Below are 70788 nucleotides of genomic sequence, written 5' to 3' on the forward strand. Positions count from 1 at the left end.
TGGGCAAAGATCAGACTCTCTAACGATCGGCTCGTTGGTGTACTGGACCAAATGTTGCGAAGAGCTACCCCGCGCTTGGCCCACCTGTCGAAGCTTGGCGTGATAGTAGTGTTGGTTCCCTTGAAAAGATTGGACGGGTCTTCCTCTCCGACGAGGTAGCGCGAGTCTTGGTAGCGGAAGGACTCGACGCCGAGGACCAGCACGTTCGGTGGGTTTTCCTTCGAGACTTCCACGTCGAAAGCAAGCTCTCCACGAAAGCCCGTGGTGCGTCGGTAAAGCGAATCGGCACCGAAAAGTTTGTGCCTCTCGGTTCGATGGATGTACATCTCCACCCAAGGCCTGTCGCCGAACTCATTCACAAACGTGCCATCTGGCGCTGTGGGCTGCAAGGAGTGGGCAAATAGCTCGTTCAGCGTGGCGTTCAATCCACAGTAGACGACTAACGGCGAGCACATGGAGCCTATCGTCACAACAGCGATGGGCATGATCATGGTACACGTGAGAACGACAGCGATCGCAAGAACATGTTTTCGCTCAAAGCTCGCAAACGAGAGCTTGTCGAGTGTGTCGTTCTCACTCGAACTCGTGGACTCCGCGCTATCTGCGCCTTCTTCGAGAGCGAGGCCCACGTATTTGGCACCTTTGACAGACTTCCCAGAAGACACTTCAGCTACTAAGTGCGTTGGGTTCCACTGAGCTAGATCAGCCCAGGTAGCCCACAATCGAACAAACGCGAAGAGAGTTGAAACCATCACCAGCATCGCCCCGAACTGGTATCCTCTGTAGATTTCCTCGCTGGAGATCGGAGCCGCGCTGAGGTATTCTCTCTCGCGTATTAGAGTGGCCAACAGCTCGAACGAGAACCGCATGTCTCGATTAACCACGAGGAGCATGTCGGCTACGAACGGCGCCATCATGACGAAGAACAGCAGCCACGAGACTACGTACGTGGTGAAATCACCGACGACGCGCATGACGAATTCGTTCGGTCCGAATCGATTGAGAGCCTCGAGTTTCAAGGTATCAAACAGCCATAGAGTGCCTGTGAAGTAGGTCGCGCAGACGAAGTCTTCCAAGAACCCGAGCGTCAACGCTGCAATCTTGAAGCCCGGCGTATAGTCCTGGGGGCTGCCGTACATGCCGACCAGGTTTTGGAGGGTGAGGCACCGAGCGACGGAGAAGCAGAACAGCACGAAGGCGTAGACGAACATCCAGCCGAACCAGGGCAGAGCACCGAGCTCTGCCAACGTCAGCATCTCCCTCGGCTGTCGCCTTCGCCGAACACCTTTGGTCTCAGATGCGTCGTTACCGGCGCACAGTTCATCGTCCTCGTCGGCAGGTTCGGTGAACCGGTATCGAGTCAACTGGTGGTCTCTGGAGCCAGAGAACAAGCTAAGAGATTCCATGGTGGACGTCGACGCGGCTGGCCTGCAAACTCAAAAGTGAGGCCTCGAGGCAGCTTCGCACAGCCGACCAACCAGATTACCTTCGCCACAGTAAACAAGCTACTGTACACAAGAGTTTCCGAACGGTTCGTTTGCAGATTTTTTTTTCTGTTAGAACGGGGGTGAACCCCATCGCGAAGCTAATCTTCAACCATGCACAACCTCGCGAAGCCAACCTCCCGGCTTCTGTGGCGGCAAACCTTTTTGCAGGGTTAGGCCGTGTGGCACTGCCAGCGTATGGTGTGGAATCACTCCACAGCGGATTACGACATGTACCAGTAGATGGCAGCCGACGTGGCTGCGTCTATACAGTCACGTCGGCTGCTAACATCGATGGGTTCTGGCCGGCTCTCACGTGTCGATTCAGTAGCGCTTCCAGTGTACTAGTATATACTGTTGCTTCACACACTTATCACGCTGCGGTGAGACTCGCACCGAGTTCTCTACAGTGTCTGGGTTATGTGAACGTGTACAAACAGACATCAGGCCTCCCAGATTGTAAGAGCTGCCGAGATGAGACTCAACCAAGTACTAGTACAGTTACCGATATCGCCAGTGCCATTTGGACGGAACTGGATTATATACGTTCTTCTTAAACCCATCATAATCGCCATATGGTTTGCGATAAGAAATACCGAGGAAAATTACGGTGCTGTCATCGCCTTCGACGGGTTTTGGCAGGAACGGCACATAGTTTACCGTCAAACCCTGACTAAATTTAGAGAAGCACAAGTTATACCAGAACAGGTAACTGTTGTATCAATTTGTAGATGCGCTTGTACCAAAAGCACTTACCGTATAGTCGTAGTCTTAGGCGCCGTTTACGCTATGAGTCAGCTAGGACGTAGCCAATGAGTGCCTCACTACAGTACTTACAGTAATTAGTCTGGCCCAGACTAAAATTGAATATCGATTTTTTTTTTACTTACAACGTTTAATCTGTTTCCGAAAGGGACAAACTAATTTTGAATATAGACTAATTTTGAATACCGAAATAGTCTGCTGGTGGGAAAGAGAACGTGTATTTATGTAGTTAAGACTGTCGCTTTCAGTGTTCAAGTTATACATCAAACGATGACTTCGTCGAGGATGTGGGTTTCTGCTCGCTCTATGCGACATATATCTTCATTTTCTTCTTCGTTGATCGACTCTTGTTCGTCTGCTGTCTCGGCGTCCTTGCCTGCAAACTCCAGTGGGTACTTCAGGATGATCTCCTGTAAGTGAGGGAAAACTTGTGATGTTGATTATGTACCATCAACACCCAGCGACAAGCCACATCGCATCACTGCTCTGTGTGCGTAATTGATGCCGTTTTTGTCTCGCTTCTGGTTGACTTCTCTTAACAGCAGCAGCCGCCAGCTCCAAAAAAAATTGTTTCCCGGGGGTTTCCAGCTTGCCCGAATAGCTCCCATCTTTCCAGCCTTGTTTTGCCGCTTTTTCTTTTCTACATGCTCGATCTTCTTATCATTTCACATACGTGACCACACATCCTTTATCTTCGCGATGACAAATAAATCGGCAGGCTGACATAGATCAGTTGAGTGGGGGGATAATGCAATCGAGCATTCAGACGCTTCAGTTCCTCTTGACATTCAGATTCCTCCAGCTGACCTGAGCAGTTGTCAAGGACGATGGTCTTCTGTCCACCGCGAGGGTTCGCTGAGATCGCTCGGCCCTCCTTCAAATACGCTCGGAAGAGACGTTGATCCATCCAGCCTTTTGGCCCTGTGCGGTATCATACACCAGCAACACACCTCGGATAGGGTAGCTTCTGTTTGCGTTTGTGAATATCATCATCGGCGGGTGGATGTAACCGTTGGCTCCACCTGAAATGCGTCCGATCATTGTCATACCCTCACCACCCGAAACATCAGCATACTTGCCTTGCTTTTCTCCGATGAATCCAAGAGGCTTACCATTGTCAAATTCGATAACGAAATCGTCTCATCAACGTTCTCAACTGTATTCTCATCCAGCTTGCCGCTCTCGAAATCACGCTTGAGCTGACCAAGATGGGATGCTACTTCGCGCTCGATCTGAGCTTGCTTGTCGTGGCTTACTTGTCTTTTGCCAGTATGCGCACGCAAGACAATCATGTGCTTCTCCATGAACACCTGTATCCACCTTGATGTGACCCTAGTTGAGAGCGGCACGCCTTGTGCGTCAACTGAGGCAGTGTCATATGCGGCCCCTGGTACTTGAAATTGGCACAGCGCAACCTGGCGAAGTAGCGGCGCGTCAAATTTAAGACCTGCTTGGCGAAGCCGGTCGAATTCAGCAAGAAGAACCGGGTACAACCATATCACCGATGCACTTGTGCGGCGTCCTCTCCCGACGATAGATTTACGTTTGACTCGAGCACGTCCATGCGATCTACGCGTTGATGCAACAGTCGAACCACGCGATGCCTCGAGGAACTTCGATCGCTTCATCCACCAGTCCACAGCTTTGGTGATGTTGCTTTTTCGAGTTTTCGACTTGACTATCGATGGAAACTGATCTACCGCCTTTGTCATTAGGTTCACATCGCCGCGTACTTGCTCCGTTTTCAGCATCCAGTGTAATACCTTTCTACACTGGGCAAGGGTTGTGACAACTTGAGCCTGCGCAATCGCAGTTGGCGCTGTGGTGGCGTCGTAGGTGTCACGGTAGACAAGCGCGAAGCTGATGTAGGCGATTGTATCATCTGCGTCGGTTCGGTGGCGACGTTAGCCTTGCGTGTTGCGTGAGGTTTGCGCCCGAGTGAATGCTGCCACGATGGGAGAGGTTATCAGCGATTGACAAGGTTGGAGCACATTGCAGCGTCGTGTTGACTTCTGCTGTGGTGGGGGAGGACATTTTCGTGCGTCATGGTCATCAGAGCACAGGGGCATTGAATTTGCTGGCCGAATTCATCGGGACCTGTAACGGGGTTACACACACAAGTGACAACAGTCACTTTTGCACGACAACGGTCACAAGTGACAACTGTCACTTGTGCATGACATTTGTCACTTATGGTTTAACAGATAAATATCTGTTAAAGGTTTTAGATACTTCCTCACATTGGTGTAAGGCACACCAATGGATACATTGAAGTGGGCCACCACACATGAGTGATTCACAACTACCCAAAGATCCTATTGGTAGAAAACAGCATCTTTCTACCAATTAGAGACGTGCATATTGACGGGGCTCTGACAGACAGCCGCTGTCAACCCCTTTCATAGATGATAAACAGTTTTAGCAGATTTAGGAGGAAGATCCATTTACAAACAATACAGTTCTCATTTTACCCTAAACTAGCAACTTGGTGTTTTATTTGATTTATATTATACTTGTGGATTCAAGTATAATAAATTCAAATTATTAATAAACTCCTACGCTTCCTCATACACGTAGCACAACGTGTAAGCGAAAGTAGTGAGCCAAAGTAGGCCCACTACACCTGGTAGCACTTTGTAGTCCGTCCCATGACCGACTACGTGACGTTCGTACAGGGTGTACGAACGCGGAGCCGAGAACCCCATGAGCACGGAGGTGCCCATGGAGAGCTCCAACACGCCTGCAACGCATGTTGCACGCGCGGACTGTCCCCACCTGTCGGACCCAGAGTGGGAGGCCCTCCAACGACTGTCAACAGTCGTTGGGGAGGCGGCGATAGCTACGATGCTGCGTACGCCATCGCCGACAGAGCAACATGGTGTTGCTCTGGAGTTCATCATGAAGGAGCAGCGCGATGCTGCTTCCTCAGTGACGGCGTCGTCGGGGACGACACCGCGTGCTCAACCATTAAAATTGAGCGTGAGCAATTATGTAGGAAGAGAGGGCGAGCCTCTCCTCCGGTGGCTTGTCGAGCTCGACACAGCCATAGCGGCTCGACGCATCGTCGACCCGTTGTCAAAGGTTGCGTTCGCCATGTCATGTCTTGGCGGACGAGCGAGGAGTTGGGCGTACGGACGCCGACTCTCAGATCCTACGTGCTTTAGCACGTACGAGATATTCAAGGAAGAGCTCAGACAAGCGTTTGAGCCCCCGCAAAATGAGTTCCAGTCGAGGGCGGAATTCCTCGACCTGCAGCAGGGTAAGCATGACGTCCATGCTTACGCGCAGCGTGCACGGTACTTGGTCTCGAACATCTTGACCAACCCGATAGACGAGGCGGCTAAAGTCGTCACGTTCATGAAGGGACTGAGAGATGGGCCTGTGCAGACCTATCTCTTCCGAGAGTACCCGAGTACTCTCGAAGCTGCAATCACCCTTGCAATGCAAGAAGAGTTTAGCCTGCGGCAGGTTAAACTGCATGCAAACGTGCCGAGGCCGCAACCGCGTCCGGTAGTGAGCACGGGAGGTCCGGAACCAATGGACCTCTCGAATGCAACGACTGCTGGCCACCAGCAGCACGGAAGTAATGTGCGATGCTTCCGCTGCGGAAGGATTGGTCACTGTGCCAGAGAGTGCACGGCTCCCGTGCACTACAATGGTGGCCGTCGTGGCGATGCCGGGCATCGCCGCGGACAAACAAAAACGTGAACATCCAGTAGGCGAGGGGCGCCCTACTGGTAATGCAGTCACGCGTGCCGACATTGGGCACGCGACACTGAGGACTGCAGCCCCCAGTGAGACCAGATCTCGCTGCAAGAAGCAAGATGACAGGCCGAACCTGGTCATCTTGAAGGTAACGTCGAAGAGAGCGAGCGACTCTCTTCGCGCTCTGGTTGATTCGGGCGCGTCGAACAACTTTGTTCGACTGCGGAGCTTACCGAGTCTTGACTTCGAGGAGGTAAATGTACCTCGAAGTCTTCTGGAAGTTCGATTGGCAACAGGTGCCATCGTGAAGACCGAGAAGCGCATCGTGAACGTGCGCTTCTCGTACAAACAACGGGTGTTTGTCGAACACTTTATCGTCCTGGACCTGGACGATAAGTTCGACGTTGTTATGGGCATGCCGTGGCTTGCACGGCATGATCCGGTAATTGACTGGAAGAAGCGCACGCTCGTGCGCTTCGGTCGCGACTGCGGAACAGAGAGCAATGGCCCTGTTACCGCAGCGCACGCACCGGCAGGTGCGCGCGGCTTACCAGTCGAGACAGCGCTTAATGCTACTGTCCCGGAGTGCCCGAGAAGAGCGCGAGGGCGCGCACAAGTGAGACCAACGTCGGCAATGCTGCCGACGTCGGAAGAAAAATATGTACTGGTTCCGGGAACCAACACCCACATTCAAGCGTGTAAGGGACAGTCCCTGACCCGAAGAGGTCAGGTCGACAACGACGCGTCGGCTCCGGGAGCCGATGCACCCCCGGTCATGAGGGACTCCGCCAATGAATGGCGTCGAGGTGACAAAGGCGTGTCAACTCCGGGAGTTGACGCTGCAAACAGTGCGGACGGTTGCAAACGTCCCGCACTGACGCAATTTGCATGCTGTCATGCAGCCGGGCTGTACGACGAAGCGCCATGAGATCAAGCCGGGCTTAATATCGCGCGCTCGCAGACAGGGTCTGCTGGCGAAAGGACATATTACCGTGCACCCGGGCTGCACGAAGGAACATGCGGTCAAGCCGGGGTTGATACCGCGCGCCCGCGGACAGGGTCCGCCGGCGAACAACTGTCCACGGCCGGGCCTGGACCAGAAGAACAACTGTGCGGAGCCGGGCTCCGCACAACAAGAAGACGACGCAAGCGGGGAACGCTGCGCAAGTCTCGGTCCGGGACCGAGACGCAACAAGAGCAGTCTGCTGGGCAGACTGAGGCGGTGACGCCGGATGTCGAGACGCTAAGCGTCTTGACGCGCACCGATACTGGATTCCAGTATCGAGAGATTGAACTCGCTAATCCTCCGACGTCGGCGTCGGAGTTGACTTCGCTTCCAGCCATGAGCTGGAAGCGCTTCACACGCGACTTGCACGATGGACGCATCGAGCAGGTCTGCGTTCTTTCAAACAGCGAAAGAACGGAGAGCGAGAGCGAAGAGCTGAGACAGCTCTTCATGGGAAGTACCACTGAGAGTGAAGACACTCTCAGTGCGAAGACGAAGCGAGAGCGCTTCGAGGAACAAGGTTGGGACTCGTTAAAGTCGAGTCCCTATTACGAATTGTTGAGGGAGTACAAAGATGTACTCCCGGAAGAGATTCCTGCGGAGCTTCCGCAGAATAAGGGCATTCGGCACGAGATCAATCTCGTGACGGGCACAAAGTGTTGTGTTACGCGGCAGTGGCCACAGCCGCGAGAGCAAGTCAAGGCGATCGACGACTTCTTTGAAAGTCGTCGCAAAGCAGGACAAGTGCGGGAATCGAAGTCCCCGCACAGTGCTCCGACGTTCTGTGTCAAAAAGCCACAGGGCGGATGGCGCATCGTTCATGCGTATAACAAGCTGAACGATGCGACGGTACCGGCGCAGACGCCGATACCGCGAAAAGATGTTATCATCGATTCGATGGCCGGGAGCACCGTTTACAGTGCTCTCGACTTACGAGATGGATTCTATCACATCCTAATGCGTGAGAGCGATGTCCCTCTCACGGCAGTGAGCACGCCAAACGGCATGCTCTGGGAATGGCTGGTGATGTCACAGGGGCTTAAGAATGCCCCTGCGACTTTCAACAGGTGCGTGACGCACTTGTTGCGCTTGGTGCGCGATTTCGCGCCGAGCTACTTCGATGATGTGTTCATCCACAGCCGGGCTGTGGACGCGATGTCTGACGTAGAGATGCACCGGGTGCATCTCCGGAAGCTACTTGAGCTTATGCGAAAACATAAGCTCTACGCGAACCTGAAGAAGTGTATCTTCGGGGCGGCGTCCTCGGGTGTCTCGTAGGGAAAAATTGTGTTCGCCCTGACCCGGAAAAGTTCAGAGTGATCAATGAATGGCCAACGCCTTCAAGTTTCAAGGAACTGAGGCAGTTCCTTGGCTTGGCCACGTACTTGTGCAAGTACGTGGAGGATTACGCGGGCAAGATCCGCCCGCTGTCACAGCTTCTTAAGAAGGAAGCTGTGTGGAATTGGACACCCGATTGCCAAAAGGCATTCGATGCAGTCAAGCGGGGCTTGACTGAGGCGCCGATCTTGGCAGTGGCCGACCAAGATCGTCCATTTCACGTAGTGTGCGACGCATCCGACTTCGCGATCGGATGCGCGTTGATGCAGCACGATCACGAGGGCCGTGATCGTGTCGTCTACTACCAATCGCGTCAGCTGAAGCCAGCTGAGCGCAACTATCCGGTGCATGACAAGGAACTCCTTGCCGTGAAGTACGCACTCGCAAAGTTCCGAGTGTATCTACTTGGAAGTAGACCATTTGTGGTCTACACCGACCATGCATCACTGCACACCGCGGTGAAGTCGCCACACATATCACAAAGAATGGCGAGATGGCTCTCATTCATTGCAGAATATAACTTCCGGGTCTAATACAAACCCGGGAGATTGAATGTGGTGGCCGACGCGTTACCACGTCGGCCGGATTATGCAGAAGCTGCTGACGTCAACGCCATCGACACCATGCGAATGAGCAAACCCACGTCGTCTCTGCTGGACGATGTGAAGGCCGCGTACGCGCACGACGCGGACGCGAAGCTCTTGCTGGCCTATGGCACAGCGCCTTCTGACAAGTCTCGTCAGAAGTTGCCCAAGCACCTTCGTGCGCGTGCACACCGATATAGGGTGCACGAGGGACTGCTTCTTTATAATGCAGTCGACGACAACGCAGACCGCGTTGTCGTGCCAAATGACCATGACCTGCGCCTCAGGATCATGTACGAGTGTCACGATGCCCCATCTGCGGGACATCTCGGACGTGAGAAGACATACGTCCTTCTCACGCGTGACTTCTACTGGCACCACCAGTATAAGTGGGTGCGCAAGTACATCCGTGCTTGCGAGGTATGCCAACGCGTAAAGCCTGCGCCATTCGCGCAGGCTCCGTTACAATCACTACCGACTCCGTCGGAGTGTTGGAAGTCCATGTCTTTGGACTTCATCTTTGGTCTCCCCCCGGACAGCGGAGGGAACACCGGTGTTGTGGTCTTCGTCGGCCGCTTCAGCAAGATGGCACATCTTGCTGCGGTGCCGGCAGAGGTGACCGCGAAGCAGACGGCCCGTCTGTTCGTCGACATGGTGTTCAAACACCATGGCATGCCGACCGACATCGTGTCGGACAGAGACCCGCGCTTCACAGCGCACCTGTGGCAAGAAGTGTTTACACTTCTTGGGAGCCAGCTTTCCATGTCGACTGCGGATCATCCGCAGACGGACGGTCAAACCGAGCGCGTGAATCGCGTGCTCGTCGATATGTTGAAGAGCTACGCTCACTCGTTCCAATACTGGAGCGAGTGTTTGTTGTTGGTGGAGTTCGCCATCAGTAACTCAGTGCATGCCTCGACCGGGCATACACCGTTCTACGTGAATGCCATGCGGCATCTCCGTCTACCGAGTTTACTCGGAGTGATGGCTCCCACTTTAAGTGGGGGAGGATCAACCAACGACTGCAATACAGCAGCCGCAGAAAACCGCTGATACCTGCACAGTGTCAGCCGCGACAACAAGGAACAAGACAACCAGGTCTGCGCGGGGCGTAGACCTTGGCAGGAAGAACCAAGGTCAGCGCAGTGCGCTAACCCCCAGAACAAGGAAAATGAGTCTGTGCAGAGCACAGACTCCACAAGGAACAAGGACCATGGGTCTGCGCAGGGCGCAGACACCGCGAAGAACCACGCAGAGGCCGGGCCTCCTGCGGAATGGGAGCTGAACGAGTTCAGCTTGGATGCAATCGACTTCATCACCAAAAGACAAGCCGTAATTCGGTTTGTCCAAGATGCAATAGCAGCTTCTGTTGACCAACAGAAGCTGAACGCAGACAATGTGGGCAGAGGCAACACAAATGAATTCAAAGTTAGTTCATTGATTTTGTTATCTACTCAAAACCGGCCTAAACATGCAGTTTCGAACTTCTGAGCAAGCAAACTTTCTCCTCTCTTCATCGGGCCGTTCACTGTGTTGGCACGGCACGGCAACGCATACACGCTAGACATACCGTCTAGCATGCGCCTCCATCCGACCTTTTACGTCGGACGGCTGAAGCCATACCTGCAGCACGAGCCATCTAGCTCGGCTGGCCCGAAGCCTCGGCAGAAGCGGAGGAGTTGGCCTCGTCAACGAGCAGCCTCTCCTCCAGCGCGCGGACGCGGTGGAGCAACCCCTTCATCTGGGTCCCCAGCTCGACCTGGATATTCGAGGCGGTCTGCGAGACCGCCGCGACTTGGGCCTTCTGGTTCGCCAGCTCCTGTTTCAGGGCGGCGAACTCAGCGCCCTGAAGACGCTCCACGGCGGTCACCCGGTCGTGGAGAGGCGCATACTGATCAGCCCGGGGCTGATCATACCCGGGGCTGATCATACCCGGGGCGTGTTCCCACCCCCGCCACCGCCGATCCGTGACACCCGCGGCTCAACCGGCTGGATTGTTGAGCGCATAGTATCCCGAAAACGATCCCCTTGAGGGACTCGTTTTCGTATTCGTTGGAGAGGATTTCCTCCCCATCAAGATACATGGGAGCCGCGGAACGTCTTGCTGGAGGACGTTCCGGAAATGGTGAGGGCGTACGAGGAGCAGCACGGACTGGCGCAGCGGAAGTAATACGAGCGCTGCGATCATCGCTAGCGCCCGAACCCTCACGTGCTAAGCGATCACGCGCTTGCTTAATCCGATCACGGTAAGCACTCGGCCTCTTGTTGAAGTTTTCAACAAAGGCGTTCCAACTTTGACAAAGTGACTTAGATTAGGTAAAATGAGAACTGTATTTGTTTGTAAATTGATCTTCCTCCTAAAACTGTTTATCATCTATGAAAGGATTGCCAGCGGCTGGCTGTCAGAGCCCCACTAATAGCACGTCACTGATTGGTAGAAATATGCTGCTTTCTACCAGTAGGATCTTTGGGTATGTGTGGACCACTCATTGAGGGTGCCACGTCAATGTAGCCATTGGTGTAACTTACACCAAGGTGAGGAAGTATCTAAAACTTTTAACAGCTAACCTAGCTGTTAAAATCACAAATGGCTACAAGCCACTTGTCAGTGAAACCCCATTACATGTTGGGTGACCCTTAGGACTACGACTGTACGGATATATATATATATATATATCATTAGCAACGGAAATGTTCGTAGTTTGAGGTACACTAACTTTCTTCGAGTGCCTTCAACCTCAGCTCTTTTCGTATCGCGCAATCAATAACACAGGTAACGAAGCCGATAGTACTACTCCATATTGTAGCACTCAATGCGCCAAGAGTGTCCTGATATCATCGACTCCAGAAAGATCAAACAATCCACAGGAATCAGCATCTTGCTGCTCGCCCTTTTCCCATCGTTCAGAATTGACATTAGGTTCTCCACGTAGCTGTAGCACAATTGCAGTCATCAAGGTGTAGTGTTGGGTTTTGATAGCGAAGCGGTAGCGCCGTGCCGAGGACTAACGGTACGGAGGTTTTGAGTGAAAAGTGACCGACGTCTCCTTTTGGCTACACACATTTTCCGCGCCAGAGCGATGGGGGGGGGCTAGTTAGTGACTGCGGGGCTCGGCGGGTCCTAATAAATCCCCGCCGAGCTCTTCGGGTAGTCATAGTGGATACACCTTTTGCCTCTTATTAGGAATCCGGACTTAAGACGAAAGCTCGGTCAGCATTAGAAATTTGTATAGACATTATGGATTAGTTATCGTCGAGGCCTCACCGCCTCTAACTATTAAATCATAGCAGAATACCCCGCTTCCTCAACACGTAGCGCAACAGCAAGTACGTCCACGGTAAGTTCTCACTACAACAACCACCACATGGAGAGTCTGGATACGCTCGGCCGACGTGGGTTATGTCTGCCGGTGAACTTAAGTTACACTGACCAAGAGCTCGCTCTGGTAAGGCCAAGAGTGAGTAGTGGCCGAGTGTTGGGAGGTACATACATAGCAACACACTTCATAGTCCTCGGGATGGTCTGTGAGCTATCCACAAATCCCCTGCAAAACGTGTGTACGTGTTCCTGGGGATGCCCCCCAGTGTATAATTTGATTTGTCCCCTCACCGAGCTCACCTCGGTACTCCTGTAAAAGGCCTTGACCGGGACGGTACCCTTCCTTTCTGATGGACGACAGTGGGTTAAGCGCGAAAGCGTGTATGTTACGCACCCCAGCCCATGATGATATGATGGAATATGACAACCTGGAGGAGGTCTCACCCGCAGCTATGCGAGAGATGGACGACCAGGGAGGCGCGATGCTGTCTTCGGGACATAGCGGGGTACCTCGCTTGCTCTCGCGAAACCTCGTTGCCGAATTTAACGAAATGGCGAAGCCGAACCACGCCTACGACGACGACGAGGACGGCACCGAGGGTTCGAAAGCCTCGGTGCAGGTTACTAAGGCCCTCAAGTTGCCCAATGTAACCGGCCGCCAATGAATGAGCTACCAACAAGTTGCTTGGACGAGTGTTCTAGCAAATGATAGAGGAGAGCGAGTGGAAGCAGCAATTCTCGCCCCAGTCGGTCCGACAAGCCATCTGGGTGAAGTTAAAGGGCGAGCTGGCCTGGACAGTTAACTCTACCAATACCACTCAGGCGGCCGAGGACACGGTTTCGCTCATAAGGGCTATGGAGTGTGAGCCTCAAACCCACCCGTCGGATGCTGCAATCCGCGACTGGCCGCCTGCTATTGCCGGCCGTGAGCTCAAGAAGTGGGTGCGCAAGCTTCGGTTGAGCTATGGTGCGACCGACATTGTCTGGAAGATCAGACTGAGGCCTCGGTGGCGCAGGAGCAAGACAACCCTTCGAGAGTCCCGCTCCCACCAACACCTCAGAAGCAATTGGAAGCCTCGGTGAGACCTCAGCCCACCGACGGCATGTTTTCGGTCCGCACCGAGGGCACGCCGTACTTCCAAGGTTCGCATATGGTGACTCCTCGGTCGACGAGTGATGTGGAACGAGTTACGTGCACCGAGGGTTCGAAGCCCACTCACAGTATGCGGCGCGATATCTCAGCGATGACTAACCGACGGTTCACTCCTCGGTTGGATTCCTCCGGCGAAGAAGACGATGATGATGACTACCTCGACCGCGGTGATAGCCGCGACAGTCCTGGTGACGAATTGGCTCGCCAGGTCTGGGAAGTGAGTGAGATGGAGCGCTCGTGCTCGACGCCAAAACTTGGTCTCACGACCCACCGACCCCTCGCTCAGATCAAGCATTTTGCCGGAGCCCGCAATAAGAGAGTAAACTCGATGCAGTGGCTCCAAGCTTTCTTCTACGAGATGAAAGGCATCCACACACCGCCCAACGAGTGGTATACGGCGTTTGAGCTGAGTCTTCGGGACGGTGCCCTTCGCTGGTACCTTCAACTCCCGAGGAAGACCAAGCGCAAGCGGAAGTTGCTCAGCGATGCATTCATTAAGTACTACTGCTCGCAGTTCAAGCCGTTTGCGAAAGCTCGGTGCTACTCAGCGAAGCGAGATGGTGCGGAGTACATCGGCGACTACCTAAATCGACTAAAAGCCTACGCTCGCAACGCTGGTCTCCAGTTCGAGAAGGGCGGTCAGGACGCGAAAGACCACATCCACTGCTTTCTCGAGTCGTGTGGTGACCGATGTAGTGGGCCTACTTCGGTTCACTACTTTAGTTTACACGTTGCGCTACGTGTATGAGGAATCGTAGGTATTATTAAAATTTTGTATTAATTATACTTGAATCCACAAGTATAATATAAAACAAATAAAGACACCAAGTAGCTAGATTAGGTAAAAATGAGAACTGTATTGTTTCTAAATTGATCTTCCTCCTAAAACTGTTTATCATCTATGAAACGGATTGCCAGCGGCTGGCTGTCAGAGCCCCACTAATAGCTGGTAGAAATATGCTGCTTTCTACCAGTAGGATCTTTGGGTATGTGTGGACCACTCATTGAGGGTGCCACGTCAATGTGGCCATTAGTGTAACTTACACCAAGGTGAGGAAGTATCTAAAACTTTTAACAGATAACCTAGCTGTTAAATTCACAAATGGCTACAAGCCACTTGTGCGTGTAACCCCGTTAGAGTGCAAATGTCAGCAGCTTTCTGCGGGTGCTGCGTTCCAGTCGTAGATCCTCCCCCACTTAAAGTGGAGCCACCACTCCGAGTAAACTCGGTAAACGTGGATGCCGCATGGTATTAACGTAAAACGGTGTATGCCCGGTCGAGGCATCCAACGAGCCGTTGATGGCAAACTCTGCCAGAAAGCTGGCTCCTAAGTCGCAGGTCATGGTCGTTCGGCATGACAACGCGATCTGTGTTGTCCACATCCGATCGCGAAATCGGATGCGTCACACACGAAGTGGAATGGTCGATCTTGGTCAGGCACTGCCAAGATCGGCGCCTCAGTCCAGCTTTGCTTGAATCCAATTCCACACAGCTTCCTTCGTAAGCAGTTGTGACAACGGGCGAATCTTGCCCGCGTAATCCTCCACGTACTTGCACAAGTTCGTGGCCAAGCCAAGGAACTGCCTCAGTTCCTTGACACTTAAAGGCGTTGGCCATGCATTGATCGCTCTGACCTTTTTCCGGGTTAGGGCAAACACAACGCGTCCGTACGAGACACCCGAGGACGGGTATCTCGCTCACCCGAGGACGGGTATCTCGCTCACCCGAAGATGCTCTTCTTCAGGTTTACGTAGAGCTTATGCTTTCGCATAAGCTCAAGTAGCTTCCGGAGATGCACCCGGTGCATCTCTACGTCAGACATCGCGTCCACAGCCCGTCTGTGGATGTACACGTCATCGAAGTAGCTCGGCGCGAAGTCGCACACCGAGCGCAACAAGTACGTCACGCACCGGTTGAAGGTGGCAGGGGCGTTCTTAAGCCCCTGCGGCATTACTAGCCACTCCCAGAGCATGCATCTTGGCGTGCTCACAGCCGTGAGAGGGATATCGCTCTCACGCATTAGGATCTGATAGAATCCATCTCGTAAGTCGAGAGCACTGTAAACGGTGCTCCCCGCCGTCGAATCGATAATGACATCTTTTCGTGGTATTGACGTCTGCGCCGGTACCGTCGCATCGTCTGGTTTATTGTACGCATGAACGATGCACCATTCGCCCTGTAGTTTCTTGACACAGAACGTCGGAGCACTGTGCGGGGACTTCGATTCCCGCACTTGTCCTGCTTTGCGACGATTTTCAAAGAAGTCGGTGAACGCTTTCACTTGTTCTCGCGGTAGTGGCCACTGCCGCGTGACACAGTACTTCGTGCCCGGCACGAGATCAATCGCGTAATGAATGCCTTTGTCCTGTGCAAGCTCCGCAGGAATCTTTTCCGGGAGTACGTCTTTGTACTCCCTCAACAATTCGTAATAGGGACTCGACGTCAGCGTTGTTTCTCGAAGCGCTCTCGCTTCGGCTTCGCAGTGAGAGTGTCTTCACTCTCAGTGGTACTTCCCATGAAGGGCTGGCTCAGCTCCTCACTCTCGCGATTCGTTCTTTCGCTGTCCGAAAGAACGCAGACCTGCTCGATGCGTCCATCGTGCAAGTCGCGTGAGAAGCGCTCCCAGCTCATGGCTGGAAGCGAAGTCAACAGTTGAGCGAGGCGACGAAGTGCTTGATGAGAAGAGTGCAAATCACAAAGTGAGATTAATGAGAGTCGTCGAAAAAGTCATACGCTAGCTAGACAGACTCCTTACATGTGTGCAGGAGACATTACGCAGTCGGTCTGCCTGACGTCAACGATGCTCAAGAGCTATCGTGTCCTAGCGACATCACGCAAAGGGGTGAATCTTGCCCTAGCGACATCGAGCATCCTCTCGATGTCACCAGAATCACATGTGGCGCTTGTCCTTCAGAGCTACTGTCCAACACACCTCCCCCAAGCGGTGCATGGTGGTTTGCAGCCTAGTTGAAGGCATCTACCAGCCCGCAGAGGCCTCGTTTCCGCTGTAACTGAGTCCGCGCGAGAGCCTTGATGAGAAGATCGTCTGGCATACCCCCCGTTGGGACACTCTTCCGTCAGTTTGCCCTTGTGGATCTAGTTCTTGACCGCGTGATATTTCACGTCGATAATTTTCTGGGTCTCGCTCAGACCATTACGCTGCAGTCATTGCATGGCAGGTTGGCTATCCATGGCCAGTCGGAGAGGAAGCTTCATCTGCTGAAACCCGTTTGCTATCATTCGGACCATGAGGGCTTCTTTGGTTCCGACGTCTGCAGCCACGTATTCTGCCGCCGTGCTTGATTTGGACACGAGGGTCTGCTTCTTGCTCATCCACGCCACGGGACACCCGAACAAGTACACCAAGTAACCTAACACGCTCTTTTGGTCCACACGATCATTTGTCCAGTCGGCGTCAGTGGTGACGACGATATCCTCGCAGGTCAGCTGGAACTTCAACCGCAAATTCTATGTGGCACCTAAGTACCTCAGCAGGTACTTCACTGCATCCCATGCTACTTTTCGCGGAGTAGTTACGTGTCTTGCCAACTGTCCGACTGAAAACATGATGTCGGGCCTCGATACTCTAGCCAAATAAAGTAGTGCGCCCACTGCTTGTCGATACGGCATTTTAGTCATCACTGAGCGTTCGTCATCTGTGTGCCCTCCATCAGTGAAGTCCAGCCTTGTGTTGTCAACCATGGGCAGGTGTGATGACCGCGTTTCATCCATTGCGAACCCATATAGCATTTCGTCGATGTACGCAGTCTGGATCAGAAGAATCAAGTCGTCGGCGGCACGATCCACCTTCATCCCGAGATATTGATCAGGTGTGCCCATGTCCTTGATTTGATACCGCTGGCTAAGCGCTGCCATGACCCGCAGGCACTGCTCTTCGTGCTTGTGCGCCACGAGTAGGTCGTCCACGTATATGTACATAAGCAAGAGAGAGTCATCCACGTACGCGAAATACAGACAGGGGACGCCTTTAGTTGGCGCTAAGCCATACTCAATCAGGAAAGCATTGAGTTCTCGAGTCCATTCGCGACCAGCTTGACGCAAGCCGTACAAGACTTTGCGAAGGCACCGTACCTTGTCTTCGACGCCTGTTTTTGCGTACCCTGGTACAGATTTCATGTAAATTTCTTCGAGAAGATCTGCTTTCACGTACGCGGCGGGTACGTCTCCTTGGCGCATGTGCATCTTGTACCGCACGACAATCACGAGAAAAATTCGGACTGTGACGAGGCCTGCCACGGGCGCGTAAGTTTCGATGAAGTGTACAATCCAGATTTGTCTGTCACCGCGATCACATAATCGAGCTTTAAAGCATTCCAGCTTACCATCGGCACCTGTTTTCAACCGGAACTGCAGAGCGTGATCGACGACTCGTGCGCCTGCTGGAGGGCCTACCCAATCGAAAGTCCCGTTAGCGAACAACGATTTGACTTCGTCGTCAGTAGCTTCTTCTCATTGTATCCACTGTAGTGATCGCTAAGCCTCAGCGACGTTTAATGGTTCTTTGATGACATTCCCCAATACTGCAAATGCATGTGCCTGAGTTAATGTACGCCGAGCTATGCGCTGTGATCGTCGTACAGGGCCAGTTCTGATGGGAAAGCACCTTCACGCCCCTCCTGATCACGCTCTGGGTCGCTATCTGGTTCATCTTCTCCGTCGTCGTCATGGTCATCATCATTGTGGTGTAGGGAACACCAGATTTCGTGCAGCACTCGAAGTTAAGGCGGAACAAGGTACCACGACGGCCAGGAAAGCAGCACCGACGGTACTGCTCGGCTGGATGGTACACTGTGCCAGTCCGCCGAGCTCGCAGTACCAAGACGGCTAGGAAAGCGGCGCCGACGGTACTACTCGGCTGGATGGTACACTGTGCCAGTCCGCCGAGCTGGCCGAGCTCGCAGGCGTCACAAGCGTACTGCGGCCTACTGAATGGGAATGAAGAGTACCGGAGACCAAGGACGGTGGTGCCACGCAAGGAGAAGACGCACGTACGGCGGGCCGAGTGCGGGGATGCTAGGAGACGCTCAGCAGAGTTCAAGGCAGTTTCCAGGCCTTGAGCTCGGCTAAACAGAGCCGCCGGCCGCCCAGACGACACGGTGCACGGCCAGAAGGCGCACAAGAGGACCAAGCGTGAGCCCGGCGAGCTCAGCAGCACTCAGTCGAGTCGGCGAGACCTCCCCGTCGAGCTCGCCGGGTTATCCGGACAACTTATCCGGCTCCGCCGAGTTCGAAGCGTCGCTGAGAAGGCGAAGGGTCGGCCGAGATCCGAAACCGCTCCATTTCACTTGATATTTGTATAGGACCTTAGGAATAGTGGAGGCGCCCTTTCAGGGCGCCCAGGAGACTTAAGAACAAACAGAGCAGAATTTGCTAGGCCCACACCACGTGCACACTTTCCGGTAAATCCCTGCACGGGGTCGGATTATGCCTGCCGTCGGTACCCGAGAGGCATAGCTTGTAGGGTACTCGACTGGCAGCGCCAAGAGATTAGGTTGGCCCGGGATTGGGCGTTGGGTGCTCGCCAAGTGCGAAAGAAAAGTCTCGCTAACTCAGCGAGCCGGTACGCCGGACAGCCCGGGTGCCGTTACTCTTCAAGTCGGGTTGCTTCTGTCCCGGCGGCCTGTAAAAGCGCTCGCGCGCCGCCGTCCATCCTTTGGTGGACGGCACAGGAGTTTGTGAACGGAGTCCGCTAGCTCGGCGGATCTCCGGAAGAGTGGACCTTGGTTGGCAGGTGTCGGCTAGACGCGAGACACACGCTGTCCCGGTTGGGCCGAACGGCAAGGGGACAACCCCTGCGCAGGCTAACAAGCGCCGACCTAACTCGGCGATTGTTGTGGTTTGTGCTAGAGATCCACACCTGGCGATATTTGTGTGTTCTGCAACACCACAACTGCTGCCGCGACCCGGGAACAGGGGTGTGCTTGTGTTTCGCAGGTACCAGCTAACCAAGGTTTGAGAAGAGCAAGGAGAGAGAATATGGTCAAGGGATATGTTACGCCGAGCCTGGCGACGGCCAGAGCTAACTCGGCGGAGCTAGCCAACTCGACGGACTCGACGGTGGCGATGATTATGGACGCGATGGCGGAAGTGACGCGCTCCGTCTCGTTCCACGATGAGGAGGCCCGAGACCATGGAAGTGATGATGTGGAAGCGTTGGAGATGAAGACCGAGTATGACGCGGTGATGTCGACGGCGCAACTGCTCGACTTCGTCGAGCAGTTGTCGCTACAAGTTGGGCGCATGGAAAACCCGCGCCCAGTTCAACGAAACTTAACCGCCGAACTCGGCGATGATGCGGACGATGATGATGACGACGTTGCTCCAGGGGACCGTCCGCCCTAATACCGCGAGCGACGAAGATTGCGGATACGCCGATCGCGAACAAGGTTTTGGCTCGACTCGGCGAAGAGATGAAGACGCAGAGTGGTTGGATGGTGATGTTTGGGCCGGTGGCGATGGCCCAAGCGAAATGGCCTGTGCTGGGGCCGGAGCTGGCCCAGTCAGTGAACAGCACCGACGTCAACCAGTTGGCGGAGGACACCACGCTGCTTCTGAAGGCGATGAGGTATCGGTGCACGAGCCGACCGAGCAGCTTGATGTTGGACGGATGGACCCCAAGGCAAGCCTCGCTGGAGTTGATGCGGTGGAAACGGCGACTGAGATGGGCCTTCGGGCTCGAACACCCGGCGGGACCTCGGCAATCGATCGCAAAACGAACGGCCAAGCCCTAGCAAATCGGCGAAGGCCCCGGCAGAATTCCGTTGCCGAAGACGCCGGAGACGAAGAAGGGTCGGCGTGGAGTGTTCCGGGCGACGGAAGGGACCCCGTACTTTGAAGACTCCCACATGAAGACCCCTGTTAGAGAGAGGTCGAGCGGGGGCCGGTACGCCAAGTTCTACGACGCGGCGGACGACGCGGAACTCGGCAGTGACGACGACGATGAGGACAGGGACTACCACGACTCGGCGGAAGACTCGGCGAAGGCGGTAATCAAGCGACTGAGCTTCGACAACACCGACAGCGACAGGGCCCAGTACTTGGAAGTGCGTACCCACGCTTCGCTGGACAAGATCGCCGAGTTCGAAGGAAAACGTTACCGCTCCGAAGACTCGCTCCAGTGGTTGAAGCGATTTATCTACGAGATGAAAGGCACGAGGATGGCCCAATATGCTTGGTGCGAGCCGTTCTCGCTGAGTTTAGGGCGCGCAACTAAAGGATAGTACCGCCAGCTGCCGAAGAAGACTCAGCGGAAGTGGAGCCTTCTCATCGAGGCATTCCTGGACTACTACTGCTCGCAGTTCGACCAGTCAGCGCGTACGCACTACTACTCAGCTCGACGCAAGGAGAACGAACCTGTGTGCGACTTCCTGATACGCTTGAAAGGATACGCGAAGTCGGCCAAGATCCAGTATGAGTCTAAGGGGCCGGACGCCGCTGATCACGTCGAGCACTTCTTGCTGAATTGTAGAGACGACGACATCATGGACCTTCTCTATCCGCAGCAACTCGACGACATCAAGAAAGTGGAGAAGATTATCAACCAGAAGATCCTGGGGGAAAGCGGAAGAAGCAGTGGGACCGGCTCGTAGGAGCGTACAGTCGAGATGGGAAACGGTCTGAGTCGACTCAGATGACCGATGAGACGAACGCTGAGATGATCGACGTGGAGATCGCCGAGATGATCGGCGAGATCATCGCCGAGACGACCGGCGACAGCGCCGAGATGAGGGCCGGGACCGCCGACTTGCAGCAGCTGCAGTGCTGGAGGATGATCCGTACAAGGTGGCGGACCGGCGACGCATGGCTCGGTACGATTCCGAGAGCGACCGCAGCGATGACAGCTATCATAGCTGTTTGGACTCGGTGGACGACTCGGAAGAAGACTTCCTAGACGCCGGGAACGTGAGCGATCGCGGTCGTTGGTCTGGCGATCGCAACAACTCAGCGAAGACACCAAGGGGTGATGTTCGCCGAGTTCCGCCCGGGGCAACTGGGCGAACTGGGCGGCCCGCCGAGCGCCGAGACTATGATGGGCGTCGTGACTCCCGTGAGCGCCCACCGTACGGTCCCTGTGCCGCCTGTGGTGGAGCCAACCACTCCGTCCACTTCTGCTGTCGGCGATGCAAGTTCTGTAAGCAAGTCCATGATGCAGGGCAATGTGAACTGTTCGAACGCTACGAGAAGTTGGCCTCATTTGTCAAGGCAAATGTCGACAAGTCCAAGGTGCCGGATGCTCTACAAGACCTCTATACGCCGAGTGATTTAAACTCGACGGCCCGCCAACCCTGACTGGGTTGGACACTACCGGGCTGCCACAGTCCGCCGAGTCGGCCGTAGAAGCGAACTTTGTGTTTGCTTTCGTCGGCGAAGCAAAATGGCCCGAGGAACGGAGTGAGGACAGTGATGGTGCAAGTGAAAACGACGGTAATGGCAGTGAGCTCGACGGATCGGATGAAGAACGCCGAGCGATAGTGAATAGTGCAGTGGTGACTCGGCGGACGAGAGAGTCGGTGACGACCACGAAGGTGATGAAGTTGCTCCCTGGGGAAACATTGGGGTGGTGGTCGTCCCAGCAGTTCGACCGCCGAGTTCGGATGAGAGCGCTTGTGATGGGGGCGGTGAACTACCAGCGGACGAAGATCCTACTGGATACGGGGGCGAATGTGACAGTCATCACGGAAGCATTCGCCAAGAAGCTGCGATTGAAGCAGCGAGTCGTGAGCCACGACATGCAGATCGATGTACAAGGCATTGGGGAATACAAAATCCCAACCCAGACCAAGGCGACAGTGAAAGTGACTCTCGGCTGGGAAGTAGCTTACGAGTTCGATGTGTGGATTATGAACCACCATGCATGAGTCGACTTAATCCTAGATCATGATCCCTGCGGGGATCCGACTCGACTTGTTTTACTCGACGGCCAAACTGCCCGACGAGGTGATCGTTCCGCTGCTTCGATCGAAAAATGCAGCGGAAATGCCGCGGGACATCCTGTACATCACAGACGGGCCTGCGGAGCCTATGAGCTTGCCGAGTAGGCTCCCCACCGAGTTCAAATTGCGTAAGCAACAACCCGACGGCTCGACGCACGACTTGTGGATACGGCGCACACGAGACTGCGTTCCCACCGTGATCGTGAACCGGAGTGGCAAAGCCGTGCGCGTAGTGCTCACAAATGTGAGGGCGGTGGCTGTCTGGTGCCCAGCCCACTTCTCGGTGGTTGCGTGGGCCCCGCATGGGGTACTTCCTCTCGAGGGATATGTCCGGCTGAGCTCGGCGAAGTACAGGGTCTGGCAGGTCCTGGCCTATGAAGCAGGTATCGGCAAAGTTCTATTGAACAAAGAACAGCAGCTGTATGAAGGGTGGCTGGCACGACAGCCGCCTGCTGTGGAACGTAGACCGTACAAGGAGCCTGAGGCGGTGGTCGCTCGACCCCCAGAAGAAGGGGGCGAACCGGGACTCACGTGCCCCCAGCAATGGGAACTGCTGGCCCGGCGAGGAGAAGAGCTAGTCGAGTTCGCTGGACGGACTAACCCGTCCAATCTATCAGACGCGAACGACGGCCACGTTATCAACTCGGCTAACAGCGAATGGAGCCCACAGGACGACTCCGCCGAGTCGGGAGGCGATGAGAGCGACGTCGTAGACGAAAACAGCCGCCTCACCTTGACACACGACCAGGATATGGCCACGTGCTCAACCGGCCAGAGCGGCCCCTCCTCGCCGAGCGGCTCAGCTGAGTCAAGGGTGCAAGGACAACAGTCGACGCATCTTTCGAAGTCAGTCGAGTTGATGCCGGGGGAGACCGTACCTGGCCCGCCCTCCGGACGTTCCAACAGCGAAGAAGTCGATGTCAGTGATGAATTCCTGGATGAGGACCCGGAGGAGAACCTCCGGCTACGCTACCTCCTCGCCGCACGACTCGGCGAAGAGCGGGAAGCCATAGAAGACCGACAGTCCGCCGAGTCCGAGCATTCCGCAGTAGATCTGGCGTTAGAGGACTACGCTCACGAGTTGGCCTTCCTGCCTGATTTGGCAGAGGTCGTCCCGACGCAGCTCGACTACTCGGCGAGTAACGTGACGTGTGAGGCCCACTCGGCGGAGCAGTCCAAGCGGTTGGTGGACGTATTGAAGGCACACGAACACATTATGATTTCTAGTGGGAACGCGTTGCGCCCACCGTCGTATGGGGTGGTGTGCGACATCGACGTCCAGGGGCATGAGCCCATCCGGCAACGCGCCCGCCGAGTTCCGTTGAAACATCTGGGCAAGTTATATGAGCTGCTCAAGGCGCTGTTGAAGTCACGACTCATAGCGTTCTCCAATAGCCCGTGGGCCTCCCCGATAGTGATCGTCCTGAAGAAGAACGGGGTCGACATACGCCTGTGCATCGACTATAAGATGGTCAATGCCGTCACGCTGCTTATGGAATACGCCATGCCACTGGTGGATGATTTGCTCACCGAGCTTGAGAGTTACCTGTGGTTCTGCTCGCTCGACGCAGCGAGCGGCTTCTGGGCGGTGATGATGACTCGGCGAGCTCGGTGGATCTCGGCGTTCGTCTGCGCACTTGGTCATTTTGAATGGTTACGAATGGCATTCGGCCTTAAGAACGCACCCATGATATATCAACGATTGATCGACAACGCACGTGCAGCCGAAGGGTGGATGGTCCGCCTTCGCCGAGCGCATCCGCCGAGCTGAAGCCGAGTCGGAGGCTCAGCGGAAGACCCACTTAGTCGAGTTCAGACCCGAGTCGAGTCCGATGTCGAAGTTCGAAGCAGATCGCCGAGCTCAGGTTGAGCCCGATCCGCTTGAAGACTTTATCAGCAACCCGGATGCAGATATGTTCTCGACTGGAGAACCGGATGAGTCGCAGGTGGCCCCCGTGTTTGAGCGCAGGTCGTTTGTGGACGATATTTGCTTCGGTGGAAGATGTTTCGGCGACTGCTTGAACACGTTGAACATACTATTGACCCGGTTCGCCGAGTGTCGAATCAGTGTGAGCTTCCCGAAGAGTACTTTCGTCCAGCCCAGAGTCGACTTCCTGTCCCATGGGGTGACCTCGGAGGGGATTCAAGCCGATCCGAAGAAGGTGTTGGCCATCGCCGAGCTCCCGTTCCCAAAGACGAAGAAAGGAATGCAGGCGTTCCTGGGAGCGTTGAACTACTATGCCCGGTTCATCCAGAACTTGGAAGTGTATGGGGCCGTACTGTACCAACTTAAGGACGCCGACTTCGAGCAAGGGGGTGATCTATCCGCAGCCAAGACAGCGTTCGCCGAGTTGAAAAAGAAGGTAGCAGACGCCCCAATAGTGCGGCATTTCGACTCGGCGGAAGACGTCCACGTTATGCTATTCGCGAACGACTGGGCGCTGAGCAGCACACTGATGCAGATGCACGATGGTAAACTCCACCCAGTCCGGTTCTGTGGCCTAGTGCTCAAGGACAACGAACTCGGCTATCACCCCGCCGAGAAGGAAGTACTAGCCCTCCTCCAGCTCATCAAATTGTGCCATACACTCCTCGCTGGGAAGACGATTAATGTTTACACGCGGTTCTCGACGCTCGAATGGGTTTTTAACTCGAAGTCTCTCTATGGCCGAGCGGTCAGCTTTGCCGTGCTCCTGTCGCCGTATCACCTCAAGGTCAAGCAAGTCCGAGAACAAGACGTAGCTTTCGCCCAGTTGCTGCAGGCGTCGATAACCCCGGCAGTAGGAGTCGACGAACTCCAGGCCCCACCGTCTAAGAGCTCGGCGACCGTCCGGATGGACCCAGAACTCCTCTATGCGCGTGTACCAGTAGCCTTCAAGGGGAACGTACTGTCATTTGACTGCTCGGCGAAGACCGAGAAAAACGGTGGCTACGGCAGCTGCTCGTGGATCTTGTGGCGGTTGCCTGAATGGCACATTGAGATCGCTGCGAGTGCGCACCTCCAGTCGACCACGATGAATATAGCCGAGTACACTGGTATGAACAATGGGGTGACCGCAGCTTTAGAACGCGGGTCACTGATCTGATAATCGTAGGTGACTCTCGGCTTGCAATCCAGCAATCCATGGGGGTGATCGCGTGTAAGAAGGAAGCACTCCAAGTCGAGTTGGCACGTCACCAGAAGCTAGTCGAACAGCTGGATTCAGTTCGATACCTCCACGTAGTGCGCCTCTACAACTCGGCGGCCGACTCCCTCGCGACAGAAGCGTTAGAAGCCAAGGCTGGGGAGGTGGTGTTGAACGCCGAGCGGAAAGCCGAGTTGAAAACGCTGAATCGAATCCAAGAGATGCTGTACCGAGCTGAAGGCTCGACGGAGGAAGCCGAGCTAGAACCCAAAGTCACAGCGGTGACGCGGAGCCAAGCTCGCCGTGTCCGATTCGAGGACGACTCGGCACCAGTGGAACAAGAAAGGGGTCCACCAGACGAATTCGGGCAAGACAGCAGGCCTCCAAGCGAGAGACGGGCGGTGGAAGGCGAAGCCGAGTTCGGAGGAAGACGAGGAACTCCGGTAAGCCCAGCCGAGCTCCCTGCGGAACTCGGCGAAGCCCGGGAACCAACCGCTATGGATATCGATCCAGTGCTCGTACAAGCAGAACGCCGCCAAAGAATCGCCAAAGCACAAGATGAAGAATTGCGGTGGTCCGACCTCAAGGCTTATCTGCGGGGCGACTACGCCCAGTTAACACTCCGCCGAGCTCACAATGCCGGAAAGGTCGCCAAAGAGTTCGTACTCCGTGAAGACGGCCTTCTGTATCGACAAGACAAGGCGAGACGACCGAACGAACTCGGCGAACTGGGCTTGTCACTAAGGTTGGTAGTTCCGACGACCATGATTGGCGAGATCTTGCAAAACTGCCACAACTCCGTCGAAGGAGGACATCAAGGAATCGTCAGGACTTACCATAGAGTGCGAGCGGGTTATTACTGGATCGGGTTATATGCAGATGTGGTCAAGCATGTCCAGGCCGGCGAAGACTGCAGCACCAGCAAGAGCAAGCCTCACTTGAAAGGATACTCGCCGGGAAACGTGGTCTCAGATAGACCGTTCCACGTCGTGTCCATGGATTTCGTGATCCCACTGCCGAAGAGTCGGCGGGGAAACACCGCTTTACTACTATTCCAAGACCATTTCACTGGGTTCGTGATCGCGAAGGCTATGAGCGAGACAGGGGCACTTGAAGTCGCCAAGGCGTTCGAGGAGTGCGTGTTCCGGAGGTTCGGAGCCCCGCCACTGATTCGACAGGACCGAAACCCAAGGTTCATGAGTGAAGTCTTCCAGAAATTCTCAGATATGATGCAGTCGAGATCAAGAGCAACGCTGAGTTACAGGCCACAGGCGAACGGCCAGCAAGAGCGGTTGGTGAAGACCATGATACAGACGGTCCGCGTCTACGTGGAAGATCCACTCCAAGCCGACTGGGACGACGTAGCCGAGAAGCTGGTCCATGCTATCAACACCTCAAGAGATTCGACTCGGCGGGAAACACCGTTCTACTTGGTACACGGCTGGGACGCTAGGCCTACACTCAAGGCTATGGCTGAGTCCGTCCACCAGAGTGGAGGCAACTCGGCGAACTCGGCGGGAGCTGTGGAGTGGCACCGAGAAGCCAACCGACAGAGAGAAGTAGCATTACGACTGGCCGCCGAGTTCCAACTAAGGGAGAAAGCCCGGCGAGCGAGGGAACACAACGAAGCACTCAGCCGAGTCGAAAGGAGAGCTGTTTCTACTAGTGTTCGAGGTGAAACCCAGCGATGCGATCCAGAAACCGAATCAGAACAACTCAGCGGAGAAGACAACTCAGCTGGGCGGACAAAAATAGATGGAGGCACTGAATCCGCCGAGTCCGCCGAGCTCGCTGACCCCAGGAAGCTGTTGTTCAATGAAGGTGACCAGGTGTAGTTGTTCATGGAAAGCGTCAAGCCGGGCCACCACAATGAGTGGTCCACACATACCCAAAGATCCTACTGGTAGAAAGCAGCATAGTTCTACCAATCAGAGACATGCATATTAGCGGAGCTCTGACAGCCAGCCGCTGTCAACTCTTTCATAGATGATAAACAGTTTTAGCAGATTTGAGAGGAAGATCAATTGACAAACAATACAGTTCTCATTTTACCTAATCTAAGTCACTTGGAATCCTATCTTACTTAACTTATATTTGTGTATTCAAATATAATTAACCTAAGTAATTAATAAGTACTTACGCTTCCACATACACGTTGCGCAACGTGTAAGTTATTGTAGTGAGTCAAGTTAGACCCACTACAGTGGTTCATGGAAAGAGTCAAGCCGCGTCTGACCAAGACGCTCGCCCATCGATGGCATGGACCATTCAGAGTAAATAAGAAGGTTCGCTTACGAGCTAGAACTTCCTGACAAGAGCGGATACCGGTTCTATCCTGTCGTCCACGTCTCCAGGCCGAAATCCGTTACTGGACCCGGCGAGAGACCGTCAACTCGGCTGGTAGCCGAGCTCGCCGAGTCGGACCGACTCGACTTCGATGAGGAACTGCTCCTGGAAGACAGCTGGGAACCGGACGAGGTCGCTGACAAGTACGAAGTCGAGGCCATTTTAGAAGACGCGTTACCGCTATCCACATGCACGGCCAGGACGCAGAGGATGTTCAGAGTGAAGTGGGTCGGCTACGAAGAGCCAACTTGGGAACCACTGTCAAACCTCTCGTGCGGAGGACTTCACTTGACTATCTGCAGCAAAAGAAACGTGAAAACCGTCTGCAAATGGTGCGAGTTGCAAATGAGGCTTAAAAGCTATTGTACCAAAAACGATGATCCACCGACTCAGCGAAGACCAGCAGGCCGAGACGAGTTGAAGAAAGCTACTGCGTCAAACTATATGTATTGCATGAATTACGAAATGAAAGTTATGGAGAAGGAAATCACAAGGGGTCGAGCTGACACATCAAAGCTGAACATCACTGACGACGTAGTCGAGCCCGCAAGCGAAGCAGCCACGGCCAACAAATTCATGGAACCACTCGCCGAGCTCGCTATGGTAGCCGAGCTAGCAGGAGCAGCCGAGCTGGCAGCCATCGCCGAGTTCGCCACCCTCGCCGAGTTCACCGTCATCACTGGACTTGCTGCCGCAGCCGAGCTTGCCGCTGTAGTCGAGCTCACTGGGCCGTCAGAACCGGGAGCGGCCGACGCGGAGACACCAACCGAGCCGGGAGGCAGTACCGACTGACTCGTCGAGTCGAGAGGCCCTTCGGGCGACGCTGGCCCGAAGATGAAATACACCGGTGACGGCCCACACAGGTTGGGTGAGGTTAGCAGGGACCCAGAAGGCGAATTGAGGTCCTCCGCCGACCAGCCGAGTTCTCCGGTTTCACACCCTTGGAAGATGTGAATGCCTGACCGGTTGGATGGGACCGGGGCACTCGACGACATCTGGGGCGGGTCCGCCTCATCCAAGTCCACGTCTTCGCCGACCGAGTCATCCACCAGGCGAGGGTCAACATGAACACCAAGAACACGACGTTCCGGGATCTGAAGCACGTGGTGAAAGGGTGGGCCACCGGATCCGTCAACCACCAAGCTCGCCAAGGCTCGCTGCAATCAACTGATATCGCTGCTTGACACCAATCCTTGTCCGAGGGCACCCTGGAGAGATTCACCAGTGGGTATAACGGAACGGAAGGCTCGAAGAAAAGCCCGGCGTCCACCTCCGGAGCTGCCAGTCCGCCGAGTTCCTTCATCACCGCCGAATGTAGCTCGTCGGGCAGGATAGTCATCAAGCTCCGAAGGGCGTCGCTGCGGCGCTTCCGATCAGCCTTGTACAAGAGCCAGAACCCGTACGACTCGGCGATCTCTTCGTAGGTGGAGCCGACATTCTGAGAGGGGTGAAAACCCATCAGGACACTCGACTCGACGATCCAGTGGTTCCGCTCATACAGCGCCACGAAGTACCCGGTTGGATTGTCGACGACCGAACGCTTGCTGCCAACCGGAGCAGGAATCTCACCGCGAATCTTCACCGAAAGGTCACCCAGTCGCTCGGCCTAGCCGAGCTAGCGAGCCGAGATTGCGCCTCCTCGAACACCCGCGGAGAGAAAAGAAAAGGGGTGTCAGGAAGGAGGAGGCGAATGCATCGCGCCGGGTGACCCGGATCGAAGACGTCCACGAAAGCTCGGATGCCAGCTGGAGAGCACTTGGTGGGAGGCACCCGGGGTTTGCCGGTCGAAGTATCCACGGCAATCTGCCCAGTTTGGTGACCGAGGATCGCGTTCCAACACCGGGCAGATCCAAAGTGCAGGAACCGCAGCTCTTTGAGTTGAGCCAACTGCGGAGAGATCCGGGAGTCCCGCGGGACCGCCTGCGCGACACGAGTCTGTAACACAGTATACGAAATCCGCAGAGCCAGGGGCAACACCAGGTTAGGGTGCACACCAGTGTCCCCCGCTGTGATCCGGGTCCCTGGTGAGCGAGCTGGAGCCAGCCGGGGACGACTAACCGAGCTAGCAGACCCAGGAGAACTCGGCGGAGCTGGACGGGAATGACTAGCCGGGCTAGCCGACCCAGGGGAACTCGGCGGAACCGAATTGTTGCTCCGCTTAGCCGGCCGAGAGTCATCCGCCGAGTCGAAAGAAGCTCGGCGCTTTGATTTCTTGGACTTGGATCGGTGCTTCGACACGTACTTGGACTTGCGCTCGTGCTTGTGCCGGTGCCCGTGCTTATGAGCGCGCTTCTTCTTAGGTCGTTTGCCTTTTCCCTTGGGGTGGGTCGAGTCCGAGTCATCCGACTCAGCGGGGGAGCCCAGTAAGGTCCGACGGGCCGCGCGATACGACTGAGCTTTGCCGGTAGGAGGAGGCAGGGTCTTGGAAACAAGGGAACGGAGCGGGATGTCGTCGGAGTCCGGTGAATCCTGACTCCGCGCTTCCTTCTCCTCTGCATCAGCTTCAGCTTTCTCGTCCCATTCGTCGCTAGCAGCCGAGCTCGACCTAGGAACGACTCCGCCGAGTCCATCGCTCTCATCTCCACCATCATCGGAATCAGAAGACCCGTCCGAGATACTCAGCGGGTGAGCCGACGTCCCAATGGAATCAACGGAGCTACCGCTGGACGAGTCCTGGCAGTGCAGTCGACCGAGGACGACGTCGTCGGGAGTGTCCAGCTCATGCAGGAGGTGCGCACTGAGGACCCGAGCAGTGTCCGCCTTAACTCGGGCTGGCCGACCGGAGGGCGAAGTCAGCGCGGCGGAGCCAGAAGGCACGGCAGGCCGAGTGGAACTCGACGGAGTACTTGGAGCTTGAGTCAGTACGATCGACGAAATCGAACTGGATCGGTCGGCCCCACGCACACGAAGCCGCGACGATGACCGGGGAATCGAACAAGATAATAGCCGGTGTGTCGGCGAAGCCAAAGCCGAAGCAGCAGCCAAGCGACCCGCGCTCCCAACCACGGAAGGACTCGCCGAGCTGGAAGCTGTCATAGGGACCACCGGAGCCGAAGGGCTGACGCGTGTTGGAGTCGCCGAGCTCGGAACAGGAGCGGAGCTCGCCGACGAGGCAGCCGCCGTTGCAGGTGGAGCCACCTGTCCAGCCGACGGAGTACCAGCATCGGAACCAACCGCCGGTGGAAGTGATGGAGAACCCGAGTATGGAACGAGAGGAACCACTGGCTCGGCGAGATCCGGCTCGTCGAAGTCGATAGCGGAGTCGTTGGCTGAACCAGCTTTACCAAAGTCGCCGACCCGGACGTCCGCCGAGCTCGAGGAAGAGACACTCGGCAGACCAAGCTCTTGGGTAACTTCGTCGAACAAGGCAACAGCCTCCTCGTGCCCAGGCTCGCCTGGAAGGGGACAGGCATAAGGCTGAGGAGGCGGTACGTGCTCTTTCCGCCGGGGCCCCGCAGCAGTCGGCGACTTGGGATTCGCGAGTCGGCGAAGCCGCTCAGCTGGCGTCAAAGTGTCCAGCCGAGCTCGATGAAGCTGACCCACCGACTTACTCCGCCGGAGCCTCGACGAGCGGGTCGACTGAGCTGACTCTGCGGCCGATGCAGATGCAGGCGCCACGGAGGAACTCGGCGGACACACTGGAGAAGATGGACGAGTCGAGACGCCAAGAAACGACGAGCTCGACGAAACCACCGAAGTCGGCGGAGTCGCTGACGACCCATCTTGGCGAGGATGAATGATCAACTCGACCGATCGAGTCTCTCCGGCGGGGATGTCCATCACCTCCGGGAACCTCGCCGCCAACACCCTACACAAGCGCGCATTCAGCTGCAGCTCGGCGGGAATGAGCCCTGGTACATCCAGACCGGCACCAGCAGCTGCAGCCATGTGAGGGTCGTGCATGGGCAGAAACCCCTGGCGGGCGATGGTCCTCTTCTGGTTCAGCGTGACCCGGCGCTGATCGGTGATGGTGGCCTGAGCGTGACGGAGAGGCTGAGAGTCCCCGGACGAGAGGAGCCGAGCTGACTCGGTGAGCTGCTCGAAGTGCTTAGCCGCCACCCCTTGAAAGGCGGCGTACTCAGCGTCCCGCGCCGAGATGGCGTTAACGAGACGCGCGATCTCGGCGTCGCGCTCCCTGACTTGTGCCCGGAAGGCCTCGGCGTGAGCAAAAGCAGCAGCCACCTTCTTTGGCTGGTCATCGCGGGCAGTCTTGAGAGAGGCCTCGGTTGCAGCCAGAGACTTACGGAGGGAAGTCGTAAATGGAGCCAACTTCTTAGCCTCCAGCTCCCAAAGAGCACGTTCGCGCTCGGCGACCTCCAGCTTGTCCCGGAGCTCGGCGTTCTCCACAGCCAGTGAGTCTAAACGCCGATATAAGTGGGTGTTGACGGACTCGGCGGTGCTCAGCTCGACTCGGAGAGCAGCCACGTCATTCGCGGAACTCAGCGTAGGTTGCTGGCCCTGAAGAACGTCCGTGACCTCGGCAAGGGAAGAAGCGGAGAGTAGAGCACGTCGCCCCGTCGGGTCTATGGCAGGAGGAGGCCGAGTCGAGATGAACGCCAGGAGCCGAGCGAGAGCAGCGTTCTCCTCCTGACGGTTAGCCGACTCGGCCCGCACCAGCGCCTCAAGGAAGCTTAGGCTCGCTTGCTCCGCCAAGTTCGACCGGTCAACACCGGCGGTGCCCGAAGTGGTGTCGCCATGCGAACTCGGCGGACGAGGGGGAGAGGTGCGAGAAGCCGGACCAGATTCCCGGTCGAACTCCAGGGAGTTGGTCAGATCGACGAGCGAGCCATCTCGCTTACCGCTGACCCCTGAAGCCCAGGACGGCCGACCAAGCGACTCGGCGGACCTCACCACACCTAGAGGCGGTTGTGGATTTGGAACACTTGGTGATGAAGCCTTGAGAAAGAGGGAGCAAGCTGGTCAGTACCTGAGAACCGCCAAGTACTAAACGAGGAAGCAACTTACCGAGGAGGCAGTGGGCTCGTCGCGACTCGGCATGACGACGGAAGAATGACGAGGCCGTTGGGTCTGGAGCCGGAGAGAAAGGTTGACCCAGAGTGATGATCAAGTCCCTCACCACCTCGGCTCGGAACGTGCCCGGGGCAGTTGTGGTGTAGGGAACACCAGATTTCGTGGAGCACTCGAAGTTAAGGCGGAACAAGGTACCACGACGGCCAGGAAAGCAGCACCGACGGTACTGCTCGGCTGGATGGTACACTGTGCCAGTCCGCGGAGCTCGCAGTACCAAGATGGCCAAGAAAGCGGCGCCGACGGTACTACTCGGCTGGATGGTACACTGTGCCAGTCCGCCCAGCTCGCTGAGCTCGCAGGCTTCACCAGTGCACTGCGGCCGACTGAATGGGAATGAAGAGTACCGGAGACCAAGGACGGTGGTGCCACGCAAGGAGAAGACGCACGTACGGCGGGCCGAGTGCGGGGATGCTAGGAGACGCTCAGCAGAGTTCAAGGCAGTTTCCAGGCCTTGAGCTCGGCTAAACAGAGCCGCCGGCCGCCCAGATGACACGGTGCACGGCCAGAAGGCGCACAAGAGGACCAAGCGTGAGCCCGGCGAGCTCAGCAGCACTCAGCCGAGTCGGCGAGACCTCCCCGTCGAGCTCGCCGGGTTATCCGGACAACTTATCCGGCTCCGCCGAGTTCGAAGCGTCGCTGAGAAGGTGAAGGGTCGGCCGAGATCCGAAACCACTCCATTTCACTTGATATTTGTATAGGACCTTAGGAATAGTGGAGGCGCCCTTTCAGGGTGCCCAGGAGACTTAAGAACAAACAGAGCAGAATTTGCTAGGCCCACAACACGTGCACACTTTCCGGTAAATCCCTGCACGGGGTCGGATTATGCCTGCCGTCGGTACCCGAGAGGCATAGCTTGTAGGGTACTCGACTGGCAGCGCCAAGAGATTAGGTTGGCCCGGGATTGGGCGTTGGGTGCTCGCCAAGTGCGAAAGAAAAGTCTCGCTAACTCAGCGAGCCGGTACGCCGGACAGCCCGGGTGCCGTTACTCTTCAAGTCGGGTTGCTTCTGTCCCGGCGGCCTGTAAAAGCGCTCGCGCGCCGCCGTCCATCCTTTGGTGGACGGCACAGGAGTTTGTGAACGGAGTCCGCTAGCTCGGCGGATCTCCGGAAGAGTGGACCTTGGTTGGCAGGTGTCGGCTAGACGCGAGACACACGCTGTCCCGGTTGGGCCGAACGGCAAGGGGACAACCCCTGCGCAGGCCAACAAGCGCCGACCTAACTCGGCGATTGTTGTGGTTTGTGCTGGAGATCCACATCTGATGAAATTTGTGTGTTCTGCAACACCACATCATCCTCGGCGTCTGGATCCACTTCGAACAGCAATCTGTCCCCCACCGTCACATCTCGGGAAGTAAAAAAGCGAGCACCTTGAGCCCTTTGTGTACACATAAACCCCCTTTATATCTTCTGCACAGCCGATGAATGCACCAAGTTGTCCTCTGGTAATGAGAACCCTTTTTTTTTGCGGCGAAGTTGATCTGGCACGCGAGCCACCACTGCCTGTCCAAAGATTGGTATGTTGATCGCGTCTGGTCGTTCCCCAAATATGCGCTCAAATGGAGCAATTCCAGCGCCGCGCCGAGGAATCATGTTTCGGATAAAGGTGGCGTGCTGAAGAGCATATTCCCACAGTCTATGCGGTAAACCTGAGTCCACGAGCATTGCAGCAGCAGTCTCTCTCACCGTTCGGGACTTGACCTCACGTGTGATACGGGCTGTCGAGTCAACTTGGTGAGGGCGCATACTGTGCATATTGCAGGCTTGATCCCAGGAGAATTCCGTAGCCCCCGAACCGAGTTACCCCTCGCCATTTGTTTTAGTGTGTCGTAGGTCACGTGTCTAAGGCGACGATGCCACAACTCCGAGGTCTTCCCTAAAGCCGTAGCTGATAGTCCGCTTGCCACGTCTTGGGCAGTATCGTTGCCCCATGCAGTCACCACTGAATACACGCCACTGTTCAAACGCGCAATGCACCCTGTCCCTCGTCGAGATATAGTCGTGATGGTGCACCGTGATGGTCCGAAGTTCACTACATGTCCGTTGCGCCAAAGCGCTGATACGGAGAGCAGAGTATGGGTAGTTCTGGTACCAAGTACACATTATCGACGATAAATTCTCTCTCGACCTTTCGTCCCGCAGCATCTTGAACGAGCGCCTGAATATGCAGCCTGCCTTTTGCTCGCGCGATGACCGTTTTGCCGTCAGCTACGCGGGTGGCCAGAGTCACCTTGTCGTCTGTCACTTCAAAACCTTTTAGATGGCCTGTCAGGTGGTGTGACACGCCCGAGTCCACAAGAATCGGACCGCACCTGACGCCCAGCCTTCATGCTGAATCGTCCGCGGAGTCCTCAGCCGACTCCTCCGCCGCATCCTCTGCCTTGGCTGCGTTTCCTTGAGGTTCTTCCCCATCAGTTCCGTCCTCTGTGTCGCTGAGGTGTTGTCTGTGGTACTTAGCCGTGTGTCACTCTTCTCCGCAGATGTAGCTGACGATAACATCGCGGCTTGGGACCTTCGTGGGCTTTCGCTTCCTCTCAATTATAGCCGAGTTGGCTTTGGCGGCAGGCGCATTTAGCTTAGGTCCAGCTGTTTTGATCGCCTTCGGCTTGGCGTCCACTCGCTGAGCTCTCGACCCGTCTGCTATCTTACGTCGCTTGTAGTCATCCAGGCGGCCGTCAGACTGTGAAAGTTCACTCAGCAACTGGATTGCATCGTTCATCAAGTCGGCTGGTGATCCTTGTTTCCCTCGAACGTGAGCTTGAACGATATCCTTCCGTTGGGGCCATGCCAGGCGTAGGAATGTGCCAAGAGCGTGCTTCACATTGGCCATGTTGTCCACTTCTCCTGTGAGCCCGTCAGTCATCTGCAACAGTCGGTCCGCATACTCTTGATACGTTTCCGACGCGAGCTTCCCCTCCGAGTAGAACCGGGCCGTAATCTCTTGATCGCTTAGCGTCGAGCGAAACTTGGCAACTAGAGCATCACCTGTTGCATCGAATGTCGTGTTAGGGTGCCCGTTACAGCAGGTCTTGAGCCAGCGGCGTGCTGAACCTCTCAGCAAAGTGGACAGCGCTGACTTCTTGATGTGTCAGACCATTCCTGGCCAGCAAGAACTTGAGCGTCTTCGAGCCGGTCGGCAAATTGCTCCCACCATTCCCGGACGCCTGAGTCGTAAGCGCCCGGTGGAATCACACCTTAGAATGGCTCCATTTTCTCGTTCTTCAGGTCCACCTTCTCAGTTGTTTTCCAGCGTTGCCATCACTTCCTCCCGCTACAGTCGTCGTGGGGTTCGGCTCATCGTCAGGCTCGGGTGCACCACCGGTTGTTGCAGGCACGGCAGCCTGCGAAGTTGGGATCTGCGCAGCTAGGGCATCTTGGGCTGCCACTGGCGGCAACGGCGTCGCAGCGCGAACAGTGGAAACGGTTCCAGCTGGTCTTGGCGCGCCTTGATTACGGTTGGTGCGACGAGTCGACATGGAGCGGTTGCGGCTGTTAACTAGTTGCGCGAGGCGAAGAAGTGCTCGGTGAGAAGAGTGCAAATCGCAAAGTGAGAGTAATGAGAGTCGTCGAAAAAGTCATACGCTAGCTAGACAGACTCCTTACATGTGTGCAGGAGGCATTGCGCAGTCGGTCTGCCTGACGTCAACGATGCTCAAGAGCTATCGTGTCCTAGCGACATCACGCAAAGGAGTGAGTCATGCCCTAGCGACGTCGAGTATCCTCTTGATGTCACCAGAATCACATGTGATGCTTATCCTTCAGAGCCACTGTCCAACTTCAACTCCAACGCCTTCTTCGGAGGATTAGCGAGACCTCCATTGGGCACGGGAGCTGTACGCTCCCGTGCAAAGTGACCGATACTGCCGCAACGGAAGCATCGCGCATTGCCTCCTTGCTGCTGATAACCAGCAGCCGTTGCGTTCGAGATCTCATTGGTTCCGGACCGCCCGTCCTCACTACCGGGCGCGGTTGCGGCCTCGTCACATTTGCATGGAGTTTAGCCTGCCGCAGGATTAGCTCTTCTTGCGTAGTAAATGTGATTGCAGCCTCGGGCCCCATCTCTCAGTCCCTTCGTGAACGTGACGACTTTAGCCGCCTCGTCTATCGGGTTGGTCAAGATGTTCGAGACCAAGTACCGTGCACGCTGCGCGTAAGCATGGACGTCATGCTTACCCTGCTGAAGGTCGAGGAATTCCGCCCTCGACTGGAACTCATTTTGCGGGGGCTCAAACGCTTGTCTAAGCTCTTCCTTGAATATCTCGTACGTGCTGAAGCACATAGGATCTGAGAGTCGGCGTCCATACGCCCAACTCCTTGCGCGTCCGCCAAGGCAGGACATGGCGAACGCAACCTTTGACAACGGGTCGACGATGCGTCGAGCCGCTATGGCTGTGTCGAGCTCGACAAGCCATCGGAGGAGAGGCTCGCCCTCTCTTCCTACATAATTGCTCACGCTCAACTTTAATGGTTGAGCACGCGGTGTCGTCCCTGACGACGCCGTCGCTGAGGAAGCAGCATCGCGCTGCTCCTTCATGATGAACCCCAGAGCAACACCATGTTGCTCCGTCGGCGATAGCGTACGCAGCATCGTAGCTATCGCCGCCTCCCCAATGACTGTTGACAATCGTTGGAGGGCCTCCCACTCTGGGTCCGACAGGTGGGGACAGTCCGCGCGTGCAACATGCGTTGCAGGCGTATTGGAGCTCTCCATGGGCACCTCCGTGCTCATGTGGTTCTCGGCTCCGCGTTCGTACACCTCGTACGAACGTCACGTAGTCGGTCGTTGGACGGACTACAAAGTGCTACCAGGTGTAGTGGGCCTACTTTGGCTCACTACTTTCGCTTACACGTTGCGCTACGTGTATGAGGAATCGTAGGGGTCATAAAAAAATTGAATTAATTATACTTGAATCCACAAGTAGAATATAAAACAACTAAAGACACCAAGTAGATAGATTAGGTAAAACTGAGAACTGTATTGTTTCTAAATTGATCTTCATCCTAAAACTGTTTATCATCTATGAAACGAATTGCCAGCGGGGCTGTCAGAGCCCCACTAATATGCACGTTACTAATTGGTAGAAGTATGCTGCTTTCTACCAGTAGGATCTTTGGGTATGTGTGGGCCACTCAGTGAGGTGGTCCACGGGCACCGTGCGGTCGTAAAGTGGTGGTGCTCACCCATCGCGTGCTGCAGCGCTTCAATTGTTTTTGTTGTGTCCTGGTCACTAACCCAGGTGTGACACACTCCAAATGTAGCGAACCAATCGAGTAGATGGTCTCAGCATCGGCCGACTTGCATGGCAACAGCCACACGTACTTAGAAGCGTCGTCTTAAGGACGAGCACGCAGACCTCCCCTGTAGTACTTTCCTCCATGAAAAGATAGTGCCAACGTATGAGTTCGTTTGGGCTCTCGGCATGCATTGCCTCCCCTAAAACTCACGGTTGTGGTGGACCTCCCAAACTGCTGATGCAATGCAAACATCTGCGGACAAAATACTCGATGTCTGACTTCATGTCTCTCCATGTGGGCCTCTCGCCAATTTTCTCTAACGTTGGTGCTAGCACTCTGTGCCCTGCGATACCGAAATGACCGACCATACAGATGCGGACTTGTAGGTCTGCAGCTTCGCCTGGGACCCAAATTCTTCATTGACCGTCTTACCACAACTCGTTGTCTGTTTGCTGTGTAATTCCAGTCGGCGGAGCTGCATCACTCTGCTTTGGCCATATTTCTTGCTACGTAGGCCACACAAAACCCTCGCCAAGCTGTGGTGACATCGGCAGTGCACCGAATAGCACACGGAGACTTGAAAGAGCACCCCCACTGTGATAGTCAACCCGCTCAGTCATTTTCTTCCCTGCGATGTCGTAGATGTCATATCTGTACAAGTACTGTTGTGCAAGGTGTCTGGATTGGATATCCCTGCTGATGCCCTGACGAAGACCGTGGCTCTTCCAAAGTTCGCCAAGACTAAGACCCTCATAGGTATGGTACCTGCCACAGTTCCCACTCCAGGCGAAGTGAAGCGCCAGCAGTACTTTGCCGGACGGCGTAAGTAACAGGGACCACCTGTGCAACTTGTCCGCTTTTGTACTTTATTGCAATATGTCGGAGAGGCCTCAGTAAATGACGAAACTCCGCGCGCCTCAGTGGAGTTACCTCGATACTTCTTGGAAACTTTGCTACTGAGCTCTCTTAAACCTACCGCATTCTGCTCCTCGTCACAGACCTTACACTCTCAGCTTGTTGTGTCCCCTGTACTGCACCTAACTGTGTAAACGTACAACTTGAAGTCACACACATGGGAAAGCGCACAGCTTTCCAACACGCCGTCCTCCAAAGATCACTTCTTCGGAACCATGGAACCATCACAGCCGCCTTGCGCCCAACTTCCTGGCCCTTCAGTAAGCCCATATGTTCAGCTGTGGGGTACCGTCCAGCAAAGCACTGCTTGCGCTTCACCTCGCCTGGAGTGGGAACTGTAGCAGGCACCATACCTATGAGGGTCTTAGTCTTGACAAACTTTGGAAGAGCCACGGTCTTCATCAGAACATCAGCAGGGTTACCCAATCCAGACACCTTGCACAACAGTACTTGCCCTTGCGTAACTTGATCTCTCGCAAAATGATAACGTAGATCGATATGCCGTGTTCGCCTGCTGTAAGTCGGATTTGTGGCGAGGGCGACTGCCGACTGGCTATCAATCCCATGCTTGAAGTGAACCGGAATGGTTTCAGGCAGCACCTCCATCAGCACGTTAGCAAGTTCTCGCCCTTCCATGCACGCCTCACAGGCAGCCACGTATTTTGCTTTGGCCGTGGACTGTGCAACTACAGGTTGTCTGCGTGCCGACCAAGACACAGTACCACCGGCAACCTTCAGCACAAAACCCGAGATACTTTTTCTAGTATCTGGGCAATTTGCCCAGTCAGCATCGCAAAATCCGTCGATTGTGATAGCGTCAGCCATGCTCTCAGCCTTCTTGTGGTCGAAAAATATTCCGTGATCTTTGGTCGCAGCGAAAAAAAACGTAGTATACGTTTTACGGCCCCACAATGCTTGTCAGTAGGCTTGAATACAACTGCACTCAGTTGGTCAACCACATAGGCCAGATCCGGTCGCGTTGTGGTTTCGAGATACATTAAACTACCGACGGCAGCACGATAGACAAAATGAAACGTCGGCTTTGTCGTGTGGTCTCGCGGCTTGGAGCTTCATTGACGTTTCCATTGGAGAACGGCTGCCTTGGTCTTCCGAGAATCCAAATCGGTCCAGGATCTGCTGTGCATACTTGGTTTGGTGTAGTTTGATTCCCTCCTCTCTAATTTCGACCTGCACGCCGAGGAAATCGTGCGAAATGCCTTGATCCTTGATCCCAAAGGCCTGATCTAGTTTCTGGAACATCGTCACCTTGAATTGCTCATCGTTCGACTCTAAGATGATGTCATCTACGTACAATAGCTGTAGTGCCGCCACGTTGTCCTTGCAATACACATACAGACAAGGTTCTGCTGTGTACTGAGTGAAGCCTTCATTTTCGCAACCACTCGGTGATTAATTCAATCCACTCTCGACCCGATTGGTGCAGATCATAAAGCGCCCGTTTTACTTTCCACACCATTCCTTTACTACACGAAAAACCAGGAATATTCTTGATGCAGTGCACTATTTTCAATAGAGCGTTGCGATAGGCTGTGTTGACATCACATTGGTACGGAGTGGAGAATCATGCCTAGAGCTACGAAGAGCCTCAGGGATACCACATAATGCTTCAAGCAAGTCAGGCTTCAATTGATATCTCCACATTGTATGTAGAAGCTTCTTTCCAGCAGGTATTTCATCTTCAGACACCAGTTCCAGCACATTCTTCTCCTCCATGGTGGCCATCTCCTTTTCCATTCCCTTCCACCACTCTTTGCGTTGAGGTGAAGTCTTAACGTCTCTCGGCGATCTCGGAAGTCGCACTTCCGACTCGTGCTAGCGACGGCCTTCAAATGGAACTTCGGATTCCAGCAATTCTGTAAATGCGGCGTAATAATCCGAAATAATTTCGTCATCATCAGCTGCAGCCTCCAGTCCATGAGCCTCATCTGCGATATCAGAAATCTCTGCGAAAGCTGCTTCATCGATATCAAACATTTCTGCTAGTGCTGCATACAGGCTAAACTCGTCTTGCATATGGGGCACGTACTCAATCAATCCTGGCCGATGCTTGCGTTCAACGAGGGCATCCCGCCCGTGTTTTGTCGTTGATGTTTAAACTCACAACTGCAGTCACGTCCTGCTCCCGCATTGTGAGAACTGATATATACTGGGAACTGACCTTCACCACTTCAAATGCTCCGGTCAGGTATAGAGGCTTCACAGTAAAAGCTGGTTGGGATTCCAACCGCCTCCCTCTTAGAGGCTGAGCCTCGCATTGTTGCGGAAATGCCTCGGCTGGTGGAAAATAAAGGCATTGGATTCTGTGGCCGGTTTTCCTTAGTCTCACTTTCTCTCGTACCAGTTCTCTCCAACTCCCTGGGTTCATTCTCCACCCACCGCAGCTCCTCGGTAGTTCGTAGCTCCTCGAGCAATATGCGGTGACTGGCATTTTCAATCGACCCCCGAGACGCTCCGAGCGCTCGACAGTCTCGCTTTCAGCCTGATATGGACGATCTAAATCGATTCTGATAGGTTCAGCGCCCGGATTGATGTACGATAATTCCGCAATGGCGGCCGCTGTTTCTAGAGTGATAGCTTGTCACGAAACACGACGTCTTCATTATATATGGCGTCGAGAGCGTATACAACTGCGCGCGTGCCAGGATAGCACAACTTGTAACCAAGCCGTCCTTCCTGGTATTCAAGAACAAACCCAACCTTACTATTGGGAGCGAACTTCTTTCGTGAAGGCCCGACCTTGTTGTGAACGTACGTCAAACATCCGAATCGTCGAATATGGTGCAGGTCAGGCTGTCGTCCCCACATTGCTTCGTGGGGAGCTTTTCCTATCGCGCGTGTGTAAACCCGGTTCTTTATGTAGACTGCAGTCTGCACTTCATCCACCCAAAACGACATAGGAAAGCCCGAGTCGGTCACCATTGTCTTCTACATACCAGTTAGCGTTTGGTGGGATCTCTCACACAAATTGAGATGTGGCGTGCTCTTCGGCTTCCTGGCGTGTTCGATCCCGTGTAGCTTGTACCAGTCGTCAACCTCGTCGTTCCAGAACTCGCCTCCACCGCCCGTGTTTATTTCGCGCACGCGCGAATCAGGATTTTGTCTATCGTCCCACGTCACGTAGCGCTTCATGTGAGCATTTACCTCAGATACGGTTTAGTCTTGAGTGGGTAAATACTAATGTACCGACTATACCCATCGAGAATCACCAGAACAGCTGAGTAACTCGTGCCGTTTTCAGTCTCAGGAAACAAGTGATCGGCAAACACAAGTTGATTCTTCCGTTTGAGGTCCCAATCCAGCGACTTGGCGAGAGGTTTGGCCTTTTGCTTGGCTAGATGGCAGGCCTCGCAGTCTCGGAAATTACGCGACTCCAGTATTAACCCCTCCACTAGCGACCGGTCAGCCATAATCACCACGTGCTGTGGGCATTATGGCCGAGCCGCTCATGCAATCTCTGCTATTTGGCAACGCTATCGTGCATCGTAAAATTCACGTGCGTGTCCGGATGCTTTTCATCAGTCGTCCCGTGCAGGAAGTTATTCATTGCACTAATGAGGTACATCCCGACATCATCTCGTTGCTCTTCAAGGCTGGACATACTGTAGTGGGCCTACTTTGGCTCACTACTTTTGCTTACACGTCGCGCTACGTGTATGAGGAAGCGTAAGAGTTTATTAATAATTTGAATTAATTATACTTGAGTCCACAAGTATAATATAAATCAAACAAAACACTAAATAGCTAGTTTAAGGTAAAATGAGAACTGTATTGTTTGTAAATTGATCTTCCTCCTAAATCTGCTAGAACTGTTTATCATCTATGAAAGGGGTTGACAGCGGCTGGCTGTCAGAGCCCCGCCAATATGCACGTCTCTAACTGGTAGAAAGATGCTGCTTTCTACCAATAAGATCTTTTGGGTATGTGTGGACCACTCACTGTGGTGGTCCACTTCAATGTATCCATTGGTGTGACTTATATCAATGTGAGGAAGTATCCAAAACGTTGAACAGATAACCTATCTGTTACACCATCCCCCCCTTAAGGTTAGACGCGCGGGGTCCCCGCACGTCAATCTTTTGGAATTGATCATTCGTCAATTCTCCGCGTTTGGAGAAGAAACCCGCGCTCATTCAACGATGAGCGCGCCACAAAAGAAGACCTCGAAGTCGGTGGGGAGTCATCTCTCCATCGACGACTACTTCGAGCGTCAGAAGGCGAAGTACGGCGACGTCGTCGACTTCGACGACGACGATGAAGACATGGAGGGCGAGGAGGACTCGCCCTCAAAGCGTAAAGACTCAGTGTCGAGCGAATCGCTCGACCCTCACGCCAAGAACGTTCGCCCGCGTGAAGGGGACGAATCGGACGCTTCGAGTTCGAAGCGTACGCGAACTGAGAGCGATACCCCACTCGCTTCCGCTGGGGCTCTCAGTACTCCGCGCGCTGCAGCAGCAGCGCGCGATCCATGGATGCCGTCCGCGTCCGAGATCGCGGACCGATTTGGGAACTCGGTACCTCCGAATGAGGTGCCGCTGTACGTATGCAGCGCCATCAAAGATGACGCTGTGGCTGCCGAGCTGCACTTTGATGCGGAAACGCATCAAAGGCGCGATTACTACATCGGACTCTTTCATGAGCTCCGATGGTTTCAAAGCAAGAAGACCTCTTCTTGCAGCAAAGTGCCCGAATGGCAGGCACTTTGTCAAAGCTGGAACGCCTTTGTTGAGAACTTCAACAAGAGGCCGAGTGCTTTCCGTGATCGGATTAAGCAAGCGCGTGATCGCTTCGAGACGTATCGAAGCGTGGAAAGCTGGAGCAACTTCATGTTGCTGCTGAGGAGGCAAATGTGCCATGCGCTGTGCCCGAGGGCTTTCAGTGCACGAAGTGCTTCCCAGGCGCGGTCCGCTTGAGCGACCGCGGCCTGAACGGGTACACGTCGTTCCGTGTGCCCGAGAGTCTCGAAGAGCTCCGTGCTAAATTCTTAGCACGTGAGGGTTCGGGCGCTAGCGATGATCGCAGCGCTCGTGTTACTTCCGCTGCGCCAGCGCGTACTGCTCCTCGTACGCCCTCACCATGTCCGGAACGTCCTCCAGTGAGACGTTCCGCGGCTCCCATGTATCTCGATGGGGAGGAAATCCTCTCCAACGAATACGAAAACGAGCCCCTTGAGGGTTCGTTTTCGGGATACTATGGTCAACAATCCGCTCAACAATCCAGCGGGTTGAGCCGCGGGCGTCACGGATCGGTGGTGGCGGGGGTGGGAACACGCCCCGGGTATGATCAGCCCCGGGCTGATCAGTATGCGCCTCTCCACGACCGGGTGACCGTCGTGGAGCGTCTGCAGGGCGCTGAGTTCGCCGCCCTGAAACAGGAGCTGGCGAACCAGAAGGCCCAAGTCGCGGCGGTCTCGCAGACCGCCTCGAATATCCAGGTCGAGCTGGGGACCCAGATGAAGGGGTTGCTCCAGCGCGTCCGCGCGCTGGAGGAGAGGTTGCTCGTCGCCGAGGCCAAGTCCTCCGCTTCTGCCTCGACTCCTGCCGAGGCTTCGGGTCAGCCGAGCTAGATGGCTCGTGCTGCCGGTATGGCTTCAGCCGTCCGACGTAAAAGGTCGGATGGAGGCGCATGCTAGACGGTATGTCTAGCGTGTATGCGTTACCGTGGCGTGCCATCACCGTGATTGGTCCGATGAAGCGCGGAGCAAGCTTGCTTGCTCCGAAATCCGAAACTGCATGTTTAGGCAGGTTTTGAGTAGATAACAAAATCAATGAACTAACTTTGAATTCATTTGTGTTGCCTCTGCCCGCATTGTCTGCTATAGTGTCTTGGACAAACCGAATCACGGCTTGTCTTTTGGTGATGAAACTGATTGCATCCGAGCTGAAGTCATTCAGCTCGCTCTCCGCTAGAGGCCCGGCCTCTGCGTGGTTCTTTGCGGTGTCTGCGCCCTGCGCAGACCCGTGGTCGTTGGCCATGTTGTTGGGGAAGTCTGCGCCCTGCGCAGACTCATGTGGTTTGTCCATTGTTGCAGCTGACATTGTGCAGGTATCAGCGGTTTTCTGCGGCTGCTGTGTTGCAGTCGTAGATCCTCCCCCACTTAAAGTGGGAGCCATCACTCCGAGAAAACTCGGTAGACGTGGATGCCGCATGGCATTCACGTAGAACGGTGTATGCCCGGTCGAGGCATGCACTGAGTTATTGATGGCAAACTCTGCCATCGATAAGCACTCGCTCCAGTTTTGGAACGAGTGAGCGTAGCTCTTCAACATATCGACGAGCACGCGATTCACGCGCTCGGTTTGGCCGTCCGTCTGCGGATGGTCCGCAGTCGACATTGAAAGCTGGCTCCCAAGAAGTGTAAACACTTCTTGCCACAGGTTCGCTGTGAAGCGTGGGTCTCGGTCCGACACAATGTCGGTCGGCATGCCATGGTGTTTGAACACCATGTCGACGAGCAGACGGGCCGTCTGCTTCGCGGTCACCTCTGCTGGCACCGCAGCAAGATGTGCCATCTTGCTGAAGCGGCCGACGAAGACCACAACACCGGTGTTCCCTCCGCTGTCCGGGGGAAGACCAAAGATGAAGTCCAAAGACATGGACTTCCAACACTCCGACGGAGTCGGTAGTGATTGTAATGGAGCCTGCGCGAATGGCGCAGGCTTTACGCGTTGGCACACCTCGCAAGCACGGATGTACTTGCGCACCCACTTGTACTGGTGGTGCCAGTAGAAGTCGCGCGTGAGAAGGACGTATGTCTTCTCACGTCCGAGATGTCCCGCAGATGGGGCATCGTGATACTCGTACATGATCCTGAGGCGCAGGTCATAGTCATTTGACACGACAACGCGGTCCGCGTTGTCGTCGACTGCATTATAAAGCAGTAATCCGTCGTGCACTCGAAAGCGGCGTGCACGCGCTCGAAGGTGTTTTGGCAACTTCTGACGAGACTTGTCAGAAGGTGCTGTGCCATAGGCCAGCAAGAGCTTCGCGTCCGCGTCGTGCGCGTACGCGGCCTTCACGTCATCCAACAGAGATGATGTGGGTTTGCTCGATCGCATGGCGTCAATGGCATTGACGTCAACAGCTTCTGCATAGTCCGGCCGACGTGATAACGCGTCGGCCACCACGTTCAATCTTCCGGGTTTGTATTCGACCCGGAAGTTATACTCCGCAAAGAATGAGAGCCATCTCGCCATTCTTTGTGAAATGTGTGGCGACTTCACTGCGGTGTGCAGTGATGCATGGTCGGTGTAGACCACAAATGGTCTACTTCCAAGTAGATACACTCGGAACTTTGCGAGTGCGTACTTCATGGCAAGGAGTTCCTTGTCATGCACCGGATAGTTGCGCTCAGCTGGCTTCGGCTGACGCGATTGGTAGTAGACGACACGATCACGGCCCTCGTGATCGTGCTGCATCAACGCGCATCCGATCGCGAAGTCGGATGCGTCACATACGACGTAAAATGGACGATCTTGGACAGCCACTGCCAAGATCGGCACCTCAGTCAAGCCCCGCTTGGCTGCATCGAATGCCTTTTGGCAATCGGGTGTCCAATTCCACACAGCTTCCTTCTTAAGAAGTTGTGACAGCGGGCGGATCTTGCCCGCATAGTCCTCCACGTACTTGCACAAGTACGTGGCTGGCCAAGGAACTGCTTCAGTTCCTTGACACTTGAAGGCGTTGGCCATTCATTGATCACTCTGACCTTTTCCGGGTCAGGGCGAACACCATTCTTCCCTACGAGACACCCGAGGACGGGTATCTCGCTCGCCCCGAAGATACACTTCTTCAGGTTCGCGTAGAGCTTATGCTTTCGCATAAGCTCAAGTAGCTTCCGGAGATGCACCCTGTGCATCCCTACGTCGGTCTTCCCGTCCACAGCCCGGCTGTGGATGAACACATCATCGAAGTAGCTCGGTGCGAAGTCGCGCACCGAGCGCAACAAGTGCGTCACGCACCTGTTGAAAGTCGCAGGGGCATTCTTAAGCCCCTGTGGCATTACTAGCCATTCCCGGAGCATGCCGCTTGGCGTGCTCACTGCCGTGAGAGGGATATCGCTCTCACGCATTAGGATCTGATAGAATCCATCTCGCAAGTCGAGAGCACTGTAAACGGTGCTCCCGGCCATCGAATCGATGATAACATCTTTTCGTGGTATCGGCGTCTGCGCCGATACCGTCGCACCGTTCAGCTTGTTATACGCATGAACGATGCGCCATCCGCCCTGTGGCGTTTTGACACAGAACGTCGGAGCACTGTGCGGGGACTTTGATTCCCGCACTTGTCCTGCTTTGCGACGACTTTCAAAGAAGTCGTCGATCGCCTTGACTTGCTCTCGCGGCAGTGGCCGCTGCCGCGTGACACAGTACTTCGTGCCCGGCACGAGATCAATCTCGTGCTGAATGCCCTTATCCTGCGGAAGCTCCGCAGGAATGTCTTCCGGGAGTACGTCTTTGTACTCCCTCAACAATTCGTAATAGGGACTCGACTTCAGCGAGTCCCAACCTTGTTCCTCGAAGCGCTCTCGCTTCGTCTTCGCACTGAGAGTGTCTTCACTCTCAGTGGTACTTCCCATGAAGAGCTGCCTCAGCTCTTCGCTCTCGCACTTCGTTCTTTCGCTGTCCGAAAGAACGCAGACCTGCTCGATGCGTCCATCGTGCAAGTCGCGCGTGAAGCGCTTCCAACTCGTGGCTGGAAGCGAAGTCAACTCCGACGCCGTCGTCGGAGGACTAGCGAGTTCCATGTCACGATACTGGAATCCAGTATCGGTGCGCGTCAAGACGCTTAGCGTCTTGACATTCGGCGTCACCGCCGCAGTCTGCCCAGCAGACTGCTCTTGTTGCGTCTCGGTCCCGGACCGAGACTTGCGCAGCGTTTTCCGCTTGCGCCGTCTTCTTGTTGTGCGGAGCCGGGCTCTGCACAGTTGTTCTTCTGGTCCAGGCCCGGCCGTGGACTGTCGTACGCCGGCGGACCCTGTCCGCGGGCGCGCGGTATCAAGCCCGGCTTGACCGCATTTTCCTTCGTGCAGCCCGGCTGCACGGTAATGTGTCCCTTCGCCGGCAGACCCTGTGTGCGGGCGCGCGATATCAAGCCCGGCTTGATCGCATGGCGCTTCGTCGTGCAGCCCTGCTGCACGACAGCATGCAAATTGCGTCAGTGCGGTACGTTTGCAACCGTCCGCACTGTTTGCAGCGTCAACTCCCGGAGTTGACACGCCTTCGTCACCTCGACGCCATTCATTGGCGGAGCCCCTCATGACCGAGGGTGCGTCGGCTCCCGGAGCCGACGCGTCGTTGTCGACCTGACCGCTTCGGGTCAGGGACTGTCCCTTACACGCTTGAACGTGGGTGTTGGTTCCCGGAACCAACACATCTTTTTCTTCCGACGTCGGCAGCATTGCCGACGTGGGTTTCACTTGTGCGCGCCCTCGCGCACTTCTTGGGCACTCCGGGACAGCAGCGTTAAGCGCTGTCTCGACTGGTGAGCCGCGCGCACCTGTTGGTGCGTGCGCTGCGGTAACAGGGCCATCGCTCTCTGTTCCGCTGTCGCGTCCGAAGCGCACGAGCGTGCGCTTCTTCCAGTCTATCACCGGATCATGCCGTGCAAGCCACGGCATGCCCATTACTACGTCGAACTTATCGTCCAGGTCCAGGACGATAAAGTGTTCGACAAACACTTGTTGTTTGTACGAGAAGCGCACGTTCACGACGCGCTTCTCGGTTTTTACGATGGCACCTGTTGCCAATCGTACCTCCAGAAGACTTCGAGGTGTATCTACCTCCTCGAAGTCAAGACTCGGCAGGCTTCGTAGTCGAACAAAGTTGTTCGACGCGCCCGAATCTACCAGAGCGCGAAGAGAGTTGCTCGCTCTCTTCGAGTAAACCTTCAAGATGACTAGGTTCGGCCTGTCATCTTGTTTCTTGCAGTGAGAGCTGGTCTCACTGGGGGCTGCAGTCCTTAGTGTCGCGTGCCCGATGTCGGCACGCGCGACTGCATTACCAGTAGGGCGCCCCGCGCCTACTGGATGTTCGCGTTTTTTGTTGGTCCGCGGCGATGCCTAGCATCGCCACGACGGCCACCATTGTAGTGCACGGGAGCCGTGCACTCTCTGGCACAGTGACCAATCCTTCCGCAGCGGAAGCATCGCACATTACTTCCGTGCTGCTGGTGGCCAGCAGTCGTTGCATTCGAGAGGTCCATTGGTTCCGGACCTCCCGTGCTCACTACCGGACGCGGTTGCGGCCTCGGCACGTTTGCATGCAGTTTAGCCTGCCGCAGGCTAAACTCTTCTTGCATGGCAAGAGTAATCGCAGCTTCGAGAGTACTCGGGTACTCTCGGAAGAGATAGGTCTTCACAGGCCCATCTCTAAGCCCCTTCATGAACGTGACGACCTTGGTCGCCTCGTCAATCGGATTAGTCACGATATTTGATACCAAATATCGTGCGCGCTGCGCGTAAGCATGGACGTCATGCTTACCCTGCTGTAGGTCGAGGAACTCCGCCCTCGACCGGAACTCGTTTTGCGGGGGCTCAAACGCTTGTTTGAGCTCTTCCTTGAATATCTCGTACGTGCTGAAGCACGTAGGATCGGAGAGTCGGCGTCCATACGCCCAACTCCTTGCGCGTCCGCCAAGGCAGGACATGGCGAACGCGACCTTCGACAGCGGGTCGACGATGCGTCGAGCCGCTATGGCTGTGTCGAGTTCGACAAGACATCGGAGGAGAGGCTCGCCCTCTCTTCCCACGTAATTGCTTACGCTCAACTTTAATGATTGAGTACGCGGTGTCGTCCCTGACGACGCCGTCGCTGAGGAAGCAGCATCACGCTGCTCCTTCATGATGAATCCTAGAGTAACACCATGTTGCTCTGTCGGCGATGGCGTACGCAGCATCGTAGCTATCGCCGCCTCCCCAATGACTGTTGACAGTCGTTGGAGGGCTTCCCACTCTGGGTCAGACAGGTGGGGGCAGTCAGCGCGTGCAACATGCGTTGCAGGCGTGTTGGAGCTCTCCATGGGCACCTCCGTGCTCATGTGGTTCTCGGCTCCGCGTTCGTACACCGCGTACGAACGTCAAGCAGTCGGTCGTTGGACGGACTACAAAGTGCTACCAGGTGTAGTGGGTCTAACTTGACTCACTACTTTAGCTTACACGTTGCGCAACGTGTATGAGGAAGCGTAAGTACTTAGTAATTACTTAGGTTAATTATATTTGAGTACACAAATATAAGTAACTTAGACAAGACTCCAAGTAGCTAGTTTAAGGTAAAATGAGAACTGTATTGTTTGTAAATTGATCTTCCTCTAAAATCTGCTTATCATCTATGAAAGGGTTGGCAGCGGCTGGCTGTCAGAGCCCCGCTAATATGCATGTCTCTGATTGGTAGAAAGATGCTGCTTTCTACCAATAGGATCTTTGGGTATGTGTGGACCACTCACTGTGGTGGTCCACTTCAATGTATCCATCGGTGTGTCTTACACCAATGTGAGGAAGTATCCAAAACGTTGAACAGATAACCTATCTGTTAAATTCACAAGTGGCTTGCAGCCACTTGTACGTGTAACCCCGTTACAGAAACCATAAGTGACAAATGTCATGCACAAGTGACTGTTGTCACTTGTGTGTGTAACCTCGTTACACCATCCCCCCGTAAAGCTTAGACGTATCGGTCTCGACACGTCAATTAATATTGACTGCTTGTCAATTGTTTGTGCTGGGGATTTCCGTGCTCATCCGCAATGAACACGACCAAGCTGAAGACTGCCATTGCAACAGAGTGTAAACTCTCTGTTGCTGAGCACCATGCGCGGTAGCGCGAGGTGCGCCGCTACCACGGGGACAGACAACACAGTGTCTGTGTGCGATTATTCGATGTCGACCGCGTCTGTGCGTCGACATCTCTAAGCGAATTTCTGTTGCTTACCGTGATCGGGTAAGCCAGCGCCAAAGCACTTCGAGTCTTTCTCAAAGTGAGGCAAGTATTAGCAACTCCACGCTGTTGCGGTGGAGGCTGGTGTCCGTGCGTCGTGCGCACTGTCCGTCCAGGTGGCGGTGCGTATTAGCAACCGCGACCAAAACAGGTATACTATGTGTATACCTGAAAGCTTCAATGACCTCCGTGCTAATTATCTAGCACGCGAGTCGTCAGGAATTGTAGATTACTACAGCGCTCGCACTACCTTCTTGCTGGTAGTGCGTGTTGGGTTTCGTACTCCTTCACCATGTCCGGAACGTCTTCCATCAGGACGTTCCGTGGTTACCACGTGTCGTGTTGGGGAGGGAAACCTCTCCAGCGAATGCGAAAACAATCCGGACCTCGGATTGTTTTCCTATGATCAACAATTCGCTGGACGATCCGGCGAATTTCTCCGCGTGCGTCTCGCAGCGGTGGCGGAGGTGGTGGAAACACGCCCCGATGGTCAACGCCGTGTTGACCATCATCTCGTGTTGCTCCACGACCAGGTGACGGTCGTGGAGTACCTTCAGAGCGCGGCGGTTGCCGCTCTGTACTTTCGTGTCCCGGCTGTGGCGGTCTCCCAGACCGCCTTGAACGTGCCGGTCGGGCTGTAGGTCCGACTGTATTAACTGCTCCAGCGCGACTACGCGCTGGAGAGGAGGGTTTCCCCTGCCGAGTCTGTCTCTTCGGGTCAGACGAGCCACTTGGCTCGTGCTGGAGGTATGGCTTTAACCGCCCGACATAAAATGTCGGATGGAGCCGCATGCTAGACGGTATGTCTAGCGTGTATGCGTTACCGTGGCGTGCCATCACCGTGATTGGTCCGATGAAGCGCGGAGCAAGCTTGCTTGCTAAGAAATCCGAAACTGCATGTTTAGGCAGGTTTTGAGTAGATAACAAAATCAATGAACTAACTTTGAATTCATTTGTGTTGCCTCTGCCCACATTGTCTGCGTTCAGCTTCTGTTGGTCAACAGAAGCTGCTATTGCATCTTGGACAAACCGAATTACGGCTTGTCTTTTGGTGATGAAGGTGATTGCATCCGAGCTGAACTCGTTCAGCTCCCATTCCGCAGGAGGCCCGGCCTCTGCGTGGTTCTTCGCGGTGTCTGCGCCCTGCGCAGACCCATGGTCCTTGTTCCTTGTGGAGTCTGTGCAGAGCACAGACTCATTTTCCTTGTTCTGGGGGTCAGCGCACTGCGCTGACCTTGGTTCTTCCTGCCAAGGTCTACGCCCCGCGCAGACCTGGTTGTCTTGTTCCTTGTTGTCGCGGCTGACACTGTGCAGGTATCAGCGGCTTTTTGCGACTGCTGTGTTGCAGTCGTAGATCCTCCCCCACTTAAAGTGGGAGCCACCACTCCGAGTAAACTCGGTAGACGGAGATGCCGCATAGCATTCACGTAGAACGGTGTATGCCCGGTCGAGGCATGCACCGAGTTGTTGATGGCGAACTCTGCCATCGATAAGCACTCGCTCCAGTATTGGAACGAGTGAGCGTAGCTCTTCAACATATCGACGAGCACGCGATTCACGCGCTCGGTTTGGCCGTCCGTCTGCGGATGGTCCGCAGTCGACATTGAAAGCTGGCTCCCAAGAAGTGTAAACACTTCTTGCCACAGGTTCGCTGTGAAGCGTGGGTCTCGGTCCGACACAATGTCGGTCGGCATGCCATGGTGTTTGAACAACATGTCGACGAACAGACGGGCCGTCTGCTTCGCGGTCACCTCTGCCGGCACCGCAGCAAGATGTACCATCTTGCTGAAGCGGTCGACGAAGACCACAACACCGGTATTCCCTCCGCTGTCCGGGGGGAGACCAAAGATGAAGTCCAAAGACATGGACTTCCAACACTCCGACGGAGTCGGTAGTGATTGTAACGGAGCCTGCGCGAATGGCGCAGGCTTCACGCGTTGGCATACCTCGCAAGCACGGATGTACTTGCGCACCCACTTATACTGGTGGTGCCAATAGAAGTCGCGCGTGAGAAGGACGTAAGTCTTCTCACGTCCGAGATGTCCCGCAGATGGGGCATCGTGACACTCGCACATGATCCTGAGGCGCAGGTCATGGTCATTTGACACGACAACGCGGTCCGCGTTGTCGTCGACTGCATTATAAAGCAGTAATCCGTCGTGCACTCGAAAGCGGTGTGCACGCGCTCGAAGGTGTTTTGGCAACTTCTGACGAGACTTGTCCGAAGGCGCTGTGCCATAGGCCAGCAAGAGCCTCGTGTCCGCGTTGTGCGCGTACGCGGCCTTCACATCGTCCAACAGAGACGATGTGGGTTTGCTCGATCGCATGGCGTCAATGGCATTGACGTCAACAGCTTCTGCGTAGTCCGGCCGACGTGACAACGCGTCGGCCACTGCATTCAATCTTCCGGGTTTGTATTCGACCCGGAAGTTATATTCTGCAAAGAATGAGAGCCATCTCGCCATTCTTTGTGATATGTGTGGCGACTTCACTGCGGTGTGCAGTGATGCATGGTCGGTGTAGACCACAAATGGTCTACTTCCAAGTAGATACACTCGGAACTTTGCGAGTGCGTACTTCATGGCAAGGAGTTCCTTGTCATGCACCGGATAGTTGCGCTCAGCTGGCTTCGGCTGACGCGATTGGTAGTAGACGACACGATCACGGCCCTCGTGATCGTGCTGCATCAACGCGCATCCGATCGCGAAGTCGGATGCGTCACATACGACGTAAAATGGACGATCTTGGACAGCCACTGCCAAGATCGGCACCTCAGTCAAGCCCCGCTTGGCTGCATCGAATGCCTTTTGGCAATCGGGTGTCCAATTCCACACAGCTTCCTTCTTAAGAAGTTGTGACAGCGGGCGGATCTTGCCCGCATAGTCCTCCACGTACTTGCACAAGTACGTGGCCAAGCCAAGGAACTGCTTCAGTTCCTTGACACTTGAAGGCGTTGGCCATTCATTGATCACTCTGACCTTTTCCGGGTCAGGGCGAACACCATTCTTCCCTACGAGACACCCGAGGACGGGTATCTCGCTCGCCCCGAAGATACACTTCTTCAGGTTCGCGTAGAGCTTATGCTTTCGCATAAGCTCAAGTAGCTTCCGGAGATGCACCCTGTGCATCCCTACGTCGGTCTTCCCGTCCACAGCCCGGCTGTGGATGAACACATCATCGAAGTAGCTCGGTGCGAAGTCGCGCACCGAGCGCAACAAGTGCGTCACGCACCTGTTGAAAGTCGCAGGGGCATTCTTAAGCCCCTGTGGCATTACTAGCCATTCCCGGAGCATGCCGCTTGGCGTGCTCACTGCCGTGAGAGGGATATCGCTCTCACGCATTAGGATCTGATAGAATCCATCTCGCAAGTCGAGAGCACTGTAAACGGTGCTCCCGGCCATCGAATCGATGATAACATCTTTTCGTGGTATCGGCGTCTGCGCCGGTACCGTCGCACCGTTCAGCTTGTTGTAGGCATGAACGGTGCGCCATCCGCCCTGTGGCGTTTTGACACAGAACGTCGGAGCACTGTGCGGGGACTTTGATTCCCGCACTTGTCCTGCTTTGCGACGACTTTCAAAGAAGTCGTCGATCGCCTTGACTTGCTCTCGCGGCAGTGGCCACTGCCGCGTGACACAGTACTTCGTGCCCGGCACGAGATCAATCTCGTGCTGAATGCCCTTATCCTGCGGAAGCTCCGCAGGAATCTCCTCCGGGAGTACGTCTTTGTACTCCTTCAACAATTCGTAATAGGGACTCGACTTCAGCGAGTCCCAACCTTGTTCCTCGAAGCGCTCTCGCTTCGTCTTCGCACTGAGAGTGTCTTCACTCTCAGTGGTACTTCCCATGAAGAGCTGTCTCAGCTCTTCGCTCTCGCTCTTCGTTCTTTCGCTGTTCGAAAGAACGCAGACCTGCCCGATGCGTCCATCGTGCAAGTCGCGTGAAGCGCTTCCAGCTCATGACTGGAAGCGAAGTCAACTCCGATGCCGTCGTCGGAGGATTAGCGAGTTCCATCTCACGATACTGGAATCCAGTATCGGTGCGCGTCAAGACGCTTAGCGTCTCGACATCCGGCGTCACCGCCTCAGTCTACCCAGCAGACTGTTCTTGTTGCGTCTCGGTCCCGGACCGAGACTTGCGCAGCGTTCTCCGCATGCGCCGTCTTCTTGTTGTGCGGAGCCGGGCTCCGTACAGTTGTTCTTCTGGTCCAGGCCCGGCCATGGACAGTTGTTCGCCGGCGGACCCTGTCCGCGGGCGCGCGGTATCAAGCCCGGCTTGACCGCATTTTCCTTCGTGCAGCCCGGCTGCACGGTAATGTGTGACGAGGTCCGAGCCAATTCTAGGCCAGGACCTATCAGTCAGAAGCCCAAACCCTACCACATACCGGCCACATGTCACTTGAAACGTGGATATTTCTTGACCCAAGTCTGGTTTTTGTACATACTTCAAGTTGTGCTGGCTACATCTGGAAACTGAGCTCTGAGAACGTCGAGTTGCGGCGACCCCAGATCCCCAGGTCTGAGATTTGAATTCGGTCTGGAGTCTGAGGTCTGAGAATCGCTCTAGAGGCCACAGATCTGAGGTTCCAGGCCTTGAATCGGACTCTGGGCGGAGAGCTGAGCCCTGGCCTTCTGGGTCTGTGATTTGAAGCCCCATGGTTGCCTAAGTCTCAGACCCCAGGTCTCAGATTGGTGACCTCACAGTTTGGAATGCCCGGAGTTCTGAGACTTGAGAGTGATGGCAAAAGTCTGAGACTTTGTGATTTGGAGTTCGGTCTGAGGTTTGCCTGTGGACCAGACCCTGAGATGTGCAGTCTGGGGTCTGGGAAGAGGGCGTGGCGTGCGGCGTCTGATTTCATCTCGGCTCTGGGGTGCCAAAGCTGAGATATGGAGTCAACATCGTAATTTTGCCCCCAGCTCAGATTCCCCGCCTCAGAGCCCCAGAATTCGAGCCAGAATTGAGACATGTCAAATCGGTTGGGCAGCCGGGGTATGGAATCAACATCGTATTTTTGCCCCCAGCTCAGGTTTTCAGCCCAGCAGTCCCTCAACTTGTGCCAAAACTGAGACACGGTGATTGTGGGCGCAAGTTGGTGTCTGGATGCACGATGTTCGTGAGGATAAGTGGCAACTGGTGAAAGACAGCTGACGCTCCGAGCCTGGGACGTGACTAAAAGCCTACGGCGTGCCTGCAGGGCCTGAAGTGCGGCTTCGCGGTCTCACATATGAAGTGGGTACACAAGCGATGGCTACATTGCCGGTCTGGGAGCTGCGGTAGTTGCTCTTTGAAGTTGGCGGTTGCCGCTTGGAGGGTCCCGTTGTGGCTTTTCGGCCCCTGGTGTCAGGCACACAAGATTCGGCCTGACCAGTCGCCTATGGATCTGGGCCAACGGGAGCCACAGGATCTTGGCGTCATCCGGATTACACCTGATTTGTACCCAGAGTAGTCAGTGTAATCAGGTGATGACAGACCAAGTCCGCCCAATCCCGGCCACAAGATCCTGGCGTAATCAGGATATCACTGATTTGCACCCAGGTGTAATCAGTGTAATCAAGTGATGACTGACACAGACAGGCCAATGGAAGGGCCGACGCGCATTCACGGGCGCCGCCAAGCCAGTAGCTTAGTGGGTGTCTCACCCTTGTTCAAGGTGTACCCAGGAGATGTTTGCACCCTTACTTGATAGGCCCTTTGTATGTGCATGTGCATGATAATAATCAGAGTTTGTTTTGCCCCGAAGACCGCAAGCCGCGGAGTTCGTCTTGCGCCAACGGGCGTGTTACTTCACAGGGACCTGGGATAGTGGTTCCCAGCTTCGCTGTGTCGCCTACATCAAGGCGTGGTGCGCGGAAGTCCCAGGGTACAGAGCGAGACCCCTGGATCAAGGCGGGCTCAGACCGAGCCAACTCTCGGGGCCACTCTGGTCTGAGGGGCGAGTGAAGACCGTTGTGCGGCTCTCAGTCTGAGCCGCCCGAGGAAGTGTCGTGACTGGAAGCGACTCGAAGACGGAGTCGCTGAACAAGGAGGAGGCTGTTAAGGCCCAGAGTCCAAGGGCCTGAGAAGAGAAGTGGACTAAGTGTGTGTGGAGTGAACGTGTTTATATTCAAGAAAACGGGGTACAGCGGACACAGCACGTGCGTACAAAGGCCTTCCAAGCAAGGAGCAAGCTTCGTCTGGGGGCATCTGGGAACTGTCGAGTTCGGAGGCAGCTGGTGTGGCCGACGCAAGTCTGGGCCCACAGCGTAGCCTTAGGAAGAACCAAGTCAAGAGATTGCAAGAGTGAGGAACACACGCCTCACCCAGCTTGGGATCTGAGATCTAATCTCAGATTCTGAGTTGAGTGGTCTGAGATCGAGGTCTAGCCGCGAGGCTATTCCCTGATTTTGGAGCCCGCATCGCCACAAATGTGTTTCTTCGCCGGCAGACCCTGTCTGCGAGCGCGCGATATCAAGCCCGGCTTGATCTCATGGCGCTTCGTCGTGCAGCCCGGCTGCATGACAGCATGCAAATTGCGTCAGTGCGGGACGTTTGCAACCGTCCGCACTGTTTGCAGCGTCAACTCCCGGAGTTGACACGCCTTTGTCACCTCGACGCCATTCATTGGCGGAGTCCCTCATGACCGGGGGTGCGTCGGCTCCCGGAGCCGACGCGTCGTTGTCGACCTGACCTCTTCGGGTCAGGGACTGTCCCATGCGTACTTGAACGCGAGTGTTGGTTCCCGGAACCGACACATCCTCATCTTCCGACGTCGGCAGCATTGCCGACGTGGGTTTCACTTGTGCGCGCCCTCGCGCACCCCTTGGGCACTCCGGGACAGCAGCGTTAAGCGCTGTCTCAACTGGCGAGTCGCGCGCACCTGCCGGTGCGTGCGCTGCGGTAACAGGGCCATCGCTCTCTGTTCCGTAGTCGCGACCGAAGCGCACGAGCGTGCGCTTCTTCCAGTCAATTACCGGATCATGCCGTGCAAGCCACGGCATGCCCATAACAACGTCGAACTTATCGTCCAGGTCCAGGACGATAAAGTGTTCGACAAACACTTGTTGTTTGTACGAGAAGCGCACGTTCACGACGCGCTTCTCGGTCTTCACGATGGCACCTGTTGCCAATCGAACTTCCAGAAGACTTCGAGGTACCTTTACCTCCTCGAAGTCAAGACTCGGCAGGCTTCGTAGTCGAACAAAGTTGTTCGACGCGCCCGAATCTACCAGAGCGCGAAGAGAGTTGCTCGCTCTCTTCGACGTTACCTTCAAGATGACCAGGTTCGGCCTGTCATCTTGTTTCTTACAGCAAGAGCTAGTCTCACTGGGGGCTGCAGTCCTCAGTGTCGCGTGCCCAATGTCGGCACGCGTGACTGCATTACCAGTAGGGCGCCCCGCGCCTACTGGATGTTCACGTTTTTGTTTGTCCGCGGCGATGCCCGGCATCGCCACGACGGCCACCATTGTAGTGCACGGGAGCCGTGCACTCTCTGGCACAGTGACCAATCCTTCCGCAGCGGAAGCATCGCACATTACTTCCGTGCTGCTGGTGGCCAGCAGTCGTTGCATTCGAGAGGTCCATTGGTTCCGGACCTCCCGTGCTCACTACCGGACGCGGTTGCGGCCTCGGCACGTTTGCATGCAGTTTAACCTGCCGCAGGCTAAACTCTTCTTGCATTGCAAGGGTGATTGCAGCTTCGAGAGTACTCGGGTACTCTCGGAAGAGATAGGTCTGCACAGGCCCATCTCTCAGTCCTTCATGAACGTGACGACTTTAGCCGCCTCGTCTATCGGATTAGTCACGATATTTGATACCAAATATCGTGCACGCTGCGCGTAAGCATGGACGTCATGCTTACCCTGCTGCAGGTCGAGGAATTCCGCCCTCGACTGGAACTCATTTTGCGGGGGCTCAAACGCTTGTCTGAGCTCTTCCTTGAATATCTCGTACGTGCTAAAGCACGTAGGATCTGAGAGTCGGCGTCCGTACGACCAACTCCTCGCTCGTCCGCCAAGACATGACATGGCGAACGCAACCTTTGACAACGGGTCGACGATGCGTCGAGCCGCTATGGCTGTGTCGAGCTCGACAAGCCATCGGAGGAGAGGCTCGCCCTCTCTTCCTACATAATTGCTCACGCTCAACTTTAATGGTTGAGCACGCGGTGTCGTCCCTGACGACGCCGTCACTGAGGAAGCAGCATCGCGCTGCTCCTTCATGATGAACCCCAGAGCAACACCATGTTGCTCTGTCGGCGATGGCGTACGCAGCATCGTAGCTATCGCCGCCTCCCCAATGACTGTTGACAGTCGTTGGAGGGCCTCCCACTCTGGGTCCGACAGGTGGGGACAGTCCGCGCGTGCAACATGCGTTGCAGGCGTGTTGGAGCTCTCCATGGGCACCTCCGTGCTCATGGGGTTCTCGGCTCCGCGTTCGTACACCCTGTACGAACGTCACGTAGTCGGTCATGGGACGGACTACAAAGTGCTACCAGGTGTAGTGGGCCTACTTTGGCTCACTACTTTCGCTTACACGTTGTGCTACGTGTATGAGGAAGCGTAGGAGTTTATTAATAATTTGAATTTATTATACTTGAATCCACAAGTAGAATATAAAACAAATAAAGACACCAAGTAGCTAGATTAGGTAAAACTGAGAACTGTATTGTTTCTAAATTGATCTTCATCCTAAAACTGTTTATCATCTATGTATTGTGAAAAGCACTCAGAATGTCTAATCGGATAGGTAAATCGGCTGATTTAGTGCCTTAATTAGAGACGGGAACCCTTATTTATTTCGATCCATCCCTTATTTAGAATTAGGTACCCCTAATTATAATCGGTCTTATGCAGCATCGCGTCAAAGCTATTTTAGAGTCGGAATCGATTTGGTCTCTAAATAGGCTGAAATGTCAGCTCCAACCTCGGCATTCCGAGGAAGTCCACACAAATAAATCCACCGAGCAAGCGGCTATGCAAACACTAGCCAAGACATCAGTCAAAATAGGAGGAATCAACAGGACTAGCAAAACCAGCGTCCGTGTCGAGGACGCGGAGTTTCGCTTCGAGCCTTGATGACCTCTACGCGAGAGCGGAAGAGCGCATCGTAGCCGCGCTAGCTGCTTTCGATATTAGAACGTTTCGCCCTGATACTAATCTCTACGCAAAGCCAAGTCAAGGCGCCACTCAGCAGGGCTGGGTGGCTTTAACTGAGTCAAATTGGACTGCCGTTGTGGCCACGGTCCGATCCAACTTTCAGCGGCGTCGCACGGACACAAGGCCGCTCTGCTTGGAGCTATTCTCATTTGCTGTCAGGGAAAATCAGACAGGCGACATAACGCGGCGACGTACAACACGTAATCGTATTCAACAGACTGAGGAAGACGTCGACGAGTTCCTTGCAGAGCGGCTCGACGTTCAAGTTGGTGTCATCACTCGTACGCACTGGGAGATGACTCAAGCGCGTCAGCCAGCAGGGACTACCGTTGCTGTTCCCGAGACTGCAACGTTTCGGCAGATGCAACACCTGGATGCCGTGGGAGCTGCCAACCCTCCCGCGGACCGTGACGAGGCCGTGTACCAAACCATTCCTGTCCGCATCAACGGCTCGACCGAGCCACAACTTACGTTTAACGTTCAGGGCCTACGCGCCATACTCGGCCTGCCAAGCCACAACGCAATGGGCAGCGGAATCTTCTCAGCGTTTGTCCCGCCACCGGAATCCGAGGAGGACATAGAAGACGTAGACCACCAGGAGGACTAGGAAAACAAGAGACACAGTAACTTTTTCTAACGTTTTTACTCGGTTTTACAGCTTTGCTCCCTCGCCCCGCTCGGAGATTGCCTCCCGCCCACCCCACCTACTCTTCACCTTCCGCCCTCCCCGCGGCCTCCATGAATCTCCAGCTCGCGGGTGAACACCGCGTCTTCCACACCGCAATCTCCGTAGCTGCAGTGGCGAAACAGATTCACACCAACGTCGTCGCTCTTCACACAGGCATGCATCGTTACTTCCAGCACCAGTTCTGGGTGCATTGGGAAGGCGAGGTTTGCATGTCGAGCCAACCATCTCTTCAACTACCCAAACATGATCTCGATAGGATTAAACTGTGGGCAGTACGGAGGCAGATACAACAGAACAGCACCACAAGCATGGACAGCAGCCTCCAGCTCTCCGTACATGTGAATACGCGCGTTGTCAATCACAACGATGGATCTAGGCAACGGCCAGGGGTTTAACTTCGGCACCACCTCCCGCATAAAAGCTCGGTGGAACTCCACTCGCGTGTACGTGACGCGAGTACAGTTCCACAAAAGAAAGCCGCTGACATCACACGCAGCTAGAATGTTGACGCGCTTCCCTCGGGAGAACGGGACGCGCACTACAGCACGTGAACCTCGGGCCGACCAGGCGTAGCGCCTCATACTATCGAGGCCGTTCTTCGACGTCTCGTCCACGAAGACGAGCTGCTCCGGGTACTTGTACCAGCACTTCATCTTCGCCAGGAAGTCCTCGATCTCGCGAGGGACAACCTCACGAGCCCTACGATCCAGTACTTTCCTGGAGAGTCCCAAATCGAATATGAGTAAACGCACCAAAGCCGACGCGCTGAAGCCGCTGGTACCAGCTCCAAACCTCTGACGAAGAGCAGTCTGCAACTCTTCCATGTAAAAGCATGGGTGGACCTTCACATAGTTTGCAACGAATCGCTGGACGTGAGGGGGCTGTCTCGTCTTCTTTAATCGCTTACATGTTATCACGTGGCCGTCACGTTTGAACTGCTGATACCATCGAAGTACCGTACGCGACCTGATGCCGAATACACTTCAATGTATCCATTGGTGTGCTTTACACCAATGTGAGGAAGTATCTAAAACCTTTAACAGATATTTATCTGTTAAACCATAAGTGACAATTGTCATGCACAAGTGACTGTTGTCACTTGTGTGTGTAACCCCGTTACACATACCATTATTTTCCACTGAGTAAATGTGTCAATCCGAATCATAGTGAATTTTGAAGCCCTGGTCTTCCAGCTTCGACTGCAAAATAAGGTTTTCGTGTCTCTCAGCGTAGTATACACCCTCCAGCTGAAGAGATACTAATCTACCCCGGACTTCGAACCACAGCTCAACCGTTCCGATTTTTTCAGCTTGTGTCCATCCATGGCAGCTCCGGATCAATTTCTTTTGGTCCCCCTCCAGATCCTTGTATTCGACGAAGCAGCTCCTGTCCCCTACAAGGTGTCGATTGGTGGTACCATCAAAACACCATCGACTAATCGAGTACGGCATGTCGTCCGTGGTTTTATTAAAATTAGCGTCGGCGCGAAAATCATCATCGCCAGGTCTTGGTGTCCACACGTCTGTCCGTAGCAAGCTCCCACCCAGGCTAATATTTTCCTCTGTTGACTTTTCGTCGCTCTGCCTGCGTGCTCGAACCGCAAAGTGTCGCGATACTGGTTGGTGCTTGGCAGTACCAGCTTCGGCCGTAGATTTTGCGAGTGCAAGATCTAAATTTCTGCTGCGATCTTGTGTCTGCCCCCCCACCCCCACCCCACCACTCTCCGCGTCAGGGAATTCAAATCTTTGAAGCTCTGTTTCGTGGCAAAGGAAGCATGCTCCCTCCGACTACTTAGGCACTGTGTTCGAATCACCGTGAGGATCAAAAATGTAGCGGAAATTCCGGTGATCTGTGAAACGTGCGAAGCCATCTGCGCGATGCAACAGGTAGTCTGCTGGACGTCACATCTCGCCTATTGCGAATGCTTCCTTTTCCATTATAGCACTCCGCTTAGCCGATCCTAAAAACGTGCCGCTCAGCATCATTAAAAGCTCATGATTCTGATCGTTGCGAGGCTTTAGCTGCTGATCTTGCGGTATCTGCGCCACCGCAGCACCCCAGTGGTCTTCGCTTGCATCGGCGAACACACACAGCCTTTTTCCTGGGTCAGAATGTTCTATTGTGCGTTCGATTCAAAATTTCCGAGAGCGATTGGTGAATCGATCCAGCGAAACCGATCCGCCAATCGTCAACCTATCATAAGGAATGATATTTATGCGTGATTAGAGTCTTTCCTATTGCAAGTTGGGGGTTGCAGCTTTGCGGTTCCGGAATTGCATCATGGTGGCCACGCCACGGAGGTCGCCTCGCCAGCCCAGTCGTACGCGTGTCTCGCCGTACCCGTTGCGAAGCCGCACTCCGACACCAGGCAGCTATCCGTCGACCTCGCAGCCCACAGTGGATCCACGCACATCTCCATCGCAAACAGACACCCGTATTCAAGGAGCACGACCACTACAAGTGACTGCAGCAGCGCTTCGGCAGCAGCGGTCTCCAGAGCTACGAGCTCCGGCAGCACCCGTTACAGCTTCACCTGCACGAGCTCTTCCACGAAACGGAAGACGTCTAGCTCCTTGATGTGAATCGCCCTGCGCTCCAACACCTTCCACGTCAGACCAAACGAGTGGATAATGCGCCACACTGAGGTCTTGGAGATCTCGGTGCCGTGAGCTCGTCTGAAGGCGTCCAGAGCTTCATCTAAGTAGGAGAGTTGATGGTGTTGGTAGTAGTTAAACAGCCAGATGCGCCGCTGGTTCGTGTACTTCCTTTCTCGGGTGGTCCGAGCACGCTGGAACACTCCGGTCTTATTGTAGGTTTGCAGCCAGTTGCCGATCGTGTGCTCGGTCTTATTAAAGACGTGGGCGAGATGGTTTCTGGTATAGCCGAGCTTGAGGTGCGCGTAGAGGCAGTGGTAGACAGTGCTGGGGTGCGCGTGCTGCCGTGTTACCGCTTCCTCCATCTTGCGTTGACTGTGCTGAGGGAACGCTTTGCAGTTATTGTCAATTCTGTCCAAAATTTCCGATGTCTTGCCGTTTGGAAAACCCGCCATCCATCCTGGATGGCACACATTTCCACACGCAAGACATTGGAAATTTTGGACAGAATTAACAATAACTGCAAAGCGTTCCCTAACGCAGACTTGCAACGCTCAAAACAACCGATCTGTTCTTGGATCTAGCCGACCTCACTTAACAGAATTTTCTTCACCATATTTTTTCTTACCTCCACTGACACGCTTTATACTTCATCCTTCTGCAACACCAGAGGATGAACAAGTTTGTTGTAAGCGGGTAACGAACGGCGCATCCAGTTCAGTGCACAACTGAACTGTTGCAATTTACTGCCTGACGTAGGCGGTGGGAGGCTCATCGGATCTTCGATATGAACGGGACAATGCCTCACGCCTTCACCTGACACCACACGCCCACACCAGAGCGCCTCATGGAGATAAAAGGCACACTTAGTTTGATTTAGCTTCAGCCTTCCGAGATCAAGAAACTCACGCTTCCGAGAGCGCAAAGCTAGCTTGGTCGCAAAACCCGGGGTGTTTCCACGGGGGAAAGTTCAGTAATGATGAAAAACAAAGCAAACAAGTTTTAGGACCTTAACTAACTTCGCTCCTTCTGTTCTTCTTGTGTCCTTGTTCAGATCCGGCGTTCATGCAGTTGCGAGCGTGTGCCTTCGCCCGCTTACAGCTTGTGCCTCGTGCACCAAGCCAATAGATTTCCGTGTCGTACAGCTCATAGGCACTGCTGCACGCGCCATGCTGCCTCTCACTCTTCTTATTGGACGTCGAGAGCGCCGCAAGATGACGCCGAGTCAAAGCTTGATCTCGAGTCGCAACCATGGCGACAGTATTGCGGCTATCGCTGTGGATGGTAAGAACTGCTTTATCTGTTCATTCAGCTGCTTGGGTCGCGATGCCTTCCCTGTGGCGTGACGTGTCTCCTCAAGTCGGAGACGAAAACCGTTTGTAGTCACAGTATTCCTCCCCCTCCATAGTCACCACTACTGCTGTTTCCGATGGGAGGTGGCGCTGCCGCTCGTCGGTGAACGAAGTCGAGCCTCGATCCGAATCCTCCTCCTCTTCTGTCGAATGCCGTGGATGTGGGATTTCTGCAGCCGTGGACTGCGGCGTTACGATCTTGTCTGGCACTCAGCGGACTTCACTCCCTGAGTTCGATCGTGAGGGGGTTTTATTTCAGAACCGGCCGACGTCTCCCGAACCACTTTACATGATCAAGTGCAAGTCCGTCGTGACGTCCCCAGCAGACGAAAATGTTCGGACAGACCGAAGTCGACTTCAGCTCATTCGAGAGGCGTTGGAGCTATTCACTCTGCTAGCGGCGCTGGATAGCGTCGCGTTCGTGGTTTGCTCTCCGGCTAGAATCGACGTGGATCGCGTTTTCTCCGGGATAATGCAAATGATTCACCCGATATGGAAGTGCACTCTTTCCAAAGCTTTATAATATATCCGGCGCCCGTCAAGAGGTGATAACTCGGGCGACTTGTTTGGGTGCCCGACGACCCGTGGAAAATTATTAAACGGGTCTTTTGCGGGTCTGGTTTGGTATCAGGTCGGGTATGTGTATTTGGCTGGTCTGGTGCCGGTCAGTCAAACTCGCACAAGACCTGAAAAATAGAACTCTGAGCAATAGTGTATAGTACTTATATACTATTTAGATGAATAATATCTCTTGATATTACTCGGGATGATATCAAAAGAACCAGTGATAATAAGTGCGCCTTTTATAACTAACTTTATACTGTACGAGGTAGGCGCCGTACTTGCCTTCGCGTGCATTGAAAGACCAAGAAATCAAGTACATACTGCAAGATCGATGACCAACGTAGTGGTTGGCTAGTGGTAACCCATTTACGTGGATGAGCTCGCTTTGAAGAACGTTACGTTGGTGCCAAGCAAGATTTGGGAGTTGGTGAGAGAGGCGTTCACGACGTCGAGATGATCCGCCGCCTCACCCGTGAGCAGTTATCAGTCGTGTGTACCGTACACGAAACCTCCACTTCGGCTCCACCATTTACGGGCACGTTGAAGTACCACTGCTCTCAATGGCCGAGGACGGTGATGACGCATTCTTCCAGTTTCACTACACATATGTAGATACTAGCGAGGTCCAGCACATACTTGGTTGGGGACATCATGTGTTGATCCGACTGCTGTATTATAACCAGACGGCCATCTACATTGATGGAACATTCCACTGCGGCGTGCCAAGTCCTTTTACCAGTGTATGGTCAGGATCGCAGCTCCAAGTGTTTCGTGTCATACATGTACGCCCTACACGTATACGAGCGAGTGGACGCACTGGGACACGCTCCACTGTGTTCGAGCTGCGACGGGGGTGACCATGGACGTGGGCACCATCTCGTGCGGCTTCGAGTGTGGTCTCATCAATGCGGTGTGCGACCAGTTCCCGGAAGCCGACATCGTCGGGTGTCTATTTCTTTTCAAGCAAGCGGTTCGACACAAGATGAACAAGCTTCGGATTCCGAAGGAAGAGATATTTGGTAGGTTGCAGCGCGGTTATCTCGATGCGCTGATCGTGCTTCCCCATGTCCGTATCGATCCCACGGGATCGACTTCGTCACCACCTAGTTCAATAAGCATCGCGACGAGAAAGAATCCCAGTACTCACAGTCGAAACGGGTCGACTTCGGGTCGTATTTTCGCCAGACGTGGCGCGAGATGTTTTCTCCAGATTTGCGGAACATTCACGGCATTTAGCGAGCTGTGGTCAACCGCTCTAACAATCCCCTCCAAAGATACAACTGCAAGCTAAACGATGCGTTCCCGACTCCTAACTCCAATCTTCCTACCTCCATTGGTGTTGTCGTGTAGGAACACGCGCTAAATTATATATGGCACACTTTCCCCACCAACAACACCCACCGAGTCACCGAAGACTCAATGGGCTTGTTAGGGTTAGAACCTGAAGGCCCAGGAACTTTCCCTTACACCGGGTTGATGTTTCCCCTGTGTACCGAACTTCCGCTAGTCGACCAACGGAAGACTCAGCGTCACTAGCCACGAGCAAAGGCTAGCACGCTCTCACACACAAAATATACCTCGCAGGCCCTCAGAAAGAAGGGTCCCGGCCTTTTACGGCGTGATACGAGGGTGCCGGAGCTATACTCCGGCGGGAAGAAATAAATGGAGTGCGCTCTCGCACCTCCAGTTCCTGGCGACGACTCGTCGCTACCAATACACCGGCCACTAACTCTTGGCCCTGCCAGGGATGAACACACGCTACACTAGTAGATGTGCCCACCGACAGTCATAATCCTACCTACCAGGTTTACCTTGAGCTGCAGGTCGTTCACTGCAGGCACCGGTGTCGCCCTTGCGTGGTTGGGAGGAAAAGCTGTTCTGTTATTGTTGCCCGAAGGCTTATCTTGTCTTCTCTTAAGTTTCCTATCGATCAATACAAATATCAAGTATAAACGCGTCCGTTTTGGACTGCCAGTTGTAACTCATGACTCTTCGGCGCTTTCTCTGCGACGTGGCGGCGTTACCGACGACTCAAACGGCCGCTGAAACGCCACCGACGACTGGGGACAGGCGCCGATGACTCATAGGTTCGGATCTTGCCAGTAGGTTCGCACCGTACTTAGCGAGCTGCAACCGCCCGTTCTTGACTTGGGACCGTCGACGAGTCATCATCACCGGCCTATTTAGGCCAATCAGCGATCGGGGAGTTTAGTCCAATGACTGGCGATGGGTCGTGACTTGCCAGTTAGCGCCGGCGCCTCGAGTCTTCTTCGCCCCTCGTCCCGCCTTTGGGTTTTGGCTTCGGCTTCATTTCCCGATACCACAACTGCCCCCACCGCGACTCGAGCCGCGTGCTGGTGAGCGTCGGGGTGCTCTTGTGCCATGGTCGGTTCTTCGCGCGCTGCTCAGTCCGCTGTGAACTAATGTCTGGAGAGCGTCGTGGTGTTCCTTGTGTCTACTTCAACGCTCGTGGTGTCCAGCGCTCTCGTACAGGTCTCGCGAGTTTTACCTGCCTTGGCTCAACGAATGTACCCATCTCTGACTTGGTGGCACATGAATATGCCACAGTAGGCATCCGCAAAGCAGGTGTGTCTTCGAGAATCCCTGCTGTCGGTGCAGCAGCTTGTACTAAAACTGCAGCGACCACTCCCGACGACTCGCAAAGTCACGCCGCAGCCAGGGTCATCGGCTACTGAGTCTTCGGCAGCTGAGTCATCGGCAGCTGAGTCATCGGTGCGGTTTTCTGCTACAGCGCCATGGCACCTAACACCGCACCGACTCCGGAGCAGCTTCAGTTCCTTCTGTTGCTTGGTGAATCTGAGGGTGCACGTGCCCTACTAGCCGATTGCACGTCTTGAAGGCTCAGAGCCGCGAGCTCCAGCTGACGCTGACAACGTGACACCCAGTGACCGCTCGAACTGTCTCTGGTCACCCAGCTGGTTATCCAGAAGCATATGCTGATCACTTGATTGACACCTGCTGATTACGCGGATGAGTTTGTTGAACCCGTGAACATCGTGTTGGTTCCAGCATCCGAGTCGTCGGGAGCCGCCTGCGAACTCCCGGGGCAGCTTGTAAAAGTAATCGCTGCCATCAGTGTCGTCTTCAGGCTGTCGTAGTCTGTAATAATCCATCGGTTTTGTGATTTCCATCCAAATTGGCCGCGTTCAGTCTCCATGTAGTCATGCAATACTGCAGTAGTCATCTTCGTCTGTGGCTTGGGCTGCATTGCCCCAAGTACAGGTCATGGTGGCGACGAGTCTTCGTCACCTATTCCGCTTCAACAATCAGGACCATTTGCGGGTGCTGACCGCTAGTGGCTCCAGGATCGGTCGTCCAAAACGATTTTAGGCACCCATACTCGAGAAAGAGAGCTTGAGTCATCAATTGCATCACGCCCAACATCAAATCCAAGTCGCGAGTCTTCGGCGACGCTTGGAGCGGCTCGGGACGTTAGTTGAATGTCATAATTGCACGTCCGCTTCAATTGAAAGTCGTGACCTGATGACTTGAGCTCGCGTTTGAACTTGGTCACGGCTGGGAACATATGGTTGTGTGGATGCCCGTGTCTCTTGGTGGGCAGTGATTTGCCCCGCTTCATGTACTGCCAGATGCGGTTGCCTGGTACGATGAGAGCTTCTGGAACGCGGTGTTCTTGTTCTTTGTATGAGTAAATCAACCAGTGGGCGGACGACTTGTTGTTTTGAGTCGTCGGCCACGGTGGCTTTGCCTTCGGTGGCTTGCTGCGAGGTCTGGTCTGCTTCTTTTTCACCTCAGCTTGTGCGTGAGTCGTCGGCATAGTGGCGAGAGCCTCCGTATACATAAAAACAGAGTCGGGAACATTGGGCTTGTCACACATCGTCGCGATAAATGTCTGTTCGGGTACCGCCAATGAGTCATCGGGGGCACGGGCAGGTATCGTTTGAGTCATCGAGGCATGTCCCGGCGCTCCGTTTGCCTTCTGTACTTCCTCGCCACCATGCGCCGTCGACTCACTAGTACTCGAGTCTTCCTCAAGTGCTTCCGAAGATATGGCAACATCTTTTTCGGCGTCGGTCACCACCGCTGAGTCGTCGGCGGTGGCAAGGAGGTTCCGGTAGTGCTCTTGCACTGCTGATTCCGAGTCGTCTTCCACCGGCGAGTCATCGGGGTTGTCACTTCCGTCGTCGGCATCGACATTTCCGCCTTCTTGCCCCTTAGCGACCGCTTCTGGACGTCGTAGGATGCCCCTGGGCGTGGGGTAGCTCGGTCGATCCACTATCGGTTGTGGTTTGACTAACCACTGTTGATAGCGTTCAGCCTCCCACTTCAGCAGGGTCTCAACACGCGCTTTCTTGTCCGACTTCTGCACCGACCACCATCCCATACGCTCGCCGGGTAATAATCGTACTGCAGTAGCGAGTCGTCGGGGCATGTCTCCGTGCACTGCACTTATCAGCGATTCATCGTCAGTATCTCCAATCACTTCATCGTCATCTTCTCCACTTGTAACACCTTCACCGAGGCTTCTGCCTCTCTCCTCTTCAAACACCGTCGTTATCACATCGTTGCCTTGCTCATTTTTCGTCCATTCGCTCTTGCCCACGAAAGCGTAGATACACTCCGCTTCAATCGCAGGCTCGGCTAACTGTGGCAGCCCGATTGGGACCAACCCAGTCGTAGTTGGCGGGCTCCCTAGTTTAAATGGTCCGAAAACAGGAGTTCTTGGAGCTCGGGTGTGAGGTCTTTCTTGTCCACCTTGGACTTGATGATCTTGGTGATTTCTTGGAACACTTCACATTTTCCGGCGTCGTGCACTTGTTTGCACAGCTTGCACCGACGTCGGCAGTAGTGCGCCGAGTGATAGAGTCCCCCGCAGGCTGCACACGGCCCATACTGGCGAGGTTTCTCGTCGCGGTGACCGCGGTTCTGGAGCCGATTGTCCCGGCCTTGGCTGCGCCCCGCTGAGTCACCCCAGGGTTGTCGGTTGGCGGACCGGGCGTACGTGCCTTCAGCGGCGACTCGTCGTTCGTTGTCATTGGCTGCCGCAAGGTCGTGGTCGCTTCCGTCTGACGAATAGCTATCACCCCAGTCTTCGCCGCAACGTCGTGAGCCGTCGCTGCCGTGTTCACTTCCATCTTCGCTGTTGCTGTCACCATCATATCTGTGGCGTTGTTGCTGCAGCTCGCTCCGAGCGTCCCGCATGTTCCGTCCATGAAGTTCGGCGATTATGTCGGCGACAGATGCTTCCGCTAGGCTCACCCGAGGCATGTTACGTGAGTCGTAGCGACGGCGCTCATAACCTCGTTCGCGTCGGTCACGACGGTTGTAGGCATCTCGCGAGTCGTCGCGGCGGCGGTCATCACGTCGGTGAGTGTCTTCCGAGCGTTCGTGGTGGCGCGAGTCGTCGCGACGCCTGTCATCACGTTGTCGAGATGCATCACGAGCTCGGGAGTGAGACAGCGACGACTGGCGGGACGAAATGCGCTCGTCAATCTTCAATATCGCTTGGATCATTTCCTCCAACTCATGGATATCCGCGATACGCAGATGGCACAAACGCCGTTCG

At 54.9% G+C, this 70788-nt stretch overlaps 6 protein-coding genes across 6 annotated transcripts; 4 read left to right on the forward strand and 2 right to left on the reverse strand.

Moving 5' to 3' along the window:
- Positions 1–19352: 19352 nt before the first annotated feature.
- On the forward strand, positions 19353–19718 carry IUM83_07446 (uncharacterized protein; the record flags this gene model as incomplete). Its single annotated transcript, XM_067931744.1, has 1 exon — positions 19353–19718. One exon carries the CDS (start codon positions 19353–19355, stop codon positions 19716–19718), a length of 366 nt encoding a protein of 121 aa, XP_067799053.1.
- Positions 19719–20221: 503 nt separating this feature from the next.
- Positions 20222–20965, forward strand: IUM83_07447 (uncharacterized protein; the record flags this gene model as incomplete). The annotated part of the gene is made up of 2 exons (XM_067931745.1): positions 20222–20419; positions 20597–20965. 2 exons carry the CDS (start codon positions 20222–20224, stop codon positions 20963–20965), a joined length of 567 nt encoding a protein of 188 aa, XP_067798974.1.
- A 1288-nt stretch (positions 20966–22253) lies between these two features.
- Positions 22254–25395, forward strand: IUM83_07448 (reverse transcriptase; the record flags this gene model as incomplete). Its single annotated transcript, XM_067931746.1, has 2 exons — positions 22254–23897; positions 24034–25395. 2 exons carry the CDS (start codon positions 22254–22256, stop codon positions 25393–25395), a joined length of 3006 nt encoding a protein of 1001 aa, XP_067798984.1.
- Positions 25396–60403: 35008 nt separating this feature from the next.
- IUM83_07449 (uncharacterized protein) lies at positions 60404–60649 on the forward strand (the record flags this gene model as incomplete). Its single annotated transcript, XM_067931747.1, has 1 exon — positions 60404–60649. The coding sequence occupies one exon, from the start codon at positions 60404–60406 to the stop codon at positions 60647–60649; it is 246 nt and encodes an 81-aa protein (XP_067799054.1).
- Positions 60650–60963: 314 nt separating this feature from the next.
- IUM83_07450 (putative transposase) lies at positions 60964–61554 on the reverse strand (the record flags this gene model as incomplete). Its single annotated transcript, XM_067931748.1, has 1 exon — positions 60964–61554. One exon carries the CDS (start codon positions 61552–61554, stop codon positions 60964–60966), a length of 591 nt encoding a protein of 196 aa, XP_067798923.1.
- Positions 61555–63251: 1697 nt separating this feature from the next.
- IUM83_07451 (Choline/Carnitine O-acyltransferase) lies at positions 63252–63689 on the reverse strand (the record flags this gene model as incomplete). The annotated part of the gene is made up of 1 exon (XM_067931749.1): positions 63252–63689. The coding sequence occupies one exon, from the start codon at positions 63687–63689 to the stop codon at positions 63252–63254; it is 438 nt and encodes a 145-aa protein (XP_067798924.1).
- Between the last annotated feature and the right edge of the window lie 7099 nt (positions 63690–70788).

Source organism: Phytophthora cinnamomi (genome assembly GCF_018691715.1).
Source record: "Phytophthora cinnamomi strain GKB4 chromosome Unknown Contig6, whole genome shotgun sequence".
Taxonomy (NCBI): Eukaryota; Oomycota; class Peronosporomycetes; order Peronosporales; family Peronosporaceae; genus Phytophthora; species Phytophthora cinnamomi.